Source organism: Dendropsophus ebraccatus, chromosome 12 (genome assembly GCF_027789765.1).
Source record: "Dendropsophus ebraccatus isolate aDenEbr1 chromosome 12, aDenEbr1.pat, whole genome shotgun sequence".
In the NCBI taxonomy this organism is placed as follows: domain Eukaryota; kingdom Metazoa; phylum Chordata; class Amphibia; order Anura; family Hylidae; genus Dendropsophus; species Dendropsophus ebraccatus.
The window spans coordinates 11221725-11293813 of NC_091465.1; the positions used below are offsets into that span (position 1 = coordinate 11221725).

General features: G+C 45.6%; 4 protein-coding genes across 6 annotated transcripts in view; 2 read left to right on the forward strand and 2 right to left on the reverse strand.

The window, feature by feature from the left end:
- The window catches only part of LOC138769477 (F-box only protein 44-like), a 14329-nt gene extending 12534 nt beyond the window's left edge, over positions 1-1795 (forward strand). Inside the window, exon 6 of the mRNA XM_069947987.1 lies at positions 1188-1795. Within this exon, the coding sequence (XP_069804088.1) occupies positions 1188-1337 (150 nt within the window). The 3' untranslated portion in view covers positions 1338-1795. The remainder of the gene's footprint in view (positions 1-1187) is intronic.
- Positions 1796-6961: 5166 nt separating this feature from the next.
- On the reverse strand, positions 6962-13018 carry LOC138769479 (F-box only protein 6-like). Of its 2 annotated transcripts, none has more exons than XM_069947989.1 (6): positions 12938-13017; positions 12153-12419; positions 10331-10457; positions 8374-8469; positions 7912-8047; positions 6962-7382 (listed from the first exon to the last, which is right to left on the reverse strand). In XM_069947989.1, the coding sequence occupies exons 2-6, from the start codon at positions 12409-12411 to the stop codon at positions 7233-7235; spliced, it is 768 nt and encodes a 255-aa protein (XP_069804090.1). In that variant the 5' UTR covers positions 12412-12419; positions 12938-13017; the 3' UTR covers positions 6962-7232. The 2 variants fall into 2 exon arrangements, with proteins under 2 accessions (XP_069804090.1, XP_069804091.1); XM_069947990.1 differs by having other exon boundaries at positions 7357-7408; positions 12938-13018.
- Positions 13019-15731: 2713 nt separating this feature from the next.
- On the reverse strand, positions 15732-25889 carry LOC138769480 (F-box only protein 6-like). Its single transcript, XM_069947991.1, has 6 exons — positions 25721-25889; positions 24936-25202; positions 18645-18771; positions 17861-17956; positions 17125-17260; positions 15732-16581 (listed from the first exon to the last, which is right to left on the reverse strand). Exons 2-6 carry the CDS (start codon positions 25192-25194, stop codon positions 16432-16434), a joined length of 768 nt encoding a protein of 255 aa, XP_069804092.1. The 5' UTR covers positions 25195-25202; positions 25721-25889; the 3' UTR covers positions 15732-16431.
- Positions 25890-31562: 5673 nt separating this feature from the next.
- On the forward strand, positions 31563-37361 carry LOC138769481 (F-box only protein 2-like). Of its 2 annotated transcripts, none has more exons than XM_069947992.1 (6): positions 31563-31749; positions 33795-33871; positions 34744-34870; positions 35109-35201; positions 35344-35479; positions 37159-37361. In XM_069947992.1, exons 2-6 carry the CDS (start codon positions 33835-33837, stop codon positions 37291-37293), a joined length of 528 nt encoding a protein of 175 aa, XP_069804093.1. In that variant the 5' UTR covers positions 31563-31749; positions 33795-33834; the 3' UTR covers positions 37294-37361. The 2 variants fall into 2 exon arrangements, with proteins under 2 accessions (XP_069804093.1, XP_069804094.1); XM_069947993.1 differs by having other exon boundaries at positions 31563-31674.
- Positions 37362-72089: the final 34728 nt, after the last annotated feature.

Here is a 72089-nt window from a genome sequence, read left to right on the forward strand (position 1 = left end):
CTGGAGGAATACACAGGGGTCTATATCCAAGTAGGGGAGCACACAGGAGGTCTATATCCAAGTGGGGGAGCACACAGGGGGGCTAAATACCCCTAAGGGAGCACACAGGGAGCCTATATACTAGTGGGAGAGCACACAGGGGGTATATACAACTGGGGGCAGCACACAGGGGGTCTATATACAACTGGGGCAGCACACAGTAGGTCTATATACTTCTGGGGGAGCACACGGGGGGCTATATATAACTGGGGGAACACACAGGGGCCTATATACTACTGGGGAAAGCAAACAAGGGGTATATACTACTGGGGGCAGGACACAAGGGGTATATACTATTGGGGGCAGCACACAAGGAGTATATATTACTGGCGGTAGCGCACAAGGGGTATATACTACTGGGGGCAACACACAGCGGTCTATTGTTTTGGAACGCGTGTCGAGGGGGGGGCCCCAGACATAACTTCGCTTGGGGCCCCAGAAATGCCAAGACCGCCCCTGCATAGATGGGATGTGCAGCGGTTCCATTCTCTCCAGTTCGTGTTTTTCAGTTCTCCCTCTCTGAACAGCTAGCACTCCTTTATAAGACCCACATGACCAAAATTAGCAGGATATGCCTGTGCTCACATGTCTGGACCCTATGTCTTCCCCATTCTGTGAGAGCAGCAATAGTAAGTGTATTACCATATCCATACTGGTGTCGTTTGGGGGCAGCCTTCCCCGCCGGTGGTGCTGGCTGGGTTTTGGTGGGGCTTTTTGGGTCTGGTCCTGTGACATTGGGGTTGCAGGGCCGTTCCATGGCCTCCCTTCCCTGCACGTGCACGCTTTGCGGGGTTGGCGGTCGCTGACCGACACGGTGTGGAGTTAGCGTAGGGACCCGTGTGGACCAGAGGACCTGCGTGGTGGTACACGGGGCAATATGGCTTGATCAATTCATATACAGACACTCTGGTGTTGATTTTTAATATAGGCCTAGCGGCATTAGTATCAGCCATAGATGGGATGTGCAGCGGTTCCACTCTCTCCAGTTCGTGTGTATAACTACTATAATACTGCTCCTATATACAAGAATATAACTACTATAATACTGCTCCTATATACAGGAATATAACTACTATAATACTGCTCCTATATACATATATATGTCTCACCTTGTACTGCTCAGTAAGTGACTTGTTCTCTGCTTGTAGATGACGCACACCTTCAGTAACTATGGACCAGGAGTGCGGTATGTTTATTTCCAGCATGGCGGTCAGGACACACAGTTCTGGGCTGGATGGTACGGGATCCGAGTGACTAACAGCAGCATCACCATCGAGCCAGAAGACCTCAGAGCCTGAATCCTACGTTACATGTGAGATATATGGAGGACTTCTTTACCATGACAGTATTAAGACTATGATAACAATATCCTCACATACTGACTGGCGGTTGTTTTTAACCTGATTGTCTGCGCTGGATAATAGTGCCTATATTCACCTGTGCTATATCATAGAATATAGTGCAGTCTAAAGTCCCAGGAACAGGAGCCCTGGACATCTGCCCAGTTTAGTACCCCTATATACTGGTTGTGCTGTATACAGTGGAGACTTATCCATTATCAGCAATTGTTTTTATGCTGCTTCGGACATCGAGCAGAATCAGGGAAACAAGACCCCAGCAGTAGCAAGAATTAAGGGGATTAAGAGTTCTGCTGAATACCTACATCCCTGGATCCCGAAATATTACCGTTCTCATTCTAAGCACTAGGCTTAAAGTGACACTGTCCCCCCCTTTTAGCATTCTGACTTCTCTACACAGGTGTAATGGTTAAATTTAGCAGTTTTCATACCTCATTTTCTATCATATCTCATAAAAGTGATTTTTTATCATCTGGGATTGAGATACTTGGGCGGGGCTTCGCGGCCGAAGCGACACTTAGACACGCCCCCAGCACCACTTAGCCACGCCGCCATCGCCGCATAGGCCACGCCCCCACTTAGCGGCCATTGTGTGGGCCAATCTAGTGGGGGTGGGGCCTAGACTTTTAGGCTGGCCCTTACAATGGCTGCTGAGGGGGCGGGGCCTATGCGGTGATGGCATCACAGATGGGGCGTGGCTAAGTGTAGCTGGGGCGCGGTTAAGTGACGCTTCAGCCGTGAAGCCCCGCCCAGGTATCCCAATCTGAGATGATAAAAGATGACTTTTTACTGGAACAAACATCATAACGTATGATATAAAATGAGGTATGAAAACTGCTAAATTTACCCTTTACACCTGTGTAGAGCAGTCATAATGCAAAAAGGGGGGGACAGTGTCACTTTAAAACTAAGCTGAGACTTCCTGTTCTGCCTATGATGATAAGGAGGAGGATGCTGGAAAGTGATCTGTACAGAAATGAAGTAAAAAGGTGACACCAGTAAATAGAATAGACGATAGATGAAGCTCACAGCTCAGCCTCCCCTTCCCTGTAGAATGCACAGGTCACCCGGGGTGTTGCTAGGGTCCTAAAACATGCAGGGCAGGGGGTCTCTACTGAATAAAGCCATGTGCACATCCTGTTTTTTTGTGCCGTAAAGTGCTGAAAAACAGACGGAATGTTTCCTGCTTAAAAACTGGCAAAAAATACGATGTGTGATCATAAGGCTGTATTAAACAGTCGGATTGACTGAATGAGTGAGCGCCGATCTGCTATATTGGCACTCGTTTACAGAGCTTATTACGCAGCTTAACTATCATGTGGCAAGGGCTGCATGGACTTCGTTAGCTATGTCTGCGCTGACCCTAATTTATATAGTAAATAATAAACATATATACTTACCTATGATCCCCCCGGTGTCCTCCTGCCTCTTACCAGCTGACCGGAGCTGCCTCTGAAGCTTCTACACCCGTCTGTGAAGTGACAAGCAGCTCAGCCAATCAACGACTGAGGCGAGACAGGCCTGCAGTCAGTAATTGGCTGAGCAGTCTATCACTGCAGAGGTTGGAGGACACCGGAGGGGCAGACAGGTAAGTATAATGTTCATTATACTATTATACAATTATTATTTACACTTCCTATTACACGCATCGGTTAGGGACGATGATTTTTCAACACATGAAAAGACAACGATCAGCTGGTGATCAGCTCCTCGGCTGATCATTGTCTTTATTACATGGAGCGATGTCTGCCCAAATCGGCCTGATTGAACAGATAATCGCCCCCTGTCATGTGGTCTTTAGACTTTAACATGTAATGGGGTCTAATAACAGACAATAGAACAGACAGCGATGATGGGAAGAGAAGAAAACCTTTCTAAATGTTTTACAGAAAAGCATAGTACAAAATGTATAGTGACATAATAGAGACTAAATACAGTCACCTGTATACTACATATGGTCTAATATAGTCTATGGCTGACACTGTAGTATATCGTTAGGGTACGTTCACACCTAACGACTTGCAGCGGAAATCTCGCTGCGAGTTTAGCAGCAAGGTCCGCTACGAGCCGAGGTCCTGGCAGGTCCCTCTGACTACATACTGCAGTACCGGACGGATGATCTTTCGTCCCGCAGTGTTCTGATGTGGGCGCATCAGCGCGCGCCTGCATCAGAACTTCTCATAGCACTCAATGAAGCGAATGGCTGGAGCTGCTCGCTTCACTGAATTGCAGCGCCGCTTGGGATCCTGGCCAGAGCGTATACGATGTCTATGCGCTCCGGCCGGGATCCCATAGAGCAACATGAGGCTAGTCCACTCGTACAAAGTACGGCCGTTGTTGCCATCCGTACGTTTACGATGTGTGAACATAGCCTTACTGTATGTGAAATCACAGCTCCCAGTATTACCTGAACAAAGACAGAACATGTTGGGAGTTGTTGTACTCAAGTATGAGATATAACAGTCCATTATGGGAAGGGCCGAGGGGGATGAATGAGCAGGAAGAGGAGATAACCAGCCCTGCAGTATAGAGGCTGTCTGGCTACAGAAAAAGCTGGATTCACAGGTCAGACTGCTCAGTGCTGGTCTGGGAACTTGGTGAGGTAAGGTACAGGATGTTGTGCTGTGCTGGCTCCTATACTGCCAACAGCACAGGGTGGTTCTATACTCTCCCTGCTCACTTCCCCTCAGCCCTCTCTCCTCCATAGGTTATAATGGACACATGGCTTATAATGGACACTTTGCTTCTCTGCAACAGCGGTGGATGGGGGTGGGGGTGGGAAAACATGCTTGTGAGTACAGAAGGAAACTCTTTTGCCTAATAAAACTTATTACAGAGTTCTGTATCTGTATTTCCTCAACAAACACAACCTGTACTGTAACACCGTACACTGATATCTGGCTGTTTCCATACATAGCGTTATCAGAAAAACGGTTGATACATTATATTATATAGTGATGTGGGGGCCATGAGTTTTCTGGACTTAACCAGCCTGAAAAGAGTGATAGCAAGGAACAAAAGATTTTCATTCTCATCATTAGATGACCAGTAGAAAGAGAGCACCAATATAAAACAATAGCAGCTCCCTGTGAAATGACGTCTTCACAGGTCACAGAGCATGCCCAGTAATGCTTCAAATTCAACTGAATGGGACAAGTCCAGTCTATTGCTATCTAACAGTTGAATAAGGTGATGGGTCCAGATGGTGTCCACCCCAGGGTTCTTAAAGAACTCAGATCTGTGATTGCTGCCCCTGACAGATCTGTATAACTAATCCCTCCTAACAGTTGTTCCTGGTGATTGGAGAACGGCCAATGTTATACTCATCCACAAGAAGTGAGTAGTGAAGAGCCCAGTAACTACAGGCCGGTTAGCTTAACATCAATATAAGTAAAATGATAGAAACACCTCTAAAAAAGAAGATAATGAATCAGCAATCAGCATGGCTTTACTGCAAAAGTGCTGGATGAAGATGGGGCAGTGGATATCGCCTATCTGGACTTCGATACATTGTCGCCTATATGGACTATGATACTTTGTGACATAGGAGAAGGTTTGGTAGGTAAGGATAGTGATATGGCGGCCTGTATATATAATGTTATGCTGGGCTGTATATATATATTTAATGGTATGCTGGGCTGTACATATATATATATATATATATATATACATATATATATATATATAGAAGAGGATATGAAGAGACGGCACTCCGGATTAAAGTGAAAAACAAAGTGGTTTATTCACCCATCAAAGTTGCGACGTTTCGATCTACTCAATGAGATCTTTTTCAAGCAGCTTGAAAAAGATCTCATTGAGTAGATCGAAACGTTGCAACTTTGATGGGTGAATAAACGACTTTGTTTTTCACTTTAATCCGGAGTGCCGTCTCTTCATATCCTCTTCTGTTGAATTGGGAGCCCGGGTCTGGCGACCAGAGATTTAGCACCCACCTGAGCCTTTGAGCCGCACAGTGCCGTTCAGCAACCAGCCATTTCTTCTATATGTGTATATATACTGTGTATATATATACTGTATATATATATTGGTGTGCTGGGCTGTATATATATAAATATATATAATGGTGTGCTGGGCTGATTGGCTGAGTAGACCGTCAGGCAGCTGCAGCAGGTTACAGGGGGATTTATATACTCACAGCGGAATGAAAAGCTGCTGCGAGTATGTAAACCCATACAAACCGGGAATCGCAGTAGACCTGGCTGCGGAACTTGCAGCATAAAATCTGCTGCCATCAGATCCGTGTGAACCCACCCTTACACAGTACAGTATTGTGCTGTATGTTATTGTGCTGTGCTGTATGTAATGGTCCTTTTACACTGAGCGATCATTCGCCCAATCGAACGATTAGCGATTTTGAAGTAACAATTTGTTTTTTATAACGATCAGAGTTTAGATGGAACGATACATTGTTTGAAAAAATTGTTATTGTGATCGTTTTAAGATGGCTTAACCCCTTAACGACAAAGGGCGTATATTTACGCCCTTTTGCCGGTAAGGGGCTTCAGAATGGGGCTGCGCAGCGACCCCGCTCTGAACTGTCAAGATTCCCGATGCCGCGTGTAGCCTGGGACCGCGGCTATTAGCGGGCATGGTCCGATCACCGTGCCCGCTAATCAGGTAATCAGATTACCGTATGCAGCACTTCTCTGGTGTCTAGTGGCGGAGATCGCTCCCCTGGGACGTTGTCCCGGAGGAGCGATCTCCATATCTATTACTTGCCGGGTAAAAACGAAAATGCAAAAGTCTAAATGGGCTCTGTCCTTAAGGGGTTAAGCTTCTCTCACACATAGGGTGAATCGGTAAAAGACTCTTTACACAAAGCGATCTCTGAATTTTCAGTGAACGACCAACGACGATTTAAGAACTGAAAGATCACGATGAACGATTTATCACTCGTCGCTTGATCGTTCGCTGCGTTTACACGAGCCGATTATCACTCAAATGTGATCGTTATTGTGAAAATTTGAACGATGATCGTTCTGTGTAAACGCACCATTAGGCATCACTAGCGCTAAAGTCACCTACGATCCACGCCCCAGGTCTAAGTTCAGCAGTGCACAGCTTCTGTAGCCTCTGGAACAGGTGTTGTCTCTTCCCTGTCTAGACTCCAACTCAACTAATGCCCCTATTCCACGCTATTCAACGCGGCTGCAGCGAGCGGGTGAGTGCGGGAGGGGCGGGCTGCCCGGGGGATCGCTGATCCCCCGGGCAGCCCATAGGATATAGCAGCGTCTGCTGCCGATGCTCCTATTCAATGGAGCGACGGCAGCAGATCGTTGCTGTATCAGTTGCTTGTTTTTCAAACTACAACCCTATCTGGGAGAAGTATAACTGCTGGAGACAATCATCAGGTACCATGAAGGAGGGAACGGACATCTGCACCACCCAGACAGCATGGAGGCGTCATCACTGAGAGAGGAGGGGACTCCCAGAATGCTTTGCGTCAAATGTCACTTTCCCAAACTTCTGAATGGCGAATCTTGGACGGATCACAGATATAACATACATATATATGTTAGAAGAGAATCTTTGACTTCATAAAATTGATTGATAATTCTATTTATTTAAGGGGAAATTCTTTCTAAGCTATATCAGAGAATGAGGGCAGCATTACAGTAATAACAGGTGTCTGGTATATCCTGTAACAACCTATACTGTAACAATGTACAAGGGATATCCGGCTGTTTCCATATATGAGCTTCCCTCTTAAAGGCACAGTATACTAGTATAGCAGCGTTATAAGACAAGCAGCGGATACATTATAATGGGGTGATGAATGAGCAGTTTCTGGTAAAGGTTCAGCCGTCCCCAGACTCAGGTGCTGAGGTCCCCGGGGTTGATGGTCACGCTGCTGTTCGTCACCCTGATACCGTACCAACCGGCCCAACCCTGCGTGTCTTGTCCACCGTGTTCAAAATGGACGTAGCGAACGCCAGGACCGTAATTTCTGAAGGTGTATTCTATCTGTGAGAGGGAAGGAGAAGAAAAACCTTAAAGGGGAAAGCTGGCAAAAAAAATATTCTCAATAATCAACTGGTGTCAGAAAGTTATACAGATTAATTTACTTGTATATAAAAAAAATCTCCAATCTTCCAGTACTTATCAGCTGCTGTATGCCCTGCAGGAAGTGGTGTATTCTTTCCAGTCTGACACAGTGCTCTCTGCTGCCACCTCTGGCCATGTCAGGAACTGTCCAGAACAGGAGAGGTTTTCTATGGGGATTTTCAACTGCTCTGGACAGAGGTGGCAGCAGAGAGCACTGTGTCAGACTGTAATTAATACACCACTTCCTGCAGGAAGTAAATTACAAATATCTGGCACTTTCTGACACCAGTTGATTTGAAAGAAAATAATTTTCGCTGGAGCACCCCTTTAAGCCACTCAGATTCCAGCTCTCATTCCCTCTGGAAAACAGAAGCAGCAATCTGATTGGTCACTATGGGCGACATCTTCTCCACTTATCATATTGATGACGTCTCTTATATGTGAATACCTGGGACCACTCTGCGCTGCTCCACTGCTCTATAATAACAGGGTCCGGCTTATACTCCACCACTACCGTCCTGTCACGTGACAGCAGCTGTACGAGAAGCTGATAGCGGCAGCCACAGTCGTGTCTCGCTGCGTACCTGGGGAGACAGGACCAGAGTCATTCATTAACATTACATTTCCTTACCAAATCCCTATTACATATACAGTAACTTGTTTACTTGTCTACGATTGTATCACTCTGCTTTTCCAGACTCCTGAATGACACCTAGGCCTGAGTGAGCGAGCTGTAATGGTGACCAGATACAGAATGGAGGTTAGGAAAGGTGAAGCATATGTGCAAACCGCATCGAGCAGTGTCCCCCAACTAATTGCAAAACTACAACTCCCAGCATGCCCGGCAGCCTGCAAAGGTTGTAGATGCCGCAGGTTCTGGGGTGGATATGGACAATAACCAAACACTTGCCAGTCCTTGATGACTATATCGGGTTGCACTTTGTCCATGAACTCATCGGGGTATCCTTCCTCCTTCAGGTTGATGGTCTGGGTCTTAACACACAACCTAGAAACAACAGAGAAGGTCCTGCATGAAAATCATTATAAATGGGAGGAGCCACGAGGTGAGAGGGCGGAGCACACTGCAACAATGTATTTCTAGGAAACCTGGGTGACTGACTGCAAAAGATGGCCGCCACCACCTCCTGCTATCCAGATCTGCATCGGGGCCCTGGGTGGAGTCAATGATTCAAGGGCATAAAAGCATGGAAGATCTGAGTGATACGCAGTTACAGCAGACATGTTGACACTTTATTGTGGTGTCCCACCACGGGTAATGTTACTTTGAACACCACTCGCAAAAGCCTGGTATCTCAAAAGTGAAGTGGTACTGAAGTCCTGTATTTTGCCACTAGATGTTAGTAGTATGTATATTCATGTATATATGTCACACAGCTGTAGTCGTGTAAGGGTTATTGTTTTGTTTGTGATCTGCACACCAATGAGAGCTACCTTTTCCTTCTGCCTATCTCTATCCTCCTTTCTTCTCACACTCTTCTCCACCACTCATAGGAGCTGTTGCATGCACCCTGTTGGAAGTTGTCACATGGGGAGAAGAAGTGTAGGTCCAGACTTAGCTCAGTTCTTCTTAGTTTCTCAAAGGAGCAAGACGCACAGATGAGGCATAGCTGTTGAGTTTAGCCAGGAGCCAGCCTCTTCCAGATTCCCTGTCCGGGACAGACCAGCTTTCCTTTCTAAAGCAACACTTCTACCTATAATGCAGTACTAAACACCTACAGAGAGGGCAAGTCAGGGATCAAACCAACCCATGCCGTGAACAACTTAAACACAGTGCAGGACAGAGGAACTGATCCGGATAGAGCAAAGCAGCTAAGAGCCTACGTACTCTATCTCGCAAAGCAGGTGACACTGGGAAACGCTCGGACACTTAGCTCAACTCAGGTAACTAGGGCTGGGGCTTGTGTCACCCTGATAGGACGGGTAACTCAACACTGCAGGGCAAAAGGTGGTTATAGCGACAAAGGTCAAAACACGGGCACAAGTATTCTTCTTCTAAAGTTCCAGCAAAGCACATTACTAAATTGGTTTGGGACTCTCACGACCTACTCCTCTCCACTACTCTCTTGACTCTTCTCAGCACGCAACCAAGTCAGCACTGCTATTCTACTTTTTACCTCAACAGTACTCTGTAAAGTAAAGATCTAGTGCAGATCTAGTAAAGTCAAAATTATATTATACTATTCACTATACTATCACGGAAGATCTACCAGTAAAGAACATAATTATTTATTCCTCTGGCACTCAGTGGTTATTGCACCAGCACCTACACACACAGGCTACACCGTCCTTGAGTCATCTCCCCTTTCTGTGGGTGGCGGTACCGATAGTCCGAGTGGGTCATAACTCCACTCTGGATCAAGCGCCCAAGGGACCCATCACAACCCGTCAGGTCACCGACCATTGGGGGAAAGGATATAGCTAGCCACAAAAAACTCAAAGCAGGTGTGCCGAGTCAGCACTGGCATCACGACAACCTACCACCTGGCTGAGCTATACTCCACCCACCGACCAACCACCTCAGTAGTGGAGTCACACAGGACCATCTAGCAAGTAACCGGTCGCAGCTATAACACCACACGGCAGCCCACCACAATATGATGCCCTATTAAGAGATCTGAGTAATAAGCCTGACCCTTACAATAAGGTCTTTTCTATGTAGGTGTCCGGGTTGAAGGGATTGTGGATGTTTGATTTCAGATGGGAAGACATGGTGGACGTTATATCTTTCATCTTTAGTGGTTCGGTCACAGTATTGTCCCACCAAAAGTGGGACTGCAGGCAAGTATGGAAATGACCCTATAACCAACAGGTAAAGACTGAGCAATATGGCGGCCATATAAACTTACCAATAAGATGTCGCAAAGTACTTCTTTAATTTTTCATCTGGGAAAGGCCGACCGTGGTCGCCAGGGAGGGTCTCCACCTTCCATTGGTCTCCACCATCTTCTTTTAAATCCCAGTGCTCGAACTCTTCTACAAGGAAACACATAGAGGTGAGACCACAGGGAGAAACACTACAAGAGGGCACATGGGGCAATTCTACCGGGAGGCATTGACTGGTTGTGTAGATTATAGCAGATTATCAGATATTCTGGAGGATTGGATCCTGGGATCTCAATGTATTCCTAGTCCCCGGCATGACTCCCATCTCATTCCTAGTCCCCAGCATGGCTCCCACCTCATTCCTTGTCTCCAGCATGGCTTCCATCTCATTCCTAGTCCCCAGCATGGCTCCCACCTCATTCCTTGTCTCCAGCATGGCTTCCATCTCATTCCTAGTCCCCAGCATGGCTCCCATCTCATCCCTAGTCCCCAGCATGGCTCCCCATCTCATTCCTAGTCCCCAGCATGGCTCCCATCTCATTCCTAGTCTCCAGCATAACTCCCATCTCATCCCTAGTCTCCAGCATGGCTCCCATCTCATCCCTAGTCCCCGGCATGACTCCCATCTCATTCCTAGTACACAGCATGGCTCCCATCTCATTCCTAGTCCCCAGCATTGCTCCCCATCTCTTTCCTTGTCCCCAGCATTGCTCCCCATCTTATTCCTAGTCCCCAGCATGGCTCCCCATCTCATTCCTAGTCCCCAGCATGGCTCCCCATCTCATTCCTAGTCCCCAGCATGGCTCCCACCTCATTCCTTGTCTCCAGCATGGCTTCCATCTCATTCCTAGTCCCCAGCATGGCTCCCCATCTCATTCCTTGTCTCCAGCATGGCTCCCATCTCATCCCTAGTCCCCAGCATGGCTCCCCATCTCATTCCTAGTCCCCAGCATGGCTCCCATCTCATTCCTAGTCCCCAGCATGGCTCCCATCTCATCCCTAGTCCCCAGCATGGCTCCCCATCTCATTCCTAGTCCCCAGCATGGCTCCCCATCTCATTCCTAGTCCCCAGCATGGCTCCCCATCTCATTCCTAGTCCCCAGCATGGCTCCCATCTCATTCCTTGTCTCCAGCATGGCTCCCTCATTCCTAGTCCCCGGCATGGCTCCCATCTCATTCCTAGTCCCCAGCATGGCTCCCATCTCATTCCTAGTCCCCAGCATGGCTCCCCATCTCATTCCTAGTACACAGCATGGCTCCCATCTCTTTCCTTGTCCCCAGCATGGCTCCCATCTCTTTCCTTGTCCCCAGCATGGCTCCCATCTCTTTCCTAGTACACAGCATGGCTCCCCATCTCTTTCCTAGTACACAGCATGGCTCCCATCTCATTCCTAGTACACAGCATGGCTCCCATCTCATTCCTAGTCCCCAGCATGGCTCCCATCTCATCCCTAGTCTCCAGCATGGCTCCCATCTCTTTCCTTGTCCCCAGCATGGCTCCCATCTCTTTCCTAGTACACAGCATGGCTCCCATCTCATTCCTAGTACACAGCATGGCTCCCATCTCATTCCTAGTCCCCAGCATAGCTCCCATCTCATTCCTAGTCCGCAGCATGGCTCCCATCTCATTCCTAGTCTCCAGCATGGCTCCCATCTCATTCCTAGTACACAGCATCGCTCACTGTCTCATTCCTAGTCTCCAGCATGGCTCCCATCTCATTCCTAGTCTCCAGCATAACTCCCATCTCATCCCTAGTCTCCAGCATGGCTCCCATCTCATCCCTAGTCCCCAGCATGGCTCCCATCTCCTTCCTAGTCTCCAGCATGTCTCAGCAGGGTTCTGACCTTCAGCAATGGGGTTCCTCAGTAAATTCCTCTTCTGTAGATGTAAGAAGTAGAACATGGTCCAGTCTGGGGGGCTCCGTCTGCAGCGCTTGGATACAAATCTGTCCCGCTGACACTTCTTCTTCCATAGTGCGGGCGAGTCAATCACATGTCTCCAGAGCGTACAGACCGGTCGGCAGCGGCGGATCAGATCGTGTGCAGGAACGGCGGACAGGATTTCCAGCAGGACCCCCTCCGGCACGGCGCTCATTCCGCTCATCCTGCAGCCTGAGAACGGCAATGTAATAACTAATGTGATCGCTGTTCTCCAGCAGATGCCCCAGCTTTCTAGGGTTCTGAACGGCGTATTGATGCAGCACATCACTGCCTCTCAGGATACCGGGAAAGCTGGGTGACAGCCGCATAGGCAACTAATGTAAATCCTAAATTCTGCTTTAGGTTTATCTGTTTCTAGGAAAGTTGGGTGACGTTCAATATCTTACCATCATTTCACTCCCGGCTGAGACCACCATTGTACGGACCACCCTACAGCAACAGACACGCCCCTTTACATACATATGTACAAGCTCCTCCCATTTAAAGAAAAAGCATGCAAAAACCAGTAAGGCAGGTTGGTGTGCATGGAGTATAGAGGTGGTCACCCAGCCTCGCAGTGTATTGCTGAACAGTCAAGCAGATCTGCCATTCAGGAAGCTGGGAAAGAGGAGTGAAAAGCTCTCTGTAGTCCTATAGCCCAGAAAGGGTTAAATAACACCAACAATAAAAGCAGCAAGAAGTCACATTACCTTCTAGTAGAGGAAGAAGCTCCGCCTCTGCTGCTTCCTGGAGTCATGACATCATCAGGTCATGTGACTCACCACTCACTATGTTTTCTATTTAAAGGGGAAGCGCCCAGCTAAGGCGGATCTGGTGCTACAACCCCAGCAGCTGCGTCTGTAGGTCTGGGTGCAGGAGGGGTTCCCTTAGGCCGGGTTCACACTGCGTTTTCAGTACATTTAAAGATTCTGCTTTAAGGCGTATACAGCAGGATCAGCTGGTGAGGGATGGAAATAGTTAACTTTAGAATGTATGTAGGATGGTGTTTGTAGAAGTTGTTGATACACCTTGAAAGGGGATAAAAATGGTTTATTGTTGAATGTGTGTATTATATTGTTTGTAAACACCCATCTCCCGGTGTTGTGCTGCCACCTAGAGGCCAGACCTGAATCTTCAGGGAAACAGGTGGATTATACACAAGTCTCCATCACCCAGAGGAAGGGCTGACCATCTCCTGCCCCTGCATCACTAGTCTGTTCTGCCATACAGGACCCAGCTCAGCCACCATGGAAGCTGTAATAGTGTGTGCACACATACACTTACTGATCCATACTATGCATGTGGAAAGAGGAGAAATCTCAGTCTTTCCTTTATTACCTGTTCCCTGTTTATAGTTTGCGCCTGGCTTTGGCTTCAAAAATCTGTCAAATCTCTGTGTAAAGGCACACTAAGCCCCAGCTTAGTAACAGATGCTGCCGACCACTACTAAACCACATGTAAGTAAAATAAAAAAACACACAAGTTAAAAACAAAAGTTATTGTAATACAGTCTTCTCATTAAAGGGCTAGTTTTGAAAAAAATTCTTTCAAATCAACTGGTGCCAGAAATTTTTAACGTACTTCTACAAAAAAAAATCTCCAGTCTTCCAGTACTTACCAGCTGCTATATGTCCTGCAGGAAGTGTTTTTTTTCCCAGTCTGGCACAGTGCTCTCTGCTGCCACCTCTGTCCGAGACAGGAACTGTCCAGAGCAGGAAAGGTTTTCTGCCGAGACAGAGTTCCTGTGTCGGCCAGAGGTGGCAGCAGAGAGACTGAAAATAAAACATTTCCTGCAGGACATACAGTAGCTGATAAGTATGGGAAGACTTGAGATTTCTTAATAGAAGTAAATTACAAATCTATATAACTTTCTGACACCAGTTCCTTTGAAAGAAAAAGATTTTTGCTGGACAACCCCTTTAAGCCAGGGCTTGGCTTTGGCCAGGACCCCTGACAGGGACCAAAGACAGCAACTAAAGATTTCTTTATGCAAGTAACTAAGATCAGTATGTAGTGCTAAGCTCTACTTGGAGGAGAGAAGCCACATAGGAAAACCCTTGCCCACGCCAGGAACCTCTCTAAAAAGTGCAGGGCAGTATCCTGAAGGAAGAGGAACTGATCCCAGAAGGACAAAGCTACCGTGAAAAGGAGCTGTGGTCTAGGGGTAACTCTCCTATCTAGACACCTGCCAGCAGTTCATTCTCTGGTTCAAATCCCCTGATGGGAATTAAATAGGTCTTCTTTATTTATTTTTTCTCATTATTCACAAACAGTATTTTTGTTTAGTATTTTGCAACCAAAACCAGGAGCGGATTGAAAACATAGAAAGGCAATAGAAACACTGCTGAAATTGAGCAGATGGCTGTCATTTAATGGCAAATATCGACGGTTGTTTTAAAATAACGGTAATTATTTGCCATTAAATGACGGCCATCCACTCAATTTCCACAGTGTGTGAACAGAGCCTTTCTGTGTTTTCAATCCACCCCTGGTTTTGGTTGCAAAATACTGAAAAAAATACTGAGCAAAAATACTGCGTGTGAACATAGCCTAAACAATGATACAATAATGAGGGGAAAAAAAACTAAGACCTCTATTTCACATTTATCAGGGGATTTGAACCAGGGACCACACTCCTGGCATTTCACTAGACAGGTTAGTTACCCCTAGACCACAGTCCCTACAGAATTAGGGTCAGGGATTCAACTATATATGAGTGTTCCTATCAGGCATAACCTGCCTACAGAGGACTGATCAGCAATCAGAGACACTGGCTGACAGCTGAGCGAGCAGGAGGCCGGGCAGCAGCGATTATTCATGAAGAAGAGGGAGGAGGAAGGAGTGGTGAGGTGTGCCAGAGTGCGGCACAAACAACTCCTCTTTGACTCTTTATTACAGTAGGAGAACTGAGATTGAGCATAATACACTGCATGGAAAATTACCAAAGGCACCATGTTCACTAGGGGACTGCCGGCTACAGCACACTGTCAGCACCTCAGGTAGGGCCCTGGAGCTGACACATTCCCTTTAAAATCATTGTTAATTGTTTGCAAGTTTCTCAGTGTAAAACACTTATCTTTCACAGTATACAGATATGAACAATCATGGTATATAAAGGATTATTACAAACATGTTTACGATCATATTAACAACTTTTAAAGAAGCAGTCCACAAAAAAATATTATTGGCCCCGCTGGTAGGCGCTGGAACGTATACTCACCACAGCTGATCGGTGTCCCGCGGCACGGCTTAGTTCCGGTCCCGCACTCACATCCACCTCTGCTGTGACTCCTCTTCTCTGTCCTGTGATTATATGTCGGATCTCACACACTTCCATGCATTCTCTATGGAAGCGCGTGACTTCCGGCGTTTAGTTACAAGGAAGAGAAGAGGAGTCACTGCAGAAGCTGAAGTGTGCGCGCGCTGGATTTGAACGGTGCCGCGGGACACCGATCAGTTGCGGTGAGTATATGTTCCAGCGCAATAATATTTTTTTGTGATCTGCTTCTTTAAGGCTATCATTTAAAAGTAAAAAAAATCATTGCTTGTCATTTGCCAAATGATTGCTAAAGTGATTAAGCTGTACATGTGTACTGTGATAGGGCACGACTCCCAGAATGCTTTGCGTCAAATGTCACTTTCCCAAACTTCTGAATGGCGAATCTTCTTGGACGGATCACAGATATAACATACATAAATATGTTAGATCAGAATCTTTCACTCCATAAAATTAATTGATAATTCTATTTATTTAACAGGGAAATTCTTTCTAAGCTATATCAGAGAATGAGGGCAGCATTACAGTAATAACAGGTGTCTGGTATATCCTGTAACAACCTATACTGTAACAATATACAAGGGATATCCGGCTGTTTCCATATATGAGCTTCCCTCTTAAAGGCACAGTATACTAGTATAGCAGCGTTATAAGACAAGCAGCGGATACATTATAATACTGGAGTTGTAGTAGTCATGGAGTCTTCTGGATTCGTTCCCCAGCCTGAAATGAGATGGAACAGGGAACAGTACATAGTATTCAATCACACAGCAAATAAAGAGGTAGACTTAAAGGTTACTGTCCCTTTAAGGGATTTCAGCCATCCCCATCAGATTAGTCGGACGCAGGCAGGTGGTGATGAATTTCTTTTTCTAGGAACAGATCAAGAATGAGCAGTTTCTGGTAAAGGTTCAGCCGTCCCCAGACTCAGGTGCTGAGGTCCCCAGGGTTGATGGTCACGCTGCTGTTCGTCACCCTGATACCGTACCAACCGGCCCAAAACTGGGTGTCACTTCCACCGTGTTCAAAATAGACGTAGCGAACGCCAGGACCGTAATTTCTGAAGGTGTATTCTATCTGTGAGAGGGAAGGAGAAGAAAACCCTTAGGGTACGTGCACACTGAGGATTACCGACAGAAGCTCATCGCGTAATCCTCAGCTCGCGCTCGCGGAGTGCAGCGGGTGTGCGCGTCTTCGCCTGTGTCATAGACTTCATTCTATGCACGGGTGGATTCCTTCCTCCGCCCAAAGAATGATCAAGTTCATTCTTTGGACGGAGGAAGAAATCTGTCCGTGCATAGAATGAAGTCTATGACACAGGCGGAGACGCGCACACCCGCTGCACTCCGTGAGCTGAGGATTACGCGACGGAGCTTCCCTTGGTGATCCTCAGTGTGCACATACCCTTAGAGGGGAAAGCTGGCAAAAAAATTATCTTTAAATCAACTGGTGTCAGAAAGTTATACAGAAAATAATTTTTGCTGGAGTACCCCTTTAAGCCACCCAGATTCTAGCTCTCATTCCCTCTGGAAAACAGAAGCAGCAATCTGATTGGTCACTATCGGCGACTCCACTTTTCATACTGATAAGTCTCCCCCGACGTCTCTTATATGTGAATACCTGGGTCCACTCTGCGCTGCTCCACTGCTCTATAATAACAGGGTCCGGCTGAAACTCCGCCACTACCGTCTTGTCATGTGACAGCAGCTGTACGAGGAGCTGATAGCGGCAGCCACAGTCGTGTCTCGCTGCGTACCTGGGGAGACAGGGCGACCCTGTTACAGAGAAGTCTGAGAAAGCCGGGGGATAAATAATATAGACAAAATTATAACTCCCATAAGGTCTACTACCCAGCTTTCCCAGACCCATAATAATAATAATAATAATAATAATAATAATAATATTATTATTATTATTATTAATAATCTATATAATATTTATTTGTTTACTGCCAAAAGATTCCACAGCGCTTTTTTTTTTTTTTTTACACAGCCATACAGGAATAGGTTACATAGGTCAGAGTAGCCTGGCATGCTGTCACTCAGGTGTGTGGAAAAGCTGAGTGAGCGAGCTGTAATAGTGACCAGATACAGAATGGAGGTAAGGAAAGGTAAAGCATGGGGGAAAGCGAGAAAATGCATATATAGTAGGGGGAGTCACAAATGTTAAGAGGGATAAGGAGAGGAAGGGTAAAGCATGGGGGAAGGAAAGGTGAAGCATACAGTATGTGCAAACTGTGAGCAGTGTCCCCCAACCAATTGCAAAATTACAACTCCCAGCATGCCCGGCAGCCTGCAGAGGTTGTAGTTGGGAGCCACTGGTTTTGGATGGATATGAGCAATAACTAAACACTTGCCAGTCTGTGATGACTATATCGGGTTGCACTACGTCCATGAACTCATCGGGGTATCCTTCCTTCACCAGGTCGATGGTCTGGGACTTATAACACCGACTAGAAACAACAGAGAAGGTCCTGCATTATAAATGGGAGGAGTCAGCTAGGTTAGAGGGCGGAGCAAACAGCGCCAATGTATTTCTATGAAGCCAGTACAGCTCTGTGACTAAATGACAGCTGCAAAAGATGGCCGCCACCACCACTGCCTGCTGCTATCCAGATCTGCATCGGGGTCCTGGGTGGAGTCAATGATTCAAGGACATGAAAGGATGGAAAATCTGAGTGATACGCAGTTACAGCGGACATGTAGACACTATATGATGCCCTATTAAGCCTGTAATAAGCCTGACAAACTGTCCCGCCTGCCTGACCCTTACAATAAGGTCTTTTGCTGTTGTTGTCGCGGTTGAAGAAATTGTGGATGTGTGATTTCAGATGGGAAGACATGGTGGACATTATGGTGGAGATCTATCAAACATGGAGTAAAGTGAAACTGGCTCAGTCGCCCCTAGCAACCAATCAGATTCCATATTTCATTCCTCACAGACTCTTTGGAAAATCAAAGGTGGAATCTGATTGGTTGCTAGGGGCGACTGAGCCAGTCTCACTTTACACCATGTTTGATAAATCTCCCCCTATATCTTTTATCTTTACTGGTTCGGTTCACTGTATTGTCCTACCAAAACTGGGATGGAGATGTTCCTTTAACCAACAGCTGAGCAATATGGCGGCCATATAAACGTACTAATAAGACGTCACAAAGTACTTCTTTGCGGTTTCATCTGGGAAAGGCCGACCGTGGTCGCCAGGGAGGGTTTCCACCTTCCATCGGTCTCCGCCATCTTCTTTTATATGCCAGTGCTTTAAGTCTTCTACAAGGAAACACATAGAAGTGACACCACAGGGAAAAACACTACAAGAGGGCACGTGGGGCAATTCGGAAGCAATACCCCTTAATGTCTGTGTCCCACCACGGGTGTTCTCTCTCTCTCACACCTGTTTCTTCTCTAGGTTAAGTGGTGATGAAGGTATTTTCTAGTTTCGCCAAAAGATGTCAGTGTTTTATATATAGGCTCTTATGGATTGCACAGCTGTTTCTTATGTATTATGCACTTTTATTGTCCAATGGAAATACTCTTTCTGACCTATCCCTTTTCTCCTTTTCTTTGCACACATTGCTTTTCACCACTCACAGGGTCTCTTACACATCCCTGTAGGAAGTAGTTACTTGGTAAGAGGAAGTGTAGCTTCAGTTCTACTCAGATTTTCGTAGGAGGAGGACACACAGAGCAGACGTCCCTACAGTAGCCAAGCCAGGGCCTAGCTCTGCCAGGACCCTTGTCCAGGACAAGTCTAGTCTAGACAGTGTGTTAGTGAGGTGGTGAGACACACATGTATGAAGCAACCAGAGACACCCAGTTCTTTTGGTTTATTTCTTATATCTACTATGCAATGCTAGACACCACAAGAGGGAGAAAGTCGGGGATAAAGCCAACCCACGCCGAGAACCACTCTACAAAGTGCAGAGCAGTATCCTGATACACAGAGGAACTAGCCTGGATAGGGCAAAGCTACCAGAGGGTCTACGTAGATTTCAAAGCGACTCTGTACCCACAATCTGACCCCCCCAAACCACTTGTACCTTCGGATAGCTGCTTTTAATCCAATATCTGTCCTGGGGTCCATTCAGCAGGTGATGCAGTTATTGTCCTAAAAAACAACTTTTAAACTTGCAGCCCTGTGCCATGCCGTGGCCTAGAATGTCTGTGCCCTAGGCCTGTGACGCCTCTCTGTCCCTCCTCACCATTGGGAATGCCCCTAGGCAGGATTTCTCAAAATCATCACCTGTCTGAGTTAAGGTACCTCAGCAGTGTTCAGACAAGTGATGAAGAGGAGAAATCCTACCAGGGGCGTTCCTAATGGTGAAGAGGGCGCGGAGGAGGGACGGAGAGGCGGTGCAAGCCTAGGGCATACACACTCTAGGCCACGGCCGTTAGGCACAGAGCTGCAAGTTTAAAGTGACTGTACCACCAGGCCCAGGTTGAAGCACTGGAGGTGGGCCCACCCACCCTTAGTGGGAAGAAACTCCAGCCCCTTCATGACGTGACTCCATTAGAATCAATGAAACCCTATCATGGAGGGGCTGGGGTTTCCTCCCACCAAGGGTGGGTCCGTCCGCCTCCAGTGCTTCAGCCTCATTCCTAGTCCCCAGCATGGCTCCCCATCTCATTCCTAGTCCCCAGCATGGCTCCTCATCTCATTCCTAGTACACAGCATGGCTCCCATCTCATTCCTAGTCCCCAGCATGGCTCCCATCTCATTCCTAGTCCCCAGCATGGCTCCCATCTCATCCCTAGTCCCCAGCATGGCTCCTATCTCATTCCTAGTCCCCAGCATGGCTCCCATCTCATTCCTAGTCCCCAGCATGGCTCCCCATCTCATTCCTAGTCCCCAGCATGGCTCCTCATCTCATTCCTAGTACACAGCATGGCTCCCATCTCATTCCTAGTCTCCAGCATGGCTCCCATCTCATTCCTAGTCCCCAGCATGGCTCCCATCTCATCCCTAGTCCCCAGCATGGCTCCCATCTCATTCCTAGTCCCCAGCATGACTCCCCATCTCATTCCTAGTCCCCAGCATGACTCCCCATCTCATCCCTAGTCCCCATCATGGCTCCCATCTCATCCCTAGTCCCCAGCATAGTGGTAGTGGATAGCGCTCATCCAAATAAAAGGGTTCAACAATCACAATAGCACTCACCCGGTGTATGTGGGTATGGAATAATCCCTACCCACTCCACCAAAATCCAAGATCGTGCGTTAAAAGGTGTCAATCTCCGTCTCAACCGAAACATCCAAAAATGGAGGGCGCTACGTTAAAAGCCCGGGGTGATGCCACTCCGGTATAACAAGGTAGGATATAATAGAAAAAACAACAGAAGCGCTCAGAGACTGATATTATAGAATACAGTGGGATCTTTGCAAAGAGCGGTATATTCCACTTACTTCACCGTGGGGGAAAGATCCGGACCATTGATCTGACCCCCTCCAGGACGCCTGTCAGTATGCGTGCATCAATGGGCAGGTAGCCGTCATGGGTTCCAAAATAGTTTAATTACAGAAATGGATGGCAACGCGTTTCGGTGGGTATAAGATCCACCTTTTTCAAGCCAACAGAATCTACCACAAATCTATTATTTATAGCAACCATAATTACTTACATACATGATCAAACAGGAGCTGTGTGGATCTCGCGCCGGACCGGAAGCGACGCGACGCACGGCAAAACCGGAAACGCCATGCGTTCCACGATGCGCTCCACGTCAGATGACGAGACCGGAAGTGTCCTGCGTTCCAGCGTGCGCTCCACCTCCGACGCGTATCTCCATCAGCTGACACAGAAAATTTAATACATATACATGGAATCACAAAATCTACATAATTATCAAGAGAACATGATTCACAAAGGTCCATAAAATACATATATATACACACATATAAACATCCACCAAAAAACGGTCCCTAATCTTGGGTATTTAGTTAATACTAAAATCACTTATTGAAGTTTTTAAAAAAAAAAAAAAAAACTTATAATATAAAGGATTAATATGTTTATGGGATGGGGAGAAAGGAAAGGGGATAGGGTGGGGGGGGGGGGGGGGGAGGGGGGAGCGGAGGTCAGGGAGGAAGGTAAAAAGGAACGAAGGGGGAGGGGGATATAAATATCTTATATATCTATTAATAGATAGATAAGGAGTCTGCAACTATTAATATATTTAAGGTTTTTATTATAAAAATTATTTCTAGTTTTAAGTTATATTGTTAGTGACGGGAAGGGGGGGGGGAAAAAAAGGGGGGGGGGGGGAGGAGGAAAAAAAAGGGGGGGGGGGGGGGGGGGGGGGGGGGGGGGGGGGGGGAGGAAAGAGAGCGTGGGGAACAATAGGGGAAAGAGATTAGTCTAGTATTAAAATATTATGTAAATGGTGGAAAAGAATAATAATAATAATAATATCTAGAGGTGGTGGGCATATAGATGAGCACTAGGCTCATATGGTAGTACATCTATCAATTATTTTTCTATTAAAATACCTGTTCTAAAGTTTCGTTTAACCCATGTGGATTCAACGTGTTCATTCTAAAAATCCAAAACATTTCTTTGTGGCAGAGGGTCCTGTAATCTCCACTTAAAATTTTCTCTATCGGTGTAACACGTAGTAGTTCATGGTTATTATTATGTACTTCAGAGAAATGTCTAGACACACTGTGCAATAAATATTTATGACGGATATTAAATCTATGTTTATTTAGTCTTTGCCGTAGTGTGTTTTTTGTACGTCCTATGTATTTTAAATTACACGGGCATTCTAGCATATATATCACAAAGCTTGAATTACACGTCAGGTGTTGTTTAATAGTATATGGAGTGTCCTCTTCAGGGATGGTAATATTTTTCCTGTTATGTACAATATGAGTACAACATTTACAACGAGTATTGCCACATCTAAAGCTACCAGATGAGGCTAACCATCCGCTACTCATTTGTGTATGGGAGTTCCTCTGGATTTTAGGAACAGATGGAGCGATAAAGTTTTTAATAGTTTTACTGCGTCGAAAGACACATTGTGGTTTGTCCTCAACCAGATCTTTTAAAATGGGATCATTCAATAGGATTTCCCAATTTTTACTTAGTACTTTTTTAATCTCCTTATGCTGCGCATTATATTTGGTTATAAAGAGAGATTTTCCTTTTTCATTTTTGTTATTCTCCACATTTGATGTTGGTATTAGGCAAGCTTCTTGACTTAAACAGAATGCTTTCTCGCGTGCTCCGTCTATAAGTGGGCGGGGATATTTTTTCTCTATGAATCTATCACATAGTGTAGATAGTTGTTCTTCGCATTTCGGATTAGTACTACAATTACGCCTTATTCTTTTCATTTGACCAAATGGAATATTTCTCCTCCAGCTGTTTAGGTGGCAACTATTATAATCAAGGTAACTATTAGCATCCACATCTTTAAAGTGCGTAGCAGTATGTATCATGGAGTTCTCTGTATAAATATTCAAATCTAAAAATACTATTTCATGATTACTAATATGACTGGTGAACTGAAGACCCCAGTCATTAATATTAAGATTAGCAATAAAAGCATTTAACCCTTCGTAGTCGCCTTCCCATATTAAAATGATATCGTCAATATATCGTTTATAAAAGACTATATTGGCATGATTAAGGTGTCTCTCAAATGCACCCATGTACAAATTAGCGAAGCATGGGGCAAATTTTGTCCCCATAGCCGTCCCGCATGTTTGAATAAAAAATTTTTTATTATAAATAAAATAATTATGGGTTAAAACAAATGAGATAGCTTCTAATATAAAATCTCTTTGTCTGTTGGGCATAAGGGGATCGTCTATCAAAAAGGATTCAACTGCTTGTATACCTTTCTCATGCGGGATGTTGCTATAGAGGGAGGCTACATCTAATGTCGCCCAAATGTAGTTATCTTTCCAAGTGATATTTTTTAAAAAAGTAAGAAGATGACTAGTGTCTTTAAGGTAAGCTGGTAGTGATACAACAAATCTCTGGAGTTGTCGATCAATGTATTCAGAGAGATTGCCAGTCACTGACCCCATGCTGGCAATGATGGGCCTACCAGGGGGGGAGTCTCTACATTTATGAATCTTAGGTAAAAAATAAAAATATGGGACATTGGGTTCCGCAATATAAATAAAGTTTTTTTCCCGTTTTAAAATACAATGATTACTCAAGGCTTCATCCAAAATCTCAAGCAATTTTTTATTAAATATATTAGTGGGGTCCTCACTAATAGGTCTATAATATTCCTGGTCTGCTAATATACGTGAAGCTTCTTGATCGTAATAGTCATAGTCCATGAGGACTATCCCCCCCCCCTTGTCTGCGGCTTTAATAACAATTTTATTATTTTGTGTGAGATTGGTGAGAGCCTCCATTTGATGTTTATTGAGATTTTTAGAGAATCTATATTTTTCTTTCCCCATTTTTTTAAAATCACCCATCACTTTGCTATAAAAGGCTTCTAAAAAAGGACCCTTACTATGAACTGGATAAAATGAAGATCTTGGTTTTAGATCTGTGGTTATAGGATCATTTTCTATGGCGTCAACGATGTCATCCAGATCAACATGGTAATGTATGTTAGGATCATCGTTGGTGATGATGGGAACAATAGAGGCTCTGTTATCAGTATTTTTAAGTGCAAAATGTCTTTTAAGGGTAAGTTTACGAATAAATTGATTCAAATCTACAAATAACTCAAAAAGATTAGGCCCACTAGTGGGACAAAAAGAAAGACCTTTGCTCAAAACACTAATTTCATTGGTGGTTAATTTATACTGGGAAAGGTTAAATATACCTTTACTCGTGAGTTTATTAGGGTCATCATCATTGGAGCGTATCAGATGTTCAGTTTTGGTCTTTTTAGTTCGTTTTCCTCCTCTGTGGCCTCTTCGATTGGGTTTCCTCTTTTTAGAGGATTTACTTTGGGGCTGTAATAGTTGGTCATTTTGGTGGATTTCAACACTGGTGTGTGGGTTTGGGTGGGTATTGATTGAGGGGGTCAGATCAATGGTCCGGATCTTTCCCCCACGGTGAAGTAAGTGGAATATACCGCTCTTTGCAAAGATCCCACTGTATTCTATAATATCAGTCTCTGAGCGCTTCTGTTGTTTTTTCTATTATATCCTACCTAGTCCCCAGCATGGCTCCCATCTCATTCCTAGTCTCCAGCATGGCTCCCATCTCATCCCTAGTCCCCAGCATGGCTCCCATCTCATCCCTAGTCCCCAGCATGACTCCCCATCTCATTCCTAGTCCCCAGCATGGCTCCCATCTCATTCCTAGTCCCCAGCATGACTCCCCATCTCTTTCCTTGTCCCCAGCATGGCTCCCCATCTCATCCCTAGTCTCCAGCATGGCTCCCATCTCATCCCTTGTCCCCAGCATGGCTTCCATCTCATTCCTAGTCTCCAGCATGGCTCAGCAGGGTTCTGACCTTCAGCAATGGGGTTCCTCAGTAAATTCCTCTTCTGTAGATGTAAGAAGTAGAACATGGTCCAGTCCGGGGGGCTCCGTCTGCAGCGCTTGGATACAAATCCGTCCCGCTGACATTTCTTCTTCCATAGTGCGGGCGAGTCAATCACATGTCTCCAGAGCGTACAGACCGGTCGGCAGCGGCGGATCAGATCGTGTGCAGGAACGGCGGACAGGATTTCCAGCAGGACCCCCTCCGGCACGGCGCTCATTCCGCTCATCCTGCAGCCTGAGAACGGCAATGTAATAACTAATGTGATCGCTGTTCTCCAGAAGATGCCCCAGCTTTCTAGGGTTCTGAACGGCGTATTGATGCAGCACATCACTGCCTCTCAGCATACCGGGAAAGCTGGGTGACAGCCGCATAGGCAACTAATGTAAATCCTAAATTCTGCTTTAGGTTTATCTGTTTCTAGGAAAGTTGGGTGACGTTCAATATCTTACCATCATTTCACTCCCGGCTGAGACCACCATTGTACGGACCACCCTACAGCAACAGACACGCCCCTTTATATACATATGTACAAGCTCCTCCCATTTAAAGAAAAAGCATGCAAAAACCAGTAAGGCAGGTTGGTGTGCATGGAGTATAGAGGTGGTCACCCAGCCTCGCAGTGTATTGCTGAACAGTCAAGCAGATCTGCCATTCAGGAAGCTGGGAAAGAGGAGTGAAAAGCTCTCTGTAGTCCTATAGCCCAGAAAGGGTTAAATAACACCAACAATAAAAGCAGCAAGAAGTCACATTACCTTCTAGTAGAGGAAGAAGCTCCGCCTCTGCTGCTTCCTGGAGTCATGACGTCATCAGGTCATGTGACTCACCACTCACTATGTTTTCTATTTAAAGGGGAAGCGCCCAGCTAAGGCGGATCTGGTGCTAGAACCCCAGCAGCTGCGTCTGTAGGTCTGGGTGCAGGAGGGGTTCCCTTAGGCCGGGTTCACACTGCGTTTTCAGTACATTTAAAGATTCTGCTTCAAGGCGTATACAGCAGGATCAGTTTTAGGCTATGTTCACACAACATACTTTTTATGAAAAGAACAGCCATTGTTTCAATTAAAACAACGGATGTTCTTTTCCTAATGCAATGATGTGCTGTGAGGTCATTGGAAACAACAGCTATTGTTTCCCATGCTGTACTGAACGATGGCCGTTATTTGCTAGGGCCGTCGACAAAATGAGCATATCAATTATTTTTGGCCGTTGTCCTTAGGGCCCTATTCCACGGGACGATTATCGATCAGATTATCATTAAATCGTTCGAATCCAAGCGATAATTGTTCGTTTGAATAGCAGTTAACGATTAACGACCGAACGAGAAATCGTTGATCGTTTAATAAGACCTGGACCTATTTTTATCGTTGCTCGTTTGCAAATAGCTTGCATTGAATAAGACGTCGTTCTCAGTAGTGACGAACGCAATAGCTATGACAAGGTGACCGCAAGAACGATCTCAGGTCTTTCGCAATAGCGGTCGTTTGGATCGTTTATGCGAACGATAATTGTCCGTGGAATAGGGCCCTTAGACTTCAATGCAATTTTGGGACAACAAATGTCAGTAACTCACTTCTCCCCATGCCGGCCATGCTAAACAGCTGATCTTGACGTCTTCGCAACTCGGGATGGGGTCGGGGTAATGGCTTCCACCGGGGGTCCAGGACCTTCTGGCACAGTGATTCCCAGGCACGGGGAGAGGTAAGTACTTGTTCCCTATTATTTTCCCTCCTGCTCCTGCTGGATTTATATACATATAAATATATATTTTCTTTCTATCTATACATAGAAAACCCATTCTGCTTCTCTCCAATGTCTCTCCTGTCCTCTCCCGGTGTTGTGCTGCCACCTAGTGGCCAGACCTGAATCTTCAGGGAAACAGGTGGATTATACACAAGTCTCCATCACCCAGAGGAAGGGCTGACCATCTCCTGCCCCTGCATCACTAGTCTGTTCTACAGGACCCAGCTCAGCCACCATGGAAGCTGTAATGGTGTGTGCACACATACACTTACTGATCCATACAAAAGATGTGGAAAGAGGAGAAATCTCAGTCTTTATGACCTGTTCTCTGTTTATAGTCTGTTCCTGGCTTTGGCTTCAAAAATCTGTCAGATCAATCTGTCTGTGTAAAAGCACACTAAGCCCCAGCTTAGTGACAAATGCTGCCGACCACTACTAAACCACATGTAAGTAAAAAAACAAAACAAAACATAAAACATAAGACAAAAATAATACAGACCCCTCATTAAAGGGCTAGTTTGGAAAAAAAATTATTTCAAATCAACAGGTGCCAGAAATTTCTAATGCACTTCTATTTAAAAATCTTGTCTACCAGTACTTATCAGCTGGTGTATGTCCTGCAGGAAGTGGTGTATTCTTTCCAGTCTAGGGTGCAAGAGAGGCTTTCTCATTAGTTAGCCAATTACTACCTCCCCAGTAGTTAAAGGGGTTGTCCAGGCTGCACCCTGGTACTTACTTTGCTCTATCGTATGTGGGAAATGTCCAATAGCTGTGCAGTATCTCTGATGTTGCCAATAGAAAATATAGTGAAGGCGGCACTCACCAGTATCGGTTAAAAGATTCTTTATTGGGACAGTAAAGGCATCAGCAAAAAGTGCTCTCCACAAAAATTAAAGAGCGACGGTTGTTTCTTGTGTAAAACGCTTCTTCTTGGCTCTGAGAGCAGAGAAGAAGCGTTTTACACGTGAAACAGTCGTCGAGTGTTATTACGAGTGGTAAGAGCTCTTTTCTGTTCTCCACCATCTCTATTCTCCTTTCTTTCTCTACACTCTCTTCTCCACCACTCACAGGAGGTATTACACACCCTGTATGAAGTTGTCACATGGGGAGAGGAAGTGCACGCCCACAATTATTATGCAATGCTAAACTACTCAGGAGAGGACAAGTAGAGATGACCCCAACCGACGCCGTGAACATCACTAGCAGTGCAGGACAGTATCCTGAAACAAGAGAAACGGATCCAGATAGAGCAAAGTTGCTACAAGCCTACGGCATCAAGATGAGAGTCAGAAAACACATATCTGACTATAGAAATAAAGTGGTGAACATGTCCTCATTAACAAGGCACTTTAGAGAAATTCATGGAGGGAACGTACAGCCTTTAAAAATTATGGGCATAGAAAACATTTATCCATCCAAAAGAGGGGGATCCCTAAGACGTAAGCTCCTTAATACGTCGTTCTGGATATTTAGGTTGGGAACCAGAGCCAGACTAAATTCCAGACATGACTTAATTTTGACTTACTAGGTCAATAATATATTACACATGTACAAAATGTTTATGTATATTTATATTTGGGAGTTTTTCTTTGTCCTTTGTTTTTTATGTGTCCTTCTCCCTTTGTGTGAGTAGGGCTAAAAAAGTGGAAAGGGCGCCATAGGGGGATAACATAAACAACAGATTGTAGGTCGAACAAGTTGATAGTAAAACTGCTCACCTGATGGTGTTGTGCTAAGAGAGAGGTAGTAGCCAGACTCCAAGGGAAGATGCTGAGATCCCAAGCCAGGAGATCAGGGAATGGAGAATGGTAGATGAAGTGTCGGATCCTCGGGGTAGGCGGGGACCACAGGAGCCAGAATGATGGCGCTTCACAGCTTCAGGTTTAATGAAGTAAAACAATGAATTTTAATGGTCTCATAAACAACGCGTTTCGAGACATAAATTGCCCCTTTGTCAAGTAGGAGAGACAATGAGAGAGGCTACTGCTGCTCCTGCCTGGCCTCCATGTTGGCTACTGTTGCTCCTGCCTGGCCTCCATGTTGGCTACTGCTGCTCCTGTACTGGCCTTAAATGACTGTTGCTGGACCTCCACTGGCCTCCCATGACTACTGCTGCTCCTTCACTGCATTTGTGACCTTTTTCTTGCATAGACCCTGTAATGGTGAGTTTCCTGCATAGACCCTGTAATGGTGAGTTTTCTTGCATAGACCCTGTAATGGTGAGTTTCCTGCATAGACCCTGTAATGGTGAGTTTCCTGCATAGACCCTGTAATGGTGAGTTTCCTGCATAGACCCTGTAATGGTGAGTTTCCTGCATAGACCCTGTAATGGTGAATTTCCTGCATAGACCCTGTAATGGTGAGTTTCCTGCATAGACCCTGTAATGGTGAGTTTCCTGCATAGACCCTGTAATGGTGAATTTCCTGCATAGACCCTGTAATGGTGAGTTTCCCGCATAGACCCTGTAATGGTGAGTTTCCTGCATAGACCCTGTAATGGTGAGTTTCCTGCATAGACCCTGTAATGGTGAGTTTCCTGCATAGACCCTGTAATGGTGAGTTTCCTGCATAGACCCTGTAATGGTGAGTTTCCTGCATAGACCCTGTAATGGTGAGTTTCCTACATAGACCCTGTAATGGTGAGTTTCCTGCATAGACCCTGTAATGGTGAATTTCCTGCATAGACCCTGTAATGGTGAGTTTCCCGCATAGACCCTGTAATGGTGAGTTTCCTGCATAGACCCTGTAATGGTGAATATTAAAGTCTAAAAAAAAAAATTTACTTTGAGATATCGAAAAGATAATGATGTTACTGACATGTAGAGCCCTAAATTCAACCAAATACACTACCCCCATATTATATAGATACTTTAAACTATGAAATCCAAAATTCGGTCGAACCGAACGTTCCGAAAAAATCCGGTTGGAATAAACTTTTGAAAAGTTCGCTCATCTCTACTTGTAGCCTTGTGTCAAACTGGCGTGACCTACAGTGTGTGTGAATTAGGCTGGCACACCCTCTCTGTCCCTCCTCTCCCCCCTCTTCATCATTAGGAATGCTCCAGGCAGATTTTCTCCTATTCCTCACCTGTGTAAGCACAGCACATGGGCTGGATCGTTAATTCACCTGTGCAATGTTCACTGCAGAGGAATAGGAAAAATCCTGCCAGTGGCATTCCTAATGATGAAGAGGGCGGGGAGGAGGGACGGAGGGGTGTGGCAAGGTTAGGGCACAGATACTCTAGGCCATGGCCGTTGGGCACAGGGCTGCAAGTTTAAAAGTTGTTTTTAGGACAATAACTGCATCACCTGCTGAACGGACCCCAGGACAGATCTTAGATTTAAAGCAGCTATCCAAAGGTACAAGGGGTTTGGGGGGGTCAGATTGTGGGTACGGAGTCACTTTAATTGCAAACCACATCTGAACTGGAGACAAGACTGGGGGAAAAGGGGCCAACTTTTTGTAGCGCCAGATAACCCCTTTAATCCTTAGGGGACACAGACAGTTCTCATTTTTGCGCTTTGCTTTTTTCCTCCTTGTGTATATAAGGCCATAGCACTTGCATTTTTCCACCTAGAGACCTTGATGAGCCCTTATATTTTGCGCCACTAATTGTACTTTGCAATGGCAGACGTAATTTTTGCCTAAAATATGCCGTTCGCCCTGGGGTAAAACTGACTTGTTATGCATGTTCCTCAAGTCGTTACAATTACAACGATATATAACATGTATAACTTGTTCCTTAAATTCGCTCTATTCCCAGGCCTATAGCACTTTTATCCTTTGGTCTATGGGGCTGTGTCAGGTGTCATTTTTTGCGCCATGATGTGATCTTTCTATCGGTACCTTAATTGCGCATATACGACTTTTTGATCGCTTTTTATTACAATTTTTCTAGATTTGATGCAACCAAAAATGCACAATTTTGCACTTTGGAATTTTTTTGCGCTGACGCCGTTTACCGAGATCAGGAATGTGATTAATTAATAGTTTGGGCGATTACGCACGCGGCGATATCAAACATGTTTATTTATTTGTGGTGAGGCCGTTGTAGCGGTGGGACGGCCAGTCACTTGCTAGATGAAAGTGTGATGCCAAAATTCCTTTCAAATCAACTGGTGTCAGAAAGTGCCCGAGATTTGTAACTTACTTCTATTAAAAAATCTCCAGTCTTCCAGTACTTATCAGCTGCTGTATGTCCTGCAGGAAGTGGTGTATTCTCTCCAGTCTGACACAGTGCTCTCTGCTGCCACCTCTGTCCATGTCAGGATCTGTCCAGAGCAGCAGCAAATTCCCATAAAAATCCTCTCCTGCTCAAGACAGAGGTGGCAGCAGAGAGCACTGTGTCAGACTGGAAAGAATACACCTGCAGGACATACAGCAGCTGATAAGTACTGGAAGAATTTTTTTTTTAATAGAAGTTAATTAAAAATCTCTTGTACTTTCTAGCACTGGTTAATTTGAAATATTTTTTTTGGGGGGGTGAACAACCCCCCAGCACTGAGGTTGTGTTCGCACATGGTACCGCAGTACGGTAGCAATTTCACTGAAATGCTGAAGCACGACTGCCTTAAGGTGTGTGCGAACACTGCCTAAGGTTTGCAAAACTTTCTGCAACTGTCTCAGTCATTTAAATAGAAAGTCTGTGAATTTCTGCAGATCCAATACTGGAATTTCTACAACAGATCTGCAGCATGTGAATTCATCCTAAAGGCGGCCATATTGCTGGTCACCCGGTTTTTCTCAGCGGCCGTGCAGTAAGGACAGAGCTGTCCAGTCCCATCCGGTTTTTCCACGCTGGGCCCTGCGGCTCCGGGACACAGCTGTTTCTTGCTATTTCCCAGGAGCATCAGGCCCAGTCTGCAGCCCCAGGCCTCGCCTCGCCCATGCAGATAAGTTGTCTGCAGGATGATGCAGGGAGGAGACTGTGGCATGTACAGGGACTGCTGCCAGACACCAGAGTATAAGGTAACAGTCCCAGGGAGACGCTGCACAGAGAGGATCCTATTCTTCTAGATCCTTCTCTACCATCCAGCTGCAGGGGTGAGTGGAGCTACGACCTGGGATGGGGCTGCAAATATTATTACTGCTTAGTCAATGTAGGTACAGATATAGCAGAGCTACGTCTGTCCTCTAACCTTTATTTTTGTGTATACTTGCAGTCCTATGTAAAGCCTCAAGTCTTATAGAACGTCTTTATATAACATTACAGCTTGTTGTATGAAATAACAAACTCCTCAGAGCTGTGCCGATGACCTGACCTCATTCTGCAGTTTGTTGTGGGGTATACCTTCTCTTTTCTGTAGCTTTACATGGGACTGCAGGTTTACCTACTAACTAGGAAGTTACCTCTCACAGTGCGTAATCCATAGGAAAGAGTTCCAAAACGATGTCAGCTCTGCTATATGTGATAGGCTAATCCTGCAGGTGTGGCACTTTCATAGGGGTAGGGAACCTTGGCTCTCCGGCTGTTGCAAGACTAAAGCTAAAGCTTGGCTGTCCAGGCATGATGGGAGTTGTAGTTCTGCAACAGCCGGAGGGCCAAGGATCTCCAATCTCTACCCCTACTTTAGAGATTATATACAGTGTGTGTGTGTGTATATATATATGTATGTATGTGTGGTGCCTTGGATTACGAGCATAATTCATTCCGGGACCGCGCTTGTAATCCAAATCACACTTAAACCAAAGCAAATTTTTCCATAAGAAACAGTTTAAATGCACACAATTGGTTCCACATCCCAAAAGAATGATTTTTATTCTAAACAACATGTAAAATAAATGAAACAAACATTTAGAAACAGCTAAATATATTATATTTTAGGTTACTGTACAGTATAGCACATTATAGCAGTAGTGTGTATAGCTGAGTGTAAGTGCAGGCACATTATAGCAGCAGTGTGTATAGCTGAGTGTGAGTGCAGGTATATTATAGCAGCAGTGTGTATAGCTGAGTGTGAGTGCAGGTACATTATAGCAGCAATGTGTATAGCTGAGTGTAAGTGCAGGCACATTATAGCAGCAGTGTGTATAGCTGAGTGTGAGTGCAGGTACATTATAGCAGCAGTGTGTATAGCTGAGTGTGAGTGCAGGCACATTATAGCAGTAGTGTGTATAGCTGACTGTGAGTGCAGGCACATTATAGCAGCAGTGTGTATAGCTGAGTGTGAGTGCAGGCACATTATAGCAGCAGTGTGTATAGCTGAGTGTGAGTGCAGGCACATTAAAGCAGCAGTGTGTATAGCTGAGTGTGAGTGCAGGCACATTATAGCAGCAGTGTGTATAGCTGAGTGGCATAACATGGCAACAGTTTTGATCTTTGTAAGGAGTGGGGGGAGAAGCACATGGCTGAGCGCTTCCCTCCCCTGTAGTGTGTGTTCACACGTACAGGATCTGCCGCAGATTTAATGGAGCAGATTTGAATCTGCAGCAGATCTGCAGCAGATTTGATGGCCTACAATTGATTTTCTTTGAATCTGCAGCTTCAAATCTGCGCTATCAAATCTGCTGCAGATCCTGTAGGTGTGAACGCACCCGTAATCTCCTCCTCGCTGCAGAACAGGCTCCGATTGGGCATGCGGGCGGTGTGGGGGTTTAAGGGGGCCGGGGCTGTAAGCTGCAGGGGTTAAAGGGGCGGATCCGCTGCGTGTATGGGACCCATTGAGCTTCACAGTACAGGATCCGAAGCTGATTTCACGGCAAACGCGCAGCATGAAAATCCGCTGCGGATCCTGTAGGTGTGAATGCACCCTTAGAGTTATTTGATATTCTTTTGGCAGAATCCGCTAGAGGAATCCTATAGAAGTCAATGGGAGTTGAATTCTGCTTAAAATTCTGCTTGAATTCCGCTCAAATTCCTCTCCTATCCTGCCAGAGCGCTTCCAGAATACAGAAAAATACCTTTATTATGTGCAAAGTGCATTATTTTTCTATGTTTTGGAGGCACAGACTGATATATATATTAAATATACCATATTATCTAACCCTGTCAGCAGTTCGGAACACGGTTTGCAGCTCACAGATTCCCTTTAAGGAATCTACAGAATTTCTTTTCTAAAAGGTTAACCCTTTTAATCTGTTCCGTTTAGACAAAGCCTCAGTGGACGTCGTATCCGAGAACAGTGAAAAATGGCAAGAAATCTGCTTAAAAACCCCTGCGGGGAGGGTAAGTATGTAGGGAATGTTACTTCAAATACGCCCTGCCCCTCCAAGGTCCCTATGAGGGGTGAGGCCAGCAGCTACCTGGTGGGTGAAAAACAGCGGCATAGCTACCATAGAGGCAGGCCAGGCAGCTGCTATAGGGCCGGGGATGCACAAATAAGAAGATAAGAGCGTCCTGTGTCCTTCTGCTTAACCCCTTTGTACTGCAGTGTGTAAGTGAAGCAGAGATATCCTTGTCTTGTGCTTTTTAACCCTTTTTTGTGTTGCAGCATGTAAGTGAACTTTGGGTCGCTTACACACTGTAGTACATGAGGGGTTAAGGTAATCTGCTCCTTCACTTATGTATTTTACTATTAGCGCTCCTAATGGGCCCTTATAGATAAATACAGTGGATTGACAGAGCAAGCAGCCTTCTGCTGTCTGGTCGGTCAGTCACTCTTGTTTCTGCCTCCAGCCATAGATTTTATTTTTTGGCCATACAGTATATGCAAAGGTCTTTTGTTTTGTATGTAGGGGAGGTGCGTAGTGCCCTGGTAATGTGGCCGCAATGGGTTTTTAAAGGGGTTATCCAGCGCTACAAAAACATGGCACCTGACCTGGAGACAAGAGGGGTGCTGTCTCTGGAAGAAAGCGGCCATGTTTTTGTAGCGCTGTATACTAACTAGGGTGTCGCCCACTGAGCAAAATATCACATCCTAGATACCCAAGGCCTCTCCGGTTAGCTTCATGGCTACATGGGTTGTGGGTGGAGGCATCCTTACATCGGAGATCCTGACCACTGGCCTGCTGGGAGTTGTAGTTCTGTAACAGCTGGAGAAGGACAGATTGGGGAACGTTCCCTTCCGTGTTATAATCCCTGTGCGTTCTCTGGTATAGAGGAGTTTGAATACTGGGAAGAAGTGGAGCACGGAGGAGACGGGTGGAAAGTGGAGGAGCTGCCGGGAGACTGCGGAGCCGGGTTTCCATCTGATGGGGTCTCCAAATACTTTACTACCTCCTTTGAGTAAGTGATGAAATGATGGCAGATCCTAACATGATCGCTGTCTTCCACAAAGAGCACCAAGCCTGTCCGCAGGTTGTGTGTGGTATTACAGCTCAGTTCTACTGAGGAACATTGGGCGGAGCTGCAATACCTCACACAACCTGAAGACAGATGTGGCGCTGTTTTGGAAGAAAGCAGCTATGTTTCCAATATGGGGGACTATGTGTACATAACATTCACCTACATCTTCTCTTCTCAGATGTTGCAGTAAAACCCAAGTGATCGATCTCCTTAAAGAAGGATACCCCGAGGAGGTGCTGGATGCCCAACCCAATATTGTGGTCAGCGACTGGTGAGACTATAGTATCTAGGCTCCTACAGATGGTTGTCACTCATTGCTGTATAACTAGGCAGATCTGCCGCTCAGGGTTGGGGAAAGCTGGGTGCTCTCTGGGGTGTAATGCAGGGACATCTCTGACTTCCTTTGGTCGCAGGTACGCGGCACGGACTGACGCCGGGTGTTCCTATGAGCTCAAAGTGCAGCTGCTGTCTGAGAGCCATGAGGTCATCAGTGAATACCGCAGCGAGAACATCGCCATCCCCGAGAACACAGGCGGTGACTGGACCCAGGTGAGGACACAGGATCCGCAGGATGGAGCGCTGCATGAATTTCAGGGGTGGTATCACACAATTGGCTTAGATACACTGACCGATTGCAACAACGGCTGTACTTTTACAAATGGATACATTGTGTGAACATAGCCTAAAGGGGTTATCCAGTGAAAATATTTTTCTTTTAAAACTTGTTTCAGAAAGTTGTATAGATTTGGAATTTACTTCTTGTTAAAAATCTCCAGTCTTCCAGTACTTATCAGCTGCTGTATGTCATGCAGGAAGTGGTGTATACTTTCCAGTCTGACACAGTGCTCTCTGCTGCCACCTCTGTCCAGAGCAGTAGCAACTCCCCATAGAAAACCTCTCCTGCTCTGGACAGTTCCTGACATGGACAGAGGTGGCGGCAGAGAGCATTGTGTCAGACTGGAGAGAATACACCACTTCCTGCAGTACATCCAGCAGCTGATAAGTATGGGAAGACTGGAGATTTTTAAATAGACGTTTAAAATACAAATCTACATAATTTTCTGAAGCCAGTTGATATGAAAGAATTTTTTTCCCTGCTGGAGTACCCCTTTAATAGGCACAGATACACAGGCTCAGCAGTTTCACACATGATAGGCTTAGATACAGAAGCTATAGAGTACATTACATTACAGTATATTACACTTCATAGGCTTAGGTCTCCAGCACCAGGCTCAGATACACTAGTTCAGAAGGGTTGGTAGGCTAAGATACAGTAGATCAGTGGACAGTTTCATACATAGTAGGCTTTGATACACTGGATCAGCAGACAGTATCACACAATACTGCTTAGATACTCTTTAGTACACAGTGTTTCCGCCATGTTGCTGTATATTAACTTGTAGGACCCAGCCATATACTTATTGGGGGGTTGTCAGGAGTCACCAGGATGTGAGAGGGTGCAGAGCGGAGGAGAAGGATCAGCACAGATAACCTGGATCAGTCTCCTATGGAGATGGCTTATGTATATCACAGTCCAACAGACCGGATATATAGGATGGAGGTCTAATTACATAGAGAACACTGCCCTCTAGTGATCTCATTTGCAATTAGCATAGTGAGTCTTTAAATTCATATGATACTTTCTCCTATAGTGATAAACCTTTAGGCCCCGTTCTCACTGAGCAAAGGTAGCGGAATTCAGCGTGCCTCCCATAGACTCCCATTATGAGCGGGAGGCTAACGGCATTCCGCGGCGGACAATTCCGTTGCGGAATTCTGCTACCTTTGCTCAGTGGGAACGGGGCCTTAGGGTGCGTTCACACCTACAGGATCTGCAGCAGATTTGTTGCTGTAATCAGTTATTTAAATGAAATCTGCTGCGGATCCTCAGCAGAAAATACGCTGCGGATGCGGTAAGTGTGAATGTACCCTAAAAGAGATCAATAAAAGTTAAGTATTAATTTACCCTAAGGAAGGAGAGGGTTTCTAGGAATCCCCCTTGCTGTGTTAGAGAAACGTCTTGAGGCACCAAGAAATCACCATCCAGTGGAAAACAGTAAATGGGAGGAGAGGAGGGAGATGCAGCTGCAGAGTCTTTGAGGTGAATGCTGTGAGAGGGGAGGAGGAGCATCAGGAGGAGACATGTTTGATGGTGTCTTCACACACTAGAGCTGCTTTAGCTTCTCCTGACACATGGATGGATATCATTGTCATTGTCTGTCTTGCAGATCAGTCATACCTTCTCAGAATACGGCCCAGGAGTGCGCTTCATCAGATTCACTCACTGCGGACAGGACTCTGTTTATTGGAAGGGCTGGTACGGTGCCCGCATGACCAACAGCAGCGTGACGATTGAAGCCTAGTCAATGAAGATGATTGGCAATGTTCTGTCTGTGTCACATAATCGATTCTTTCTGTGGACTAATAAAGTGACTGGTACGAGACGGGGACTATACGGGTGATTTATCAGTCCGGATATTACAATATGTTATATATATATGTGTCTATAGGAAAGAGCTACAGAGGTCACAAGAGCCAATAGCAATAGTTCCCTGAAGGGCTGGGCCATTAATCAAATTAATTCAATTCATCCAGAATTTAAAAATCGATTATACTTTAAAAAAAAAAAAAAAAAATCACTGCGCGCCCTGCCCTGCCAGGCAGGACCAGTCACCTGAGAGGCAAGTTCCGGCAGTGCAGGGCCACAGTGACCCCAGAGGTGAGTGTGAGGGGCGGTTAGTGATGGCGGCCAGCTGCTGGAGCTGAAGCTAGCAGAGCAGAGGGGAGAGAGAGCGCCTCCTGCTGGTTACAGAACTGCTGTGTCCTCTTTATCCCCACTGCCCATACACAGCCGCAGAAGCTGGGCCCTAAAGAGTCCCCGGGCCAATCAGCAGAGATAGAGCGGTGAAGGGAGCAGGAGAGCGACCCAGTCCCAGACCACATGATCAGAGAGCAGGGGGCGGAGCCAGCACCGTACCACTCCCACACCAGCTACTATACTGGTACTACTACCCCCCTCATCTGTACCTGTACTAATACTAACACTCCTTTATACCTGTACTACTACCCCCCTCATCTGTACCTGTACTACTACTACCCCCCTCATCTGTACCTGTACTACTACTACCCCCCTCATCTGTACCTGTACTACTACTAACACTCCTTTATACCCGTACTACTACCCCCCTCATCTGTACCTTTACTAATACTAACACTCCTTTATACCTCTACTACTACCCCCCTCATCTGTACCTGTACTACTACTAACACTCCTTTATACCCATACTACTACCCCCCTCATCTGTACCTGTACTACTACTACCCCCCTCATCTGTACCTGTACTACTACTAACACTCCTTTATACCTGTACTACTACCCCCCTCATCTGTACCTGTACTACTACTAAGACTGTGATTGGCTGAGAGAGCCAGGAACTAGTCATCTGGGCCGCTACTAGCCAGCACGCTCTGCAGGATGATTTTCTGCAGGATTTCCTGTCAATCATCCTGCAGAGCGTGCTGAGAGGCGGAGAACCGTGACTAGTCCCAGCCCAGATGACTACTTCTCAGCTCCCTGCCTGTCTCGAACGCCAGAATAAAAGATTTTGCTTCAGCAGCTAAAGGGTCTACAGAACACACGGGACATAAGGGAGCGTTCTGGTACATTGCCAGGGGCGCTGCTAATAGCGTTACCTGGAAAATCCAAGTGATTGGTTCTCTTTAACTATTGTTGTAATTGTACTGACTTGACAAGGGGGGCCGGTGGGCCTGCCTCCAGTGCTTTATGCCCAGCTGGTGCCCGGGAATAGACCTGCACCATGCACGGGAACCAGGCAGCGGTTCAAATAAAAGAAACCACGGCACAGCATCCCCATCCATTCATGTAAAAAAAAAAATTAAAAACTGCTGTACAACTGGTAAATTCGCTTTAAGTCTGTCAATGCAAAGTACAATTGGTGTTGTGGACTCATATGGGTCTGTAGGCGTTATTGTTATTTAAATGTGAGGAGAAAAAACAGAAGTGTAAAAATGGATATTGGCTCGGCCCTTAAAGTGTTTCTCTGTCCCTGGCACAGACCTGGCTGACTTCTCCCATCTCTCCTGTACTCTCAGCCATTAGTACCAGCCTTCTGTACACACAGAGTTCTTTCCTAAAGTTTGCACAGGGCATAAAACAAGTGCAATGCCCTCCGGCTGCCAGGCTGAAGGTCGCTCCTTCACTGCGGTAATAACTTTTTCAGCTATAGATGCAAATAGATGAGGGTCCATCAAACACTCCGACAACAAAAGCAATTGATTGCCTGCAAATAATAGACGGGAAAGTTCATGGGACCCAGAAGCGCTCCTGTCCTCAACTATTTTATATGGATGGGGGTAATAATGGGGGCGGGGGCGGGGCTGGGTTTTATTTTTACATTTCCCAAGTTCATGAATATACAAGAAAAGATATATATATATATATATATATATATATATATATATATATATATATATATATACACACACACACCATATACAGCTTATCAGCGAAGATTAGGGAAATAATGAATGTATAAATGACACATGTGTATGACCATGTCTGCTAAGCTGCATCCAGGTACATAGCACACACAGAATAATAGAATATTTTGTCTATACAAAACATATTACACACACACACAGATCACACACTGGTCACATGCTGCACACACACAGATCACACACTGGTCACATGCTGCACACACACAGATCACACACTAGTCACATGCTAGACACACAGATCACACACTGGTCACATGCTGCACACACACAGATCACACACTAGTCACATGCTACACACACAGATCACACACTAGCATACCTCCCAACTTTTGCAAAGAGCAAAGAGGGACATGTGTGCCGCGGTCCCCATAGCCACGCCCCCATAGTGACCCTCCATAGCCACGCCCCCATAGCGACCCTCCATAGCCACTCCCCTACAGTCACCACATGCTGCTGACTGAATAGTGCCTGATATAGTATCCAATCCCCCATTATATCCCCCATTATAGTGCCCCACATAGTAGCCAATTCCCCACATAGTGCCCCACATAGAATCCAATCCCCCACATAGTATCCAATGCCCCCATATAGTGCCCCACATAGTATCCAATGCCCCATATAGTGCCCCACATAGTATCCAATGCCCCACATAGTGCCCCACATAGTAGCCAATGCCCCCATATAGAGCCCCACATAGTAGCCTATGCCCCATATAGTGCCCCACATAGTAGCCAATGCCCCCATATAGTGCCCCACATAGTATCCAATGCCCCATATAGTCGCCAATGCCCCCATATAGAGCCCCACATAGTAGCCTATGCCCCATATAGTGCCCCACATAGTAGCCAATCCCCCCATATAGTGCCCCACATAGTAGCCAATCCCCCCATATAGTGCCCCACATAGTTGCCAATCCCCCCATATAGTGCCCCACATAGTAGCCAATCCCCATATAGTACCCCACATAGTAGCCAATCCCCCCATATAGTGCCCCACATATTATCCAATCCCCATATAGTGCCCCAGATAGTAGCCAATGCCCCCATATAGTGCCCCACATAGTAGCCAATCCCCCATATAGCACCCCACATAGTAGCCAATCCCCCATAAATGCCCACATAGTAGCCAATGCCCCATATAGTGCCCCAGATAGTAGCCAATCCCCCCATATCGTGCCCACATAGTAGCCAAACCCCCATAGAGTGCCCACATCGTAGCCAATCCCCATATAGTGCCCCACATAGTAGCCAATGCCCCCATATAGTGCCCACATAGTAGCCAATCCCCCATATAGTGCCCCACATAGTAGCCAATCCCCATTTAGTGCCCCACATAGTAGCCAATGCCCCCATATAGTGCCCCACATAGTATCCAATCCCCTATATAGCGCCCCACATATTATCCAATCCCCCCATATAGTAGCCAATCCCCCATATAGAGCCCCACACTGTAGCCAATCCCCCATTAGTGTGGCCCCAGCGAAAAAAACAATAAACCAGTAACTCACCTGTCCTCTGGTCCCAGCAGCTCCTCTCCCGGCAGAGCGCGCACTCCCATCATCCTCCGGGGCGGGCAGCGGGGTATACAGACACTGACTGTGCCGAAAGTGACCTGCAGCCTCCATCATGAACCACTTCCGGCACAGTCAGTGTCTGTATACCCCGCTGCCCGCCCCGGAGGATGATGGGAGTGCGCGCTCTGCCGGGAGAGGAGCTGCTGGGACCGGCGGACAGGTGAGTTACTGGTTTATTGTTTTTTTCGCTGGGGCCACATATAATGCGGGACACGGGGGGCCGTTCCGGGACCGCGGGACAGCACCCCGAAAACGGGACTGTCCCGCGGAATCCGGGACGGTTGGGAGGTATGCACTAGTCACATGCTGCACACACACACACAGATAACACACTGGTCACATGCTGCACACACACAGATCACACACTGGTCACATGCTGCACACACACAGGTCACACACTAGTCACATGGTGCGGGCACACACAGATCACACACTAGTTGTGCTCATTCATGTACATGTGTTTCTAGTAAAAATTGTACATTTATCTATAGTGCAGTCAGTAGTGTACAATAGTGTGAGGAGTGAAGACACTACCTGAGGGGCGCTTCTTTATTCACTCTATTCACCAATAGCAGAGGAGGAGGCTGTGGACACCAGGACTATGCTGCTCTGCCTACACTGTCTGACCCAAAAGGCAGGTGCGGAGGAGGATATGTTCCGTCCGATATGTACCGTTCTAGTGCAGTTAATAGTTTGCTCCACGGTTCGGTAAGACAGTTGCGAGCACTAAGGCACTCGTTGGTTGCACGGCCCCAAAGCACTGATCCGCCCCAAGCCAGCTGTTCCATTGATTATAATTAGAAAGGGCTGACTGGCGCAAACTTCTAACTGCTCCAGAACAGCATTGAGGATGAAGGTAAGAGACATCTCCTCCTCTTCAGCATCTCCTGCACAATAGGGAAGCCATGCCCTGGCCCCTAGGGGCCACTCCGCAGTGTAGATGGTGCTAACAGGCAGGAACCGGGGCAGCTGTAGGATAATGTAGTCACGGTGTAGGCACGAGGGTGATAAAACTGGAATCCGGGCTCCTGACCATGCGGGAATACTGGGCAAGCGATTCTTCGTTGTCCTTAGTCAGGGCACCAATGATCACACCAATGCCAAGGTTCAGAAACAACGGTAGTTGTATATTTATTGTAACGGTGGTAACTAGTAGCAACAGTCTCTCCGGATGCAACCGGGAATAAGGCAGACTTGAATAAAGCAGAGTAATGGGTGATGCTGCAATAGGCTGTGCTGATAGCGTGCTGAATGATGGGAGTAGTAGTGAAACTGAAGTTGAGATGCTGGGTGGAGTGAGACTTGAATGAAATACTTGCTGTTGATGATTAGAGAACATGATGAGGAGATGAACTGAGGAATGACTGAAGAATCGACACCCAGATGAGAATCTTGAGACTTGAGACAGGAACACAGCCAGTGGACTGGAGCAGCAGAGCACACGCAGGCCTCTCTCTTAGCAGGGAGAGAGGACAAACACACACAACCTATCCCCTCTGGGACAGGAGATAGACTGAGGTAGAACAGGAAGTCACATGGTAACCCCAGCCAAAAGCTTGATGACCATTGGAGTTACCATGGAAGCAGGGCACAGTCACGTGACATCCAGCCATTGCATCATCACACCATTAGGCATATACAGAGAAATATACATGAGAAGTACCATACTTGAACACTAGGAGGCGACATAATACCATTAGACACTGATACCTGAATATACATGCAATAAATGAATGGAATAGCAGACCTGAATACTGCAGGGGTGACACAATACACGCAGTTTGCAGTGGACCATAGCTTTCCAGAACAGAACTGGTTATAATAAAAGTATGAGCATGAGAAGGGCTGTTCTGGGACACTGCAGGGACATATCAGCTTGAAGCCCCTGCGTAAAGTTCTGCCTATGCCATAGGCTCCATTCTATGCTCAGGCAGATTCCGCTGTCCACCCAAAGAACTGACATGTCAATCTGCCTGCGAATATAATGGCGCCTATGGGACAGGCGGTGGAATCCACTTGAAGTTCTCTCCCTCCATCATCATAGTACTACCCCCTTTATCATCATACTACTACCCCCTTCATCATCATACTACTACCCCCTCCATCATCGTACTACTATCCCCTATACCATCCTGTCTCTTCATCATACTACTTTTACCACCAGTCTCACATCACTGTATACCAGTCACAGCTCTGATTACCAGTCTCCTATTCCTGTATACTAGCCTCTCACACCTGTATGTATAGCTTATTCCTCCTGTAGCATAATCCCCCCCATGTAGGCCCCTCATTACCTGGCTCCCTGCAGCACACCGCCATCTTCACTTCCTGGAGGCTTTTCTAGCCAAGAGGCAGGAGTGACATCCCTGTAACTGGGAGGAGAGAGCGGTCTCTAGTGGCCGGAGGCAGAATATACAGTTTGCTTTTAACTTTCAGGCTGCCTTTACATTGCCTCTTTTTAAAGTAAAAACGCCAGTGGCCAGATGTTTCTCACAGACTAAAACTGGCAGAATTCTTTGCCGCAGTGGAATCCTGCCAGTCTTTGTGTCATACTGGCAGTCTATGGGAGGCTCCCGCGGAAGAATTGACATGTCCATTCTTCTGAGCGGAGAGGCGCGGAGAGAGGAGGCATGGGAGCCTCTAATAGACTGCCAGTATGACACGGAGACTGGCGGGATTCCACAGCGGAGAGTTCCGCTGCGGAGTTCCGTCAGCTTTACTCCGTGTGAACTGGCCCAAAGACTTCAATGAAAGTCTTCAGCTCCAATAAAAAACACCATTGGCCATCCCTCCCAAGTGTCCCTCTTTTGGAGGGACAATCCCTACTTTTGACCTACGTCACTCTGTCCCTCTTTGCCCCTTACATGTCCCTCTTTTTGACCCAGGAATTAGATTTGCATTAATAAACTTTTTATGTTGCGCTAGAAAGTGTCTGGTTTCTTACTGTATAATAGACCCAAATGTGCAGATTATTCCATCATGTGGTGCCCGATGGATCCTAAACATTGTTATATTCAAATGTAAGAATGGGACCTAAGGATGCAGTCACACATACAGGATCTGCTGTGGACCGCGTTAACATATAGTCCTTTTTTTAATGTTGCTGATGGCGATGCCCATGCGTCCTCACTTAACCCCCTAGGGGCCACATTGTTTAGTCTGGCACAGCTTTTTTTTTTTTAACCAAATTGGTCAAAGAGGGGTGTGGGGGGTGTTCTTTTTTTAATAATATACTTTTGTCTATTTTGTTGTGTTTTATTTTAGTTTATATTATTTCAGGCTTAGTAGTGGAAGCTGTCTGACAGATAGCATCCATAAGTCGGGGCCTAGTGTTAGCCAGTATAAAATGGCATCAGTTGAACAAGCATATCCCAGTACCCACTGCACCAGGGGTACAAGGAATAGCCGGGTACCAGTAGTCCTGGAGCTTCAAATTTGGTGCTCCTGGACTGGGCAGTAACAGGCTGGTATTATTAGGCCTGGTACTACTAGGCTGCTCCTGTTTTTTTTTTTTTTTTTTTTTTTAAACCTGTCTGGTTATGGAAATAGTGGGAACCCTATACATATTTTCCAAAATTATTTATTTATTTAAAAACTTTCCCTCAGTTAAGTAGTTCAGGCATGCTTCAATTTCTCTTAAAAAAGGTGACGTCATGAATCAGGTGTATTTACAGGAAGTGTCCAGCCGAGGGCGCAGTATATGTCGACATTACATGGTAACAATAGCTGAGGCCTTTCCTGTGCTTTACTCACAAAATTCAGCCACTGTGCCCCCGCCCTGACAGACACCCTGTAGTGAAAAAGTTCCCCCCAAAGACCCCCAAACTCATCTCATCACAAGTAACACAGCAGCCCTGTCCTATGTGCCAGACGCTACCTGCCACTCCCCTGCCTTAAAAGGACCCCCCAGCGAAAACATTCCCCCCCAAAGACCCCCAAACTCCCCCCTGGCCACCCCAACCGCAGAGGAGCGTTCACCCCGCTGCACACAGGGCGAGGCGGTTACCTGATCAGGAGATGTTACTGCTACAATTGTAACATAAAGTAAAAAAAACAGTTTCAAGGAATTGTTGTGTCCAAAAGGTCCAAAAATGAACAGGTAATATGTGCATGTAGCTTTAGGGTGGGCCCGCAAATCAGTTCTACTTGTGGGTCCTAGGTATTCTAGTCTGACACTGTCTGAGACACAAACTTTCCTTCCAAGGCCTCAAAAGATGAAAGTGTTGGGGCCCTAAGGGCTTATACCCACGCCCCATATTCTAAGGACGCTAAGGACAGGGGAGCCCTGTAGTGGAGTCTTTCTCCGCCCTGGGGGGTTATAAGTGCTTGAATCTTTGCTGCACTGTAATGAAGCAGCCGCGTGGCGCCATACAGGGCTTCACTATAGGGCTTCCCCGTCCATGGAATACGGGATGTGGGAATAAGCCCTAAGCATCATCTCATTATAACTAGGGCCATAATCATTCCTGGGCCCCAAGGATCCTTGTCCCAGGGCCCGGGGTAATTCTTCCATTCTTCTGGGACCTCAGGGGTTACTGTACTTTCGTCTTCTCCATCTATAAGCCTTCTGCTTCATCTATGTTTCTGTTTGTCTTAGGAAATCCCATCTGGCATTTGCAGTTGCACAAATTACAATATTTCTATCTGTATTACAAACATTTGTTCCATGTTAATGGTGAATTTACTGAGATCCTGTGCAGGGAACGGTCTATGAACCAGCAGATTCTCTCATCTGAGCTTTATATTACAAGGGATAACAGGATTACACAACACCCCCTACTCCCCACCATCACAGTTACTCAGCTTATTGTTTTTGGCCTGATAAAAGTTTCAAAGCTAATATTCTACGTGTACTAAGCTAATATAGCCGCATGATGCTGGAACAGAACAATGGCGCTATTATTGTGTCCTCCGCTGCCCACATTACGTGACCTAATATAAAGAAGTGAGAAATAAATAGAATTATTGTTTATCGAATCCCCGGCTGTACTTCCATCAGTTGGCCAGCAGGTGGTGCTATAGTACAAGGAAATTTAGTTTGTGGTCTGAAAAATATGCAGCTTGAGAGAATGTTTGCTATATGGCTGCATTTATATAGAAAATAATATGGAGCCTATACTTTTTTTCTGCAGGCTCTGGTGCCCCCCGCTGACCACAGCCACCACCACTTCAGAGATTGACCTATATGGTCCAGTCTCAGTCAGTGATTGGCTGAGAAGGTTGTCACTCTTTACTACTCGGTAGTGGCAGTGGCTGCAGTCAGTGGGAGACAACAGAGATGCCAAAGCAGGACAGAACATGGGCTGCAGATAGATATACTGTATATATATATATATATATATATATATCACTGCAGATATATATATATATATATATATATATATATATATATATATATATATATATACACATACACGTTCTCTCATGCCAGATAACCCCCGTTTGCTTCGGGGGTTCCCAGCATCTGGACTTCCCGCTCAACCAATCAGTGCACTGCCCCGCCGCTGATTGGCTAGCAGAGAGCAGTGTGTCAGACTGGAAAGAATTCGCCACTTCCTGCAGGACCTACAGCAGCTGATAAGTACTGGAAGACAGGAGAGTGTTTAATCTCTGGCACCAATTTTTTTTTTGCTGGAGAACCCCTTTTAAGATTTGAGGACTGCAAAATCTGGGAAATTTGAACCTTGTGCGCTGTCTTGCTGAAATGTCTGCCAGGGCATGCTGTGAGTTGTAGTTCTGCAGCGACTGGAGAGCCACGAATTGGAGAACGCTGCTGTACATTATAATAGTCCTTTGTTATATACTTCTGCCCCTTTAAGTGACTATCATGGAGCCCCTCAAGCACTGGGGCCCTGTTACTATGTCCGTCCTCCCAGTCCTTAGCCGTCACACACGTATACAGGACGGTCACAGAACATTCAAAATGAACAATAGAAGTTTAAACAATGGCTCGTTACACAATTTACATTAACAGCAGGAATTTTTTTCTTCTAATATTCGGCAATAATGAAAAAGTAAAATAAAGGATTTGGCGTCCGTTCTCCAGCGATCGCACTAATTGTCCGGCGCACGCAGGAGGTTATGGAGGCGGCTGTAAATTATCTCAAGCACCAGACTATCACCGCCTGCTCCGACCTCAGGAAATATTCTCAGTTCTCCTGTGAAATTTGCATACGACGGGAACAAAGGCCGAGCATTACCCAGAGCTTTAAGGTTTTTATGCAGCATAAACCTGATGTACGGCCGATGGGAGATCATTACGAGGCTGATATTGGAGTCTATAAACGGATCTGGCTGGGAGGACTCCCTGGCGTGTTCCCCAGATAACCGCAACGTCCAGTTACTCACCGTCAGGTTTTTCCCATGTGTAATGAACTTTAATCTCTCTAATCTTGTTAATACAGGATATATTGGGACAATGGAGAGTCCTTTTAAAGGGACAGAAACCTTAGAAATGTAAAGGAAAAAACCTGAGCAGACACCGGACATTGTGGGGACCAAATTAGGGTCTGTGTAGTCCTAAAGGAGTAGTTCAGACAAAAACAATTTTTTTAATACCCCACCTCTGATTTGTAGTGTCCCACTACGGGTAGTTTTCTTTATCTGCACACACCCAGGTAAAAGTAGTTCTGTCAGGTGTCACAGCTAGGTTATGTAGCTGCTGTGCCCTATTCCAGCCACTAGGTGTCTCACTACCCCTGTGCACAGCTCCAGTTAGAGAAGGAAGGTTTAGCCCTCTACACACACTCTCACACCACTTCCTAGTCAGTGAGTTAGTCTAGTTCTAGCTAAGGAAGAGAGAGGACCTGTTTTTCTAGTGTCAGAGACTACGGCAGTCATGCACTGCTGAACCTAACCCTCGGGTAACCAGAGTTCAGGAGTAACCCCCTTGCCTATGCGGTGGATTTCCTTACTTCAGGACAGTCACCCCCCTTGAGAAGAAGAGGAAAGAAAGGCTGATCCGCAGTAGAGCACAGATGCAAGTTAGCCGCGCTCTACTGAACTTTGCTCGACTGAGTAGGAAGGATACTACTAGGTAGCTGCACCCAGTCACAGAGACCTGGTACTCGTGCTACCTATCAGGGAGGTCACCGATACTGAGAGAAAGAAGGCGATCAGATACACAACAGTTATCTAAACGTGAGTACGAGGAGTTCTTTTAGTCACACACTTCAACCACATCCCGGCAGAGTTCAAGACTAACCAGGCAAGAGCCTCCTATCCGGCCCCTATCTGCTGCTACAGAGTTTCCTATCCTATTTCACTTCAAGCCACGATACATTACATAGGACTTGTCCTGTCCTTGTATCTAAGCCTTTTGAGTCCTTTGACATTAATATGGGGGGGGGGGGGGGGGTCTTGATTCTCAAAACTCAATAAAGATGAATGAAGTCCTGGGTAGCAGTGTGTTATTACCTGATATTATCCCCAGGAGTTATATGGAGATTTGTCAGCTCCGGCAGCGACAGGTGCGAGGAGTCTGGGAAGGCGTGAGGACCGGGATTTTACAACCCTCATAATTCAGGATGATGGCTGCCTGGGCGCCGCGCTGTAAATCATGGCAGACGGGTGATTATTGTTCACTGGCACTAATAATATACTGATCCGTGGCAGAACAGCAGAAGTTTCTGTGTCTACAGGGGGGCAGGTGCTAGCCACCACCTCCATGGTGTCCAGGTCTGTGAAAGCGAGGGGCGCAAAACTCCCCGTACAATACAACTACTATTCATACAGCTCTTGGGGTCTGTCCACATGGTGGAGTATCGCAGAGATGTTAGCTTGAAACCTGCTCCAAACACTTCCATAGTCTATAATAAGAATCCACAATATAGTTTATAAAGCAGATTTTTTAGACTGGTTCACACTGTGTTTTTACAGTCCATTTAATGTAGAAGTTCAGTTTGGAAAGTTTTTTCCATTGACTTCAATTATAAAAAAGAAGTATCAAATAGATACTCCCCCACCCCCCCTTTTTATTAACATTCACAATTGTACTGTCCCACTATGAGTTTTTGTCTTTTCTTCTTACACCTTGGTAAAACTGTATGATTCTAGTGTCACAGGTTAGCACAGGAGGCCGCTGTTCCTTACTCCAACCACTAGATGTCACTCTCACACAGCACAGCTGCAGCTAACACTAGGTCTAGCTACACACACTTCCCCCAGAGCCAATGAGGATGGAGCCCCCCCCCCCCTCCCAGAGCCAATAAGAATGGACCCCCCCAGAGCCAATGAGGATGGACCCCCCCCAGAGCCAAAGAGGATGCCCCCCCAGAGCCAATGAAGATGGACCCCCCCAGAGCCAATGACAATTGACCCCCTCCAGAGCCAATGAGGATGGACCCCCCCAGAGCCAATGAGGATGGAGCCCCCCCCCTCCCAGAGCCAATAAGAATGGACCCCCCCAGAGCCAATGAGGATGGACCCCCCCAGAGCCAATGACAATTGACCCCCTCCAGAGCCAATGAGGATGGACCCCCCCTCCCAGAGCCAATGATAATGGACCCCCCCAGAGCCAATGAGGATGGACCCCCCTCCCAGAGCCAATGATAATGGACCCCCCCAGAGCCAATGAGGATGGACCCCCCCCATCCGCAAAGTAAAAAGACCTAAGGAGACAGATGTGACTAGTGAGGGGCAGAATAGAATTCTTATTAGGGAATCATGATTTTTTTTTTTTTATGTTTAAGGTCTGTAAGGAAATCCCATAGCAGAAGTTGAAATTACACTTTATCCAAACAGCCGGATAAGACGCTGTGCGCACTGACTTGTGTGACAATAAGGAGCTCTGGGAGACGCCGTGTAAACAGGAGATCAATACCCGGCATAATCTAAAGTCTCTGCGGGCGAGTCAGCGAATTACACAACCAGCCGAGTCTGATATAGGACGGACGCAAATCCGTAGACTATAAACGAAATGTCCCACAGAGTCACCACCGCTACGATAGGATAATACCCCCACAATAACTTGACAACTTCTATACTCAAGTCTGTAGCTGTGTTGTCCAGTCCTGCAACTTTGCCAGCATTGCGTAACATACATAGAGTCTATCATCCCTGTGATAAGGCCAGTTATTGGGATTTTACCTACTTGCACCGTACCTATATGACTACACCAGGGCCGGACTGGGACTGAAAAGCAGCCCTGGCAAACACACCCCACCAGCCCACATACAAGTCTCCCTGCACCCATTGCGCCAACTGTGCAACGCAGAAAAAAATTCAAATATGATCAGATACCAGGTGTAAACAAGTGCTGAAAAGTATTATCACCCTGCAGACTATATAAGAGTATACAGCTGTGATCAGACACGAAATACTGAACAATTATAGATTATCTGTTTGCTCTCCTGTCATCTGTCACATGATTCATACTAATAAAGTAAAAAGTATTCTGCCCTGTAAACTATTCTTCAGGAAAAGCAAAGCCCCAGGAGAGCTTCATCTTATGGCCATGTTCACACAATGTATGTTTAGCATAAATCACAGCCGTGATTTATGCAAAAACATACGTTATATTGGAAATAATGGAATGCCGGCCAGAGCGTATACACACATTGAATAGCGGCCACACAGACACAATGGAGCGTGCGGCTCTGGCTGCACGCTCCATTGTGTGCAGCAGTGAATTGAGATTCGGGCGCACACGGGTGCCCTGCATCTGAATTCACCAGAAATGAAGATCATCAGTAACACCTGCTGTTCTGTGACCCGCCCAGGTCACAGAATGGCCGGTGTTATACCATGTGTGAACATGGCCTAAAGTTACATTACTGAAATAATTCAGGGGCATCTTTCCTCCCTACCTTTGTATTGTGCAGGTCCCCTGTTATTCTTCCTGGAAATGGTTCCCCTGGTCCCTAATACACTGACCCATCCAATCATCACTGACAGTATCAGACTGTGGGGACACATCTTATTAAGCAGAGGATGTCAGTCAGGCCTGGGATACATAGAGTGTTCTAGAATGTTATATTCCTGTGTCACTCTCCATGTAGACCCGGCCTGAGAGAACAACACCAAGCTCTAATGTAGGACTCTCCAGAATTGTTACCTCATGGGGGGCACAGATATTCCCTATAACAGAGGTCAGGAGAGCGGATAGTGACAGCCGGGGACTCACAGGTGATGTCTTCTCTGATCCCAGTCATTCTCCTATCCCAGATCACTAAGGAATGACCCCAGACCCCTACAAAATTAATACTCATGAAAATTCAGCCCCCCGTGTTAACATCCCCCAAACACAATAACTACTCAGCTTAACATCTCTAAACCCTATTATTTATAGTGCACCAACTCCCTACCTTAGGATGTGATGCACTATAAAGGATGGGGGGGAGCAAATAACACTGCCATACCATGACCACATATTACCACTACCTAATGACTAACACCATCATACTGTATACAGTACACTGTATGCAGACCATGTATACCTCCATACAGTCAGCATATTACGGCGCAGTTACAGTACACTATATGCAGACCATGTATACCTCCATACAGTCAGCATATTACGGCGCAGTTACAGTACACTATATGCAGACCATGTATACCTCCATACAGTCAGCATATTACAGCACAGTTACAGTACATATATGCAGACCATGTATACCTCCATACAGTCAGCATATTACAGCACAGTTACAGTACACTCAGTGACTCACATGTGACCTCTTCTCTGATTGGCGTCTTCCTCTTTGGTTGTTTTCCCCACTTGGCCCCGGCTCTCATGATGACGTCTTCTGGTCACCACTCATCTCCACCGGATCTGTCAGACACACATCTTAGGCTCTGTTCATAACACCACCTGCCCACCTCTATACAAGCTGCCCATCCATAGTGCCCCAAATGGTTATAACGCCCCCTTCTGTTGCCCATGCAGTATTAAATCAACCTTAATTCCAGAGCGCTACTATAATAGTGTCCCAAATAGTATATCCCCCAATAGCGCCCCCTATAGTAGGTTATCCCTCCCATATACTAGTTACAGCCCCTTACCACCTCTTCCCAGCGTCGCTCCACTGATGCTTGTACATCACATTGCTAATGTTAGGGGCCCTGTGGCCGTTCCTAGGCCCCCACTGCACCATTTGCCCCTGCATGTTGCCTCCTACACTCATGCGCACTTAAGACTAATTTACAGATTTTTTAGGATTAAAGTTAAAAAAAACATTGTGATTTACAAGCACCGGAGGAGGGACGCTGGGAAGAGGAGGTAAGGGGCTACCAGGAGCCATCAGCAGCTTCAACTAAAGCAGATTTCCTTTAATTCCAAATGGGCCTCTTATAATATTTCCATTATATAGGATGCCCGGAAAGCTGAGTGACCCCATTATATAGGATGCCCGGAAAGCTGAGTGACCCCATTATACAGGATGCCAGGGAGGATGAGTGACCCCAATATACAGGATGCCAGGGAAGCTGAGTGACCCCCATTATACAGGATGCCCGGAAAGCTGAGTGACCCCCATTATACAGGATACCAGGGAAGCTGAGTGACCCCATTATATAGGATGCCCGGAAAGCTGAGTGACCCCATTATACAGGATGCCAGGAAAGCTGAGTGACCCCCATTATACAGGATACCAGGGAAGCTGAGTGACCCCATTATACAGGATGCCCAGAAAGCTGAGTGACCCCCATTATACAGGATACCAGGGAAGCTGAGTGACCCCATTATACAGGATGCCAGGAAAGCTGAGTGACCCCATTATACAGGATGCCCAGAAAGCTGAGTGACCCCCATTATACAGGATGCCAGGGAAGATGAGTGACCCCAATATACAGGATGCCCGGAAAACTGAGTGACCCCCATTATACAGGATACCAGGGAAGCTGAGTGACCCCATTATATAGGATGCCCGGAAAGCTGAGTGACCCCATTATACAGGATGCCAGGAAAGCTGAGTGACCCCCATTATACAGGATACCAGGGAAGCTGAGTGACCCCATTATACAGGATGCCCAGAAAGCTGAGTGACCCCCATTATACAGGATACCAGGGAAGCTGAGTGACCCCATTATACAGGATGCCAGGAAAGCTGAGTGACCCCATTGTACAGGATGCCAGGGAGGATGAGTGACCCTATTATACAGGATGCCAGGGAAGCTGAGTGACCCCATTTTACAGGATGCTGAGAAAGCTAAGTGACCCCATTGTACAGGATGCCCGGAAAGCTGTGTGACCCCATTATACAGGATGCCCGGAAAGCTGAGTGACCCCATTGTACAAGATGCCAGGGAAGCTGGGTGACCCCATTATACAGGATGCCAGGAAAGCTGAGTGACCCCATTATACAGGATGCCAGGAAAGCTGAGTGACCCCATTGTACAAGATGCCAGGGAAGCTGGGTGACCCCATTATACAGGATGCCCGGAAAGCTGAGTGACCCCATTGTACAAGATGCCAGGGAAGCTGGGTGACCCCATTATACAGGATGCCAGGAAAGCTGAGTGACCCCATTCTACAGGATGCCAGGGAAGCTGGTGACCCCATTATACAGGATGCTGAGAAAGCTGAGTGACCCCATTGTACAGGATGCCAGGGAAGCTGGGTGACCCCATTATACAGAATGCCAGGGAGGATGAGTGACCCTATTATACAGGATGCTGAGAAAGCTGAGTGACCCCATTGTACAGGATGCCAGGGAAGCTGGGTGACCCCATTATACAGGATGCCAGGAAGGCTGAGTGACCCCATTATACAGGATGCCAGGGAAGCTGAGTGACCCCATTATACAGGATGCCAGGGAGGCTGACTGACCCCATTATACAGGATGCCAGGAAAGCTGAGTGACCCCATTATACAGGATGCTAGGGAAGCTGAGTGACCCCATTATACAGGATGCTAGGGAAGCTGAGTGACCCCATTGTACAAGATGCCAGGGAAGCTGGATGACCCCATTATACAGGATGCCAGGAAAGCTGAGTGACCCCATTATACAGGATGCTAGGGAAGCTGAGTGATCCCATTATACAGGATACTGGGAAAGCTGAGTGACCCCATTATACATGATCCTAGGGAAGCTGAGTGACCCCATTATACAGGATGCCAGGAAAGCTGAGTGACCCCATTGTACAGGATGCCAGGGAAGCTGGGTGACCCCATTATACAGGATGCCAGGGAGGATGAGTGACCCTATTATACAGGATGCTGAGAAAGCTGAGTGACCCCATTATACAGGATGCCCGGAAAGCTGAGTAACCCCATTATACAGGATGCTAGGAAAGCTGAGTGACCCCATTATACAGGATGCCAGGGAAGCTGAGTGACCCCATTATACAGGATGCAGGGAAGCTGAGTGACCCCATTATACAGGATGCAGGGAAGCTGAGTGACCCCATTATACATGATCCTAGGAAAGCTGTGTGACCCCACTATACATGATCCTAGGAAAGCTGTGTGACCCCATCATACAGGATGCTGGGAAGCTGGTGACCCCATTATACTTACCATCGTTCCAGTTGTCCATGGCTTCTCTCTTCTCCTCTGGCCCTGTGTTAGCCCCGCGGTGGGCGCCGGGGGCGGGGCTTACCCGGGACTATTGACAACTATGGAGAGGGGACACGGCTCCCAGGCTGTGGCTCTCCTCCGGCTGAAGGACGCGCCGGTGCATGACGTCACTGGCCTGTGCCAGGAGCTACTTTTCTCTCAGCACAGCTCCCAGGGGGCCCTGTGTGTATTCCCAGAGCGAGGCTGCAGACAGAGCACCACACGGAGGCCCAGCAGACAGCGCCACCCACTGGACAGTGAGCTTCTCCTCCTCCTGCATTAACACAATGTGCAATGATAAGTGTGTGACAGTTTAGTGTCCGGCAACGTCCTGAAGCAGCTTATTAAGCAGCAGCATTGCTCCGGGCCGCTGCCGGCACTAAACTGCCACACTGGTAATAGTGCCAAATTACATTTTCAGCCCGGCGGCCCACAGACTGATAATCAGGGCAGCCCAGCGGGCATTTGCCAGATCTGCCAGATTGTCAGTCCGGGCCTGGACTACACCTATCTATACTGCCCTCTGAAGAGACTGGAGATGATCAGAGCGTGATCAGAGGGTGACAGAGAGATGTTCTGGATGAAGAAGAGGAATGCTGGAAGCACGTCAATGAGAACAGCTCCTGGAAAGTTATCATTTATAGTCACAATACCCAAGGAACGGAGGAACAAAGGAGAGACTCTTATCTATAAACAATTTTTGAATAATAAAACATTGTGTTACCCTGACTGCGCAGTACAGGATGCTACTGACCATTTATGGACCGGCCTATCAGAGTGTGACATGTATGTGTCTTGTGACTTGGAACCCCGCCTGTATTGGATGTTACATATTTCATATGAATGAGTAGTACCGCCCCATATTCTGTCTATAAAATGTGATTACCATAATAAAACTTGGGCCATTTTATCCAGGCTTATAATCATGATACAATGTCTTGTCTGTGTCCGTGATTTATAAGTGACGAGTTGGTAATACTGCAGGTTACAACTCTAGAAATATTTAAAAACCATCCTGTACCTGGGTTTTTGACGTTTCTCCATAGAGAGGGGTCAACATCTAAATTTAACCTTAACACCTGAAATCAGAGGACAGGATGTTATAAGTTCCATTTTTGGGAACCCATAAGAAATGTATAGGGCTGTCAACTGTATTAGGCATATACATACAAAATATACTGCTGCTCCTACAGTATATATAAGAATATAACTATTATAATACTACTATATACAAGAATATAACTACTATAATACTGTTCCTATATACAAGAATATAACTACTATAATACTGCTCCTTTATACAGGAATATAACTACTATAATACTGCTCCTATATACAGGAATATAACTACTATAATACTGCTCCTTTATACAAGAATATAACTACTATAATACTGCTTCTATACACAGGAATATAACTACTATAATACTGCTCCTATATACAGGAATATAACTACTATAATACTGCTCCTTTATACAAGAATATAACTACTATAATACTGCTCCTATATACAGGAATATAACTACTATAATACTGCTCCTATATACAGGAATATAACTACTATAATACTGCCCCTATATACAAGAATATAACTACTATAATACTGCTTCTATATACAGGAATATAACTACTATAATACAGCTCCTATATACAGGAATATAACTACTATAATACTGCTCCTATATACAGGAATATAACTACTATAATACTGCTCCTATATACAGGAATATAACTACTATAATACTGTTCCTATATACAAGAATATAACTACTATAAAACTGCCCCCTATACACAAGAATATAACTACTATAATACTGACCCCTATATACAGGAATATAATTACTATAATACTGCTCCCTATATACAAGAATATAACTACTATAATACTGCTCCTATATCCAAGAATATAACTACTATAAAACTGCCCCCTATACACAAGAATATAACTACTATAATACTGCCCCCTATATACAGGAATATAACTACTATAATACTGCTCCTATATACAGGGATATAACTACTATAATACTGCTCCTATATACAAGAATATAACTACTATAATACTGCTCCTATATACAAGAATATAACTACTATAATACTGCTCCCTATATACAGGGATATAACTACTATAATACTGCCCCCTATATTCAAGAATATAACTACTATAATACTGCTCCTTTATACAAGAATATAACCACTATAATACTGACCCCTATATACAGGAATATAACTACTATAATACTGCTCCTATATACAGGGATATAACTACTATAATACTTCCCCCTATATACAAGAATATAACTACTATAATACTGCTCCTATATACAAGAATATAACTACTATAATACTGCCCCCTATATACAGGAATATAACTACTATAATACTGCTCCTATATACAGGGATATAACTACTATAATACTGCCCCCTATATTCAAGAATATAACTACTATAATACTGCTCCTTTATACAAGAATATAACCACTATAATACTGACCCCTATATACAGGAATATAACTACTATAATACTGCTCCTATATACAGGGATATAACTACTATAATACTGCCCCCTATATACAAGAATATAACTACTATAATACTGCTCCTATATACAAGAATATAACTACTATAATACTGCTCCCTATATACAAGAATATAACTACTATAATACTGCTCCTATATACAGGAATATAACTACTATACACACCGACACCACTGTAGAGTCATTTTCAAATTTCTCCAGGACTTTGTGTTCTCATGTTTGTCAAGGACTCTCCTGTTTCCATGGTGCTCGGTTCTCTGTACAGCAATCACATCATGTATAATGGATGCCTTTATTCCTGTAATCTGCATTCTGCTGTCTCGTATGTGTCCGTCTCTGGAAAAGCTGGGTGACGCTGGGCATCCAATATTATCCCCCCCCCCCCATATTGCTTTACGTACCACCTAGGATCCTTGGAGAGCTGAGTGACAACCTCTCCAGGCGCAGTAATGGACGTGTTAATGGACGTCATCTAGTACTTAGACAAGTCAAACCAGCATGTTCAGAAGAATATTTTTAAAAAGTTACAATTAAGAAGAGTCATTGGCTCTGTGCAGGTCATGCATCTTAAAGGGGAAATTCAGGATCTCATGTTTGGAAGTCGGGTTACTTTAATGTGTAAACTCCTGGGTAAAAAAACAGTTCATAAATTGCAGATTCACCTTAAAGGGACAGTACAGTCATGGCCAAAAGTTTTGAGAATGACACAAATATTATATTTTCACATGATCTGCTGCCCTCTGGTTTTAATGTGTGTTTTTCAGATGTTTTTATCACATACAGAAATATAATTGCAATCATATTATGAGTTAATGCAACAAGTCAATATTTGCAGTGTTGACCCTTCTTCTTCAGGACCTCTGCAATTCTCCCTGGCTGCTCTCAATCAACTTCTGGACCAAATCCTGACTGATAGCAGTCCATTCTTGCACAATCAATGCTTGCATTTTGTCAGAATTTGTTGTTTTTTGTTTGTCCACCCGTCTCTTGATGATTGACCACAAGTTCTCAATGGGATTAAGATCTGGGGAGTTTCCCGGCCATGGACCCAAAATCTCTGTTTTGTTCGCTGAGCCATTTAGTTATCACCTTTTCTTTATGACAAGGTGCTCCATCATGCTGGAAAAGGCATTGTTGATCGCCAAACTGCTCTTGGACGGTTGGGAGAAGTTGCTCTTGGAGGACATTCTGGTACCATTCTTTATTCATGGCTGTGTTTTTAGGCAAGACTGTGAGAGAGCCGATTCCCTTGGCTGAGAAGCAGCCCCACATATGAATGGTTTCAGGATGCTTTGCAGTTGGCATGAGACTGGTGGTAGCGCTCACCTCGTCTTCCCCGAATAAGCTGTTTTCCAGATGTCCCAAACAATCGGAGAGGGGATTCATCAGAGAAAATGATGTTACCCCAGTCCTCAGCAGTCTTCTCCCTGCACCTTTTGCAGAATATCAGTTTGTCCCTGATGTTTTTTCTGGAGAGAAGCGGCTTCTTTGCTGCCCTCCATGAGACCAGGCCTTGCTCCAAGAGTCTTCGCCTCACAGTGCACAGTGCAGATGCCCTCACACCTGCCTGCTGCCATTCCTGAGCAAGCTCTGCACTGCTGGTAGCCCCATCCCGCAGCTGAAACACTTTTTAGAGACAGTTCTGTCGCTTGCTGGTCTTTCTTGGGCGCCCTGGAGCCTTTTTGGCAACAATGGAACCTCTCTCCTTGAAGTTCTTGATGATGCGATAGATTGTTGAGTGAGGTGCAATCTTTCTAGCTGCGATACTCTTCCCTGTTCGGCCATTTTTGTGCAGTGCAATGATGACTGCACGTGTTTCTTTAGAGATAACCATGGTTAACAGAAGAGAAACAATGATGCCAAGCACCAGCCTCCTTTTAAAGTTTCCAGTGATGTCATTCTTACTTAAAGGACAACTCCCACAAAAATTTTTTTTTGCTCATTTAACACACATTACAAAGTTATATAACTTTGTAATGTGGTTAAATACCCGGCCTGGCCCCCTTCCCCCACTTTTGGACCCCCGACCCCCCACCCCGGAAGTTAAGGAATGTATACATTACCTATTACGATCGTCACGGTCCTCTTCTCCGGGGCGGCATCTGGTGACGACGACGTCAGAGCCGAGGGGCGGTCCGGGTCTTCTTCCTCCTCGGCGTCTTCATGCAAAGTGAATGGGGATGAAAAGGCTGCTGGTGCACATGCGCACCAGCAGCCTTTTCATTGGCTGGAGCGCATCACATGGCTTCCAGCTTGCTCAGCCCTGATTGGCTGAGCTTGCTGGAAGCCATGTGATGCGCTCCAGCCAATGAAAAGGCTGCCGGTGCGCAAGCGCACTGGCAGCCTTTTCCATCCCCTGGACCCGGAAGTTGGAGACATCGCTGGATGGCGGAAGGCGGCGACGGAGAGGCGGACGGCGGGCGAATCGAGTGGCGATCGTCACCGGAGAGATGGTGAGTATGGTGTCTGTGTGTGTCTGTGTTTTGTTTTTTTTTGGGGTCCCGCGGGAGTTGTCCTTTAATCATGACAGCTTGATCTCCAGCCCTGTCCTCATAAACACCCACACCTGTGATAATGGAGCAATCACTGAAACGATGTTAGCTGGTCCTTTTAAGGCAGGGCTGCAATGATATTGAAATGTGTTTTGGGGATAAAGTTAATTTTCTAGGCAAATATTGACTTTACAAGTAATTGCTGTTAAGCTGATCACTCTTTATAACATTCTGGAGTATATGCAAATTGCCATTTTAAATACTGAAGCAGTAGATTTTGTAAAAATTTATATTTGTATCATTCTCAAAACTTTTGGCCATGACTGTACACGTATTTTTACACAGCTGTATTATGTGTGTTATTTATTTTATGTGTCACTTTATTTACCAATGACCCTGTGAGGTTCATCCCTTTCCAACATTTTTTAACATACTGTAACATCATGTTGTCAGGGATAATGTATAGAGCTTAGCCTGCTCCATAAACAGCAGGGGCTGTCTGTGTCTCACAGCTGACACCTGCAGGCAGTTGCTGGGATTGCAGATAGCTCAGATCTCTACCATTTAACTTCCTATTTGCCACCATCAATAGTAATCAGTGTTTGGTTGGTCTAATCTCCTCTAATGTTCTCCTCCACATGACTGTGGGGTGCCCATCAAACAATACTATGCTAAGGGTGACATTTAAAGGGGTCACCAAATGTTTTTATTTTTCAAATTAACTGGTGCCAGAGATTTGCAATTTACTTCTATTTTATTCACTTCTATTTTTTCCAGTCTAGAAAGAAGGAGAAGATTTCTATAGGGATTTGCTGCTGCTCTGAACAGTTCCTGACATGGACAGAGGTGGCAGCAGAGAGCACTGTGTCAGACTAGAGAGAATACACCACTTCCTGCAGACATACAGCGGCTGATAAGTAATGGAAGACTGGAGATTTTTTTAATAGAATAAATTATACATTTTTGGCACCAGTTGATTTAAAATAATTTTTTTTTGTGAAAAACCCCTTTTATAATACAACATTCCATGTGTAACTTTGTCCATAATAACTTATTTTTGTTTTAATAAAAAGTTATGGCTCTTAGATGGTTAGTAGATAAAAAGAAAAAAAAATGCTGTGGCAGGAACAGGTAAAGGGATATGGTAGGTGCATTACATCGCTTGCCCACAAGATGGCGCTCTTTCACAGAGTACAGCCCTGTCACTCTCCATGTTACCTCATTTCCCTCCTCTATGAGGACTCATGTCCCAGCAATTGCACATTTCACTTTGCCTTCTCCGCCTGCCCAGGAGTAATTACAGCACTCAGCCCGGTGCTCCAAGCAGATTTACAGGTTTCCAGTCTGCGGCAGCCTTCATTACCATTCTCACTGCAGGTGACATCTCCGATGCCTAGACTACGGCGGGGGCTGATGGCAGCCATATGTACACTTGTTATTACCCAGCCTTATTATTATTATTATTGTAATAGTAGTTCTGCATTTATGGCCGTGAACCAAGAAGATCAGGCTGAGCAGTCCTGCAGGTTAATGCTAATTACTTGTGTTCCTAAATGGGTGACCGGCCCTTTAATAACTCTCCAGGAGGTCTCTAGAACTCGGCATCCATGTCTGATGAAGCAATTCCAGGCTTGTCGTCTGCAGCTGCTGTTTGCTCAACAGATATGAAAAAACAGCCAAGAATTTAATCAGGCGCTTTACTCCGCAATCGGTAATTATAGGAGCGCCGGGCGTGATGGGAGATAATCATTCATTAGACTTTTCCCGCTGCCCGTTACTCTTCAGGCTGACGCCATTCTCCGTTTTTTTTTTATTATATAATATTTTATTGCTGTCTTCAGAATAAAAGGTAAAATATCCTAAAAGATGCAAAGATTTCCTTCTAGCTGTCAGGAGCTTACTGCAGCCTCTGCAAGGTCAGTGTCTACAGGATAGAATATTAGGCAAATGAAATATTCACACCGGGCACTGTACAGTAGTTCCAAGCAGAAATTGTGTCTCCTACTGTAGTCACAACCTTATCTCCCTGCACTCACCATTCTGCTGTCAGGAGCTCACTGCAGCCTCTGCCAATTCAGTGTCTGTAAGTTGGAATCCTATCGAAAATGTAATATTTAGCAACATATAAAGTTTGCATCTATTTTTCATGCTCCAATCACATCCACAGATGCAGATACAAGTTTGTTGCTTTCCCTCATCTCAGGAGCTTACTGCAGCCTCTGCTTGATCATTTTTTTACAGGTTAGAATATGAAGGGAAAGGTAATATTCACACTAAGCACTGTACAGTTGCGCCTTTCAAAAAGCACTTCATCAATTCTCATACTGCAGTCACAACCAGTCTGTCCATGCAAACACCATTCTGCTGTCAGGAGCTCACAGCATCCTCTGCCAATTCAGTGTCTAATAATAATATTAAGCAGCATATAAAGCTTGCATCTATTTCTCATACTCCAATCATATCCACAGATGCAGATACAATTTTGCTGGTTTCCTTTAATCTCAGGAGCTTACTGCAGCCTCTGCTGGATCATTGTTTACAGGTTAGAATATGGAGTGAAAGGGGTTGTTCACCATTTTTTTCTTTCAAACCAACTGGTGCCAGATAGTGGCATAGATTTGTAATTTACTTCTATTTAAAAATCTCAAGTCTTCCAGTACTTATCAGCTGCTGTATGTCCTGCAGAAAGTGGTGTATTCTTTCCATTCTGACATAGTGCTCTCTGCTGCTACCTCTGTCCATGTAAGGAATTGTCCAGAGCAGGAGAAGTTTTCTAAGGGGATTTGCTACTCGTCTGGACAGTGGTGGCAGCAGAGAGCACTGTGTCAGATTGGAAAGAATACATCACTTCCTGCAGGACATGCGGCAGCTGATAAGCACTGAAAGACTGGAGATTTTTAAATAGAAATAAATCACAAATCTATATAACTTTCTGACACCAGCTCATCTGAAATACTTTTTTATCACTGGAGTACCCCTCTAAATGTGCAACAGAACTATCTTCTTCAGGACCAACAAAGACTAATAATGATAGATCCAAAAAAGACCTCAGCATGGCCGGAGGCGACGACTATAAGGAACCCAAAACGTGTGAAAGGTGAAGGGAAAGTTCAAACCGCCTTGTTTCTGCCGTCCCCAAAACTCTCCATGTTCTGTTCCTATTGATCCGTTCCTTCGCTGAAGGCCGGACAGATGAGCGGAACAGACTTAAGGGGGGGGATGGCGAACCTGAACGACCGTCTGAGATCAGAGCACTAACTCAATAAATACTCTTCCCATAATCCACCGGAATCATTGACATAATTATAATGCACCGCTATAACAGCCGAGGGCGTAAAATGAACGTCCGCCGGGACAATAAAGCGAGAGATTCCAGTAAGCAATGCAACAAATGGCTCTAATAACAGGTAATAGAAACGCTTAACAAGCAGTATTAAAACAAAATGGATATTAAAAGAAGCGTTTCACCGCGCGGCGGCCCTGCGAGAGACGCCGATGCCGAGGTATTATGTATCCGTAATTGTCTTTCATATAAATGTGTATTATATTAATTATAATAATGAAAAGAGAGATCTAATAACTCTTCTCTATCAGCCGGCGTGGTTGTGGAACTGTGTGAATAAAGTTTATTGAAGAGAACGTTTCCTGGAAGGTGATAACACCCGAACACCCACCCCCTCTGTAGGCAGGTGACCGTGCTGATAGTCTGCAGTGCAGGGAGGTCGGGCGGGGGGGTGTTTGGAGCCACATCTATATTATATGCAGTAGTGTTATCCTGAAGAAGGGCCCAGGTTTTGCTGTGAAACGGTACAAGTCTGGGCTTCAGCCCCAATAGATCTATGGCGGCCATGTATACAGGGATGAACTCACCATTTGGGCTTTAGGCTTTAGAATAGAACCTAATGACCCACAGGCACTGATGTAGCAGCCATCCTTAAATGGAGGTGTCCAGCGTTATTAAAAAGAAATAAATTTACAAATAGAAAATATACGCAATACTCATCTCCCCAATCCACCCACTGACATTTTGGGGGAGATTTAAGAAGCCTGTGTGGTGTCCCACCACGGGTGTAGTTACACCCTTCGCAAAAGCCTGTACTTATTGTAGGTAAGTGGTGATGAAGTAGTGTTAAAGTTTCGCCACAAGATGCCGCTATTGCCAGTGTATATACTTATTTGATGCACAGCTGCAGAACTGTAAGGGTTATTGTTTGTGACTATGTCACATGGATCTATAGACCAATGAGCGTGTTCTCTTCTTCTGTCCTATCAGTTCTCCCTTTACTTCTTCTATATCCACTCTTCACCCATTCACAGCACACCTTATAAGGGTCTGTAGCTAGGAAGTCACGTGGGTAGAGGAAGTGTAGTGGTCTTTTGTCACTGAGCTCTGTAGAGAAAGGACACAAGCCAGAACGCTCCCTATAGCAGTCTAGTAGGGCCATGGCCCTCTGCCAGGTCCCCTGTCTGTGTGCAGCCCAGAACCAGACTCAGGCACATGAAGTTAACCGTTTCTTCTTCAGTCACTCCACTAGACACTATGCAGTGTTAAATCTTTCCTAGAGAGGACAAGTCAGAGATCCTGTCAACCCACACTGTGGACTAAGAGAGTCACAGTGCAGGACAGTATCCACAAAGCAGACGGCTAGGAACTGATCCGGATAGAGCAAAGAAGCCTATGAACTGTATCTCGCAGCGCGGTTGTCAGCAGGAAACCCTCAGCATTTCGCTCATCCCAGGTAACAAGGTCTGGGGCTTGTGTCACCCACTAGGACGGGTTCCCTGACACTGGTAGGGCACTGTGTGGTTCATTCCAACAAGGGTCGATGCAGGGGCACAAGTATTCTTATATTTCTACCTCATCCTCCAACATCCCGGCAGAGCACAATACTAATTAGGTTGGGACTCTCACAACATCCTCCTCTCCACTCCTCTGACTCTATACTATCAGCACGCAACTCAGTCCACACGACTGTACTACTTCTCTTCCACTTCTACAGGTCTGGATCCTAACTTTTCAAGTGTCTTATCAAGTATAAAGTATCTTTTCAAGGTAAAGCTGTATGACCTGCTGTACATACACGTTCTCCAAGTAAAGCAGACATTACTTATGATAAAGAGACTCAGTGATTCCTTACTCCGCACCAACACTGTATACGAACATTCCTTGGGTTCTCTCCCATGTCTGTGGGTGGCAGTGCCAATAGTCCGGGTGGGTCATTACTCCACTCCGGACCACCGTGACTACTACCCAAGGGACCCCGCAACAGCCTGGCAGGTCACTGACCACCGGGGAATAAGGTATAACCGGCCCTTTAAAAAAAAAAGCCCCAACGGCACTGGCCTCACGACATAACATCACTGGGTCCGGCTATATCTCGGCCAACCACCATAGAGCTGGCGTCACACTTTACCATCTGGCAAGTGACCAGCCGTACCTCCGTCACACCATACCACAACTGCATCCTGGGAAGGCGGGGAGGAGGCATGGCTTCCTCCTGTGTCTCATTTATTAGGGTTTACGCCTGGCATAAACCAGGCAATAATCCACAATTGCTTTGAGCAGGTGTAGATATCTGTGCAGTTCCTGTAACTCGTAGTAAACCCGGTCATGGGGAAAGGGGCGGGGCTTTATTTAAGACTGGTGTACTCAATGATTCCCACTCACCAGCGCTTCCTGGTTCAGTTTCTGACACACAGGAAGTTCTCTCCCAGGGCACTGGGCACAGCAGTGACCCGCCTCAGCGTGTGATTGGCTGAATATTTCCTGTGTGTCATGGAGCTCCCATGAAGTGCTGATGAGCAGGAACAGGGGACAGTCAGAACGGCAGAGGTGGTGGGGTCAGGGAGGTAAGTATTACTTTTCTTTTATATTCATAACCCTAAAGTTCTAAAATAAGTGGGCTCCACTTAGACCCACACTTATGGGAGATCAGGGGGGCCACCATCATCAGGCCTTTATTTCTGCCGTTATAAGTCAAATATTTTATTTCTAGAACAAAACCCTCTGCCTACGGAATTATAAGCGGCAGCTTTTTCCTTATTTGTATTGAAAAATCTTCAAATCCTGTCTCTCCCCCCCTCACCTCCCAACCCCCGCAGCCAGACACCGACCCCCCCCCACCCTATAATCTGACTCCGGCATTCAGAGCACAGACGAGCCGCCATCTACGCGTTCAGCAACAACTCCCGTAATTGATATTCTCATCGCAAATTACATATTTATATTTGAAATAATTTTGCGCTATTCAGCGGCTCCTGGTGAATTCCCCATGCATTTATAATGCCGCTGATATAATGCATATTATTGTGCTGCGCCTCGGAAAAAAAACGCCTTATAATCTCATTTCTCCACTCACCTGAATATAAATTGAAAAAAGCTGAGAACAAAATCGCGCACTTCTCCCTGCCGTTAATTTACCGCTATAAGTTACACCGCAGCCCGAACATGAGGTTCAAATTATTAGAAAGTCAGTCGGAGGCTAATATATGGACGTCTCTATTATACCCCAACATGTGATGTATAATTCTGCACAAATAACAACCGCAGCCCGTGGACTGGAAACCTGGAGACGACCCCTACAATGCATCGTATAGAGAGCAAGGAGCGGGGGTGGGGCGGGAATGATGGGAATTGTAATTGTGCCATAACCCCTTCTCCATCCTGGTGAGTGAGGCCACCATCCATGGCCATGAGTACTATAGCCATAGTGCAGTAGAGAGAGGCGAACAGCACAGATTGGTCTCCTGAATTTTTTTTCCTGATGGATTTTTATGGAATATAAAAAGAAAAACTCTGCCATGTTTCATTGTACACCACACTATGGGGCTATTTCACCCACGAGAGGCACTGAAGCACATATGGCAGTACTATAATACATAGGCAGGGTACAGACAGCAGAGCCCTAAAGGTCATATTATTGCACAAACCTGAGCACTTGACAAATTAAAGGGGTACTCCAGCGGGAAAGAAAAAACTAATTTTTCAAATCAACTGGTGCCAGATATTTGTAATTTGCTTCTATTAAAAAATCCCTAGCCTTTCAGTACCTGATAGTGCCAGAGATTTGTAATTTACTTCGATTTAAAAATCTCAAGTCTTCCAGTACTTATCAGCTGCTGTATGTCCTGCAGGAAGTGGTGTATTCTTTCCAGTCTGACACAGTGCTCTCTGCTGCCACCTCTGTCCATGTCAGGTACTGTCCAGAGCTGCAGCAAATCCCCATAGAAAACCTCTCCTGCTCTGGACAGTTCCTGACATGGACAGAGGTGGCAGCAGAGAGCACTATGTCAGACTGGAGAGAATACACCACTTCCTGCAGGACATACAGCAGCAGATAAATACTGGAAGACTAGAGATTTTTACATAGAAGTAAATTACAAATTCCTGGCACTATATTTTTTTTTGGAATGCCTCCTTACATAGATTCCAAGTTTCTCTTTCTAACAGGGGTGTATGATACACGCTGGTTGGCTCCCACATTCGTCCTATAGTTCCACAGATGCTGATCAATGCCCAGTGGTGGTGTACAGGCATCGCTTTGTAGCCACTTTAGCTATGCTTATAACCAGGCCCGGCCTGAGGCCCTAACAGGTCATGGAAGGCAGAAAGGCCCAATGTACAGCTTGATGATCAGGAGCTGGGCCTTCTTGGTGACTAACTGGTTCATGTTACACAATGACTGTTACATGGCAGCAGGATACACAGTAGAAACAATGGGGGAGATTTATCAAACATGGTGTAAAGTGAAACTGGCTCAGTCGCCCCTAGCAACCAATCAGATTCAGGTTGGAGCTCTGTATTAGAAACATGGAACTCAGAATACTAATATAGATAGATTGATGTCCAGCAGTCACTTCCGTATATATTTTTTTTCCCCAGAAATCAATAGTCCAGGCGATTTTAAGAAACTTTGTAATTGGGTTTATTAGGCAAATATGCCATTATCTGCATTCAAAAAGACTTCCCCCAGGTCCCCCCCCCCTCTTCTCTCTCATTAACTGCTCATTATCAGGAAATTATGTCTTGTTGCATCAGACATTCCCCTGTCTGTTCTATGGAGAGGGGAGGAGGGCGGAGGAAGATTAGTCTCCAGCAGAGAGCAGAGAACAAAGGATTACACAGCGTGACCTGTGTGAAATCTGGCATTCAGAGGTCAGAGAGATCAGTGGTGACTTCAGAGGAGATAGCCCGGTGATGTATCTGTAAATTAACTCTTTGTTGTCCTGTTTTGGTGCCTCATCTCCCTCCACCACTCCTTTCTCCATAGGGAACAATGAAGACAGGGGGAAGAGCTTCAAACTGCTTTCTCATGATAAAAATGCATTTTTCGGCTAATAAACCCAATTACAAAGTTTCTTAAAGTCACCTGTACTATTGATTTCTGCAAAAAAAACCTTTACACTTTAAAGGAAACAGTGCAGAAATGTTCCACTAAGGTTGAGCTGCTGTTTCCTATTGCAGGATGCAGGTCTGTACAAAGATATGATGTGACAATCCCCGGACTGAAGCCTTTGAAGGTGCCAGCAAAGCAAAGAGGCCCTTGTAAAGCTTTTCCTTTCTGACTTCTCCTATTTGTGGGTAGGCAAGTAGCTTGAACTGTCTTTAGAAAAGACTGGAAGGTTCCACCAGGAGTAGATACTTCATAGGAGTCTGTCAGATAACTCCAGGAGATCCCAGGTTGACTTTCTTTAGCCTTAGTTATGTTGCGTTTAGCTAGACGTCATCTATATAGCTTGTAGTGCTGACAGATGAAGTTGCTGGCAAGCACTGACTAACTAACATTTGCTCAGCTTGAAGGGTGGCAGCAACTAACTGGTCTATCTGTATATGCAGAAAAAAAAAAAACTATTTAACCTATATGCATATGGGCATTATGTATTTTGTATATGTATATGGCTATTAGCCTTTCCCAAGTGCCACTACAAGTGTCACCACTAGATGGCAGCAAAGTTTACAGTGTTCACATAAACATAACATATGGCATGAATTACACAAAAAATATCCATAGAAAATAAATGTTGTGACAGAACTGTGACCATACAATAACCAGTAGCTCTTAGAAGCAGGATCTGTACAGGGATACTACAGAAGCCAGAACTATGAGGGTGGTGGAGAAAGTGAGTGCTGCAGGAATCCCAGCTGTGCGGTCACTTCCAGGTACAGGATGATGATGTCATAGGCCTGCCCAGCCAATCAGCTGTGAGTGCATGTTGTTTTTTTTTTTTTTTAATTCAAATAGCTAAGAAGCATCCTCTTTAAGGTGACAGTAACTGCTATGCTTGTTGTGCCTCTATGTAAGCTCCAAGTGGGGGAGCACACGGGGGCTATATACTACTGGGGGAGCACACAGGGGTCTATATACTACTGGTGGCGCACACAGGGGATCTTTATACTACTGGGGGAACATACAGGGGGTCTATATACTAATTGTGAGGCACACAGGTGGTCTATATATGACTGGGGGAGCACACAGGGGTCTGTATACTAGTAGGGCAGCACACAAGGGGTCTATATAATACTGGTGGGGCACACAGGGGGTCTATATACTACTTGAGGAGCACACAGGGGTCTATATCCAAGTGGGGGAGCACACAGGAGGTCTATATCCAAGTGGGGGAGCACACAGGGGGGCTAAATACCCCTGAGGGAGCACACAGGGGGCCTATATACTAGTGGGGGAGCACACAGGGGGTATATACAACTGGGGGCAGTACACAGGGGGTCTATATACAACTGGGGCAGCACGCGGGGGGCTATATATCATTGGGGGAACACACAGGGGTCTATATACTACTGGGAGAAGCAAACAAGGGGTATATACTACTGGGGGCAGGACACAAGGGGTATATACTATTGGGGGCAGCATACAAGGAGTATATATTACTGGCGGTAGCGCACAAGGGGTATATACTACTGGGGGTAACACACAGAGGTCTATTGTTTTGGAACGCGTGTCGAGGGGGGGGGGGGGGTGGCCCAGACATAACTTCGCTTGGGGCCCCAGAAATGCCAAGACCGCCCCTGCCCCCATTACAGATAATACATGAAGGAGCCTCCACATGTTGTTGTCCTCCTTACACATCCCAGCGCTCTGACCTCATCTTCCACCACCTGTTCCCATCTCCACTACGTGGCGCCGCACTAATTGATCATCTCGCCGTGCGACTGGGATTACAAGCCCCTTCGGTATGAGGAGGAGGCCGGTTTTTGGCCGTATCCCTGCGATGGAGAATTATGCTTAACATAAATGACTCCAAGGTAATTGTTATAAGAACAGAGGCGACAAACATGGCATGAGATGAATATGGAATCAAGAAGGATTGAGGAAGTGATAGCGCGGACGTCAGTGCGGAGATATGACGGCCATCCTGGCTGCCAGCCGCTCAGCACAGATTAGGGGCAGATGAGACATTTGGTTGGATTCACTGACAGGTGAAGGGGAATGAGGACCCATCTGATTACAGTGCCCACTACTGGTGGCTACTGGTTACTGGTGGCTACTGGTTACTGGTGGCTACTTTACAGAACAGACACTATCCTGATTTTGGATAAATCTTCACTTACATTATGTCTCTTTCTCCAGTGATAGATAGATAGATAGATAGATAGATAGATAGATAGATAGATAGATAGGAGATAGATAGATAGATAGATAGATAGATAGATAGATAGGAGATAGATAGATAGATAGATAGATAGGAGATAGATAGGAGATAGATAGATAGATGATAGATAGATAGATAGATAGATAGATAGATAGGAGATAGATAGATAGAAGATAGATAGATAGATAGGAGATAGATAGATAGGAGATAGATAGATAGATAGGAGATAGATAGGAGATAGATAGGAGATAGATAGATAGATAGATAGATAGATAGATAGATAGATAGGAGATAGATAGGAGATAGATAGATAGATAGATAGATGGGAGATAGGAGATAGATAGATATATAGATAATAGATAGATAGATAGGAGATAGATAGATAGATAGATAGATAGATAGATAGATAGCAGAGAGATAGATAAATATGAGATAGATTTTCCAATCTTCTCCCGGTTTCGTCTAGATCGCCGTCTCACTGCTTCACTAATTCAAACTGAATGAAAATGTCAGAGCAAATTATATATAATTTTGTATGAAAGAGAGCCGAGGCGTTCCTCATCTCCTGTCAGGAACGCTCTACATGGAGGGGGCTCTGTCTCCTGTAAGCTATAGGGAACGAGGGGGGGCACATTGTGGTGTCATCTTTTTTTGCCCAAAAAACTTTTTATTGAAAATAAGCATAATACAAGGCAAGGTATACAAGCTGTCCATAATGACAAGTCAGGTGGTGAACAAACAGAACAATGTCCATACACACATATGCAAAACTTGCAGAAGTGATAAGGTCATCCGCATCCTCATATTACTAGAGATGAATATGGTCTCATCTTTAAAGGAGTTATCCAGTGCTACACAAACATGGCCACTTTCTTCCAGAGACAGCACCACTCTTGTCTCCAGTTCAGGTGCGGTTTACAATTAAGCTCCATTCAGTTAAAGGGAACCAAGCCGCAATCCCCACCCAAACTGGAGAGAGCAGTGCTGTCTCTGGAAGAAAGTGGCCATGTTTTTGTAGCGCTGGATAACCCATTTAAAGGGGTTATCCAGCTCTCCAAAAACATAGCCTTTTTTCCCTCCTCTCTTGTCTCTAAATTGGGTGGGGTTTTAAACTCAGTTCCATGGAAGTAAATGGAGCTTAATTGCAAACCACACCTGAACTGGAGACAAGAGAGGGGGAAAAGTGGCCATGTTTTTGTAGTGCTGGATAACTTTCCACTCTTTTTCCTGCCATGTACTGAGACTGGTGCTGCCACCTAGTGGCCACATTGTATTGAGACTAAGAGCAAGTGAGCTATGCATATACATCCACATATAGGATTATATTTAGAGAAAACCCTAGAATGTGGGAGGTCTTTTCTTTATTTTCCTTACCTCACAACACTGAGAAAGGAGAGGAGGAGTATGAGGAGAGGAGTATGAGGTGAGAAGGAGTATGAGGAGAGGAGGAGTATGAGGAGAGGAGGAGTATGAGGAGAGAAGGAGTATGAGGAGAGGAGGAGTATGAGGAGAGGAGGAGTATGAGGAGAGAAGGAGTATGAGGAGAGAAGGAGTATGAGGAGAGGAGGAGTATGAGGAGAGGAGGAGTATGAGGAGAGAAGGGGTATGAGGAGAGGAGGAGTATAAGGAGAGGAGGAGTATGAGGAGAGAAGGAGTATGAGGAGAGAAGGAGTATGAGGAGAGAAGGAGTATGAGGAGAGGAGGAGTATGAGGAGAGGAGGAGTATGAGGAGAGAAGAAGTATCAGGAGAGGAGGAGTATGAGGAGAGGAGGAGTACGAGGAGAGGAGGAGTATGAGGAGAGAAGGGGTATGAGGAGAGAAGGAGTATGAGGAGAGGAGGAGTATGAGGAGAGGAGGAGTATGAGGAGAGGAGGAGTATCAGGAGAGGAGGAGTATGAGGAGAGAAGGAGTATGAGGAGAGGAGGAGTATG

Excerpts from the sequence above, each read along its gene's own strand:
- LOC138769479 (XM_069947989.1), bottom strand. The coding sequence starts at position 12,411 with ATGAGCGGAATGAGCGCCGTGCCGGAGGGGGTCCTGCTGGAAATCCTG. Across the intron at positions 10,458-12,152 it reads GAGGAACCCCATTGCTGAAG|AAGAGTTCGAGCACTGGGAT; the intron begins GTCAGAACCCTG and ends GTTTCCTTGTAG. Across the intron at positions 8,470-10,330 it reads TACTTTGCGACATCTTATTG|GTTGTGTGTTAAGACCCAGA; the intron begins GTAAGTTTATAT and ends TGTTGTTTCTAG.
- LOC138769480 (XM_069947991.1), bottom strand. The coding sequence starts at position 25,194 with ATGAGCGGAATGAGCGCCGTGCCGGAGGGGGTCCTGCTGGAAATCCTG. Across the intron at positions 18,772-24,935 it reads GAGGAACCCCATTGCTGAAG|AAGACTTAAAGCACTGGCAT; the intron begins GTCAGAACCCTG and ends GTTTCCTTGTAG. Across the intron at positions 16,582-17,124 it reads GCAGCGCAGAGTGGACCCAG|ATAGAATACACCTTCAGAAA; the intron begins GTATTCACATAT and ends TCCCTCTCACAG.
- LOC138769481 (XM_069947992.1), top strand. The coding sequence starts at position 33,835 with ATGGCAAGAAATCTGCTTAAAAACCCCTGCGGGGAGG. Across the intron at positions 33,872-34,743 it reads TAAAAACCCCTGCGGGGAGG|AGGAGTTTGAATACTGGGAA; the intron begins GTAAGTATGTAG and ends TCTCTGGTATAG. Across the intron at positions 35,202-35,343 it reads AATATTGTGGTCAGCGACTG|GTACGCGGCACGGACTGACG; the intron begins GTGAGACTATAG and ends CTTTGGTCGCAG.